The sequence below is a fragment of the Ziziphus jujuba genome, chromosome 7, assembly GCF_031755915.1.
Source record: "Ziziphus jujuba cultivar Dongzao chromosome 7, ASM3175591v1".
NCBI classification, from domain to species: Eukaryota; Viridiplantae; Streptophyta; class Magnoliopsida; order Rosales; family Rhamnaceae; genus Ziziphus; species Ziziphus jujuba.
The window spans coordinates 12,694,609-12,766,697 of NC_083385.1; the positions used below are offsets into that span (position 1 = coordinate 12,694,609).

Here is a 72,089-nt window from a genome sequence, read left to right on the forward strand (position 1 = left end):
AGATGTTCCTCTGGAGCTAGAGTAAGGGATTTTCCACCTCACCGCCTCGAGGAGCAGTAGCTTTGTTGTTTTGCACGCCTACAGAGAGATATTCCAAAAGTATCGACGCTCAATCGAAAGAAAGAGCAATAAACTATATGCTTAACTCATGCCCCAGGAATCCCTAGACATAGGGGGTACAGGAGATAGAATAAATTAATGGAAGGAAAGCTGGGGAAAAGCATAGAGCATGCAGGCTCAGCTCTCGTACCCCCCCCCCCCCTGGATGACGCTTCCAAACTGATTGCTATCATTTTCTTGCTTTCTTATTGTCTTGAATTGTTATAGAACTGCTTTATCTCAGGTATAGTCGGTAGGATGAAATGTTAGTGGATATAGCAAGTGGGTCGGGGAAGCGGTTCGGGCATATTAGGTCTGGACGCCTAGCATGAAACAACCTTCTCTTGTAGCGGCACTATACCTCAGCATAGTCTCTTTCCAGCTTCCAGTCTATATAAAACGTTGTTAGCAAAGGTCAATCTATTTGGCGTTCCCTCGCATAAAGGGTTACTTTGGCATCGGCTCTCTCTCGTTAGGTAATTACCAAGGCGAAAGCTGCTATCTCAGAAGTCAATTTCCCTACCATCTTAGTGGTAGGAGTCTAATAAACTGTCACTTGAACTATCAAGACTCGGATTTGTTTTTTGTGGTAACACCCTTCTAGAATTACATTTAACATCCCTTTATTACTTTCCTGATCAGTGCCTTGGGTCGATAGCTGGGCTCTGGGACATTACTACCATGGCGACCATCTACCCGAGCCAAAAGAATGAAAATAATGGACTAAAGCGAGGAGTTCATTAGCCATACATAGTGAAAGGGGATGGGGGTCAACCTTTTTCATGACCCATGGCCCCAATGTGTTACTTGGTTAGCATTTCTAAAATAAATTGAGTAGGGTTGGTTTTTCAATAGGGAACCAGGGGAGTTGGCTGTAGTTGAGATACATTTTTCGGATGGACGATATGGATTTTATCGAGATGGTTAACCATTTTTTTTACCATGAGAGGGAGGTCATTCAAAACTCGCTGGCTCCAAAACTGGTGGAAGTTCCCCACATGAGGCACTTTGAAGTGCCATTCACACTTTGATTCTTGATCTAGTTCGGGAACATTATGAGAAGGGGAAAGGGCTGCTGTTCGTTCACTTTCCGAAAATGGCAGAAAGATATTCTAGAGTCGCAGAGAACATTATGTCTCATGATCTGGAAATATCTGCAGAGATGGATACTGAAACTCGGGTGGGGGAGGTAAAGGAGAACCCTAATCTCCTAAAATCCCTCATTAGGAACACCTGTAAAGATGAGTCTTTCATAACAAAGCCAAGAATAACGGCTGGCATAGAAGTCTCTCGCGCGCAAGGAGATGCTGCTGCTGGATGTCACGATTCTAGGGCGCCATGATCCTTCTCTCTGGAGAAATTGACGGCACTGCCTTCCTTCAGCTTTCAGAGGTAGGGGCTCTTCATCACTGAGTGAACTATTTATTTCCATCAATAGTGCTTCGCTTGCATGCAAGGCGGCACGCCAGGTAGAGCTATCGTGCACAGGCAAAGGAGATGCATTTCTGGTACTAGTGGTACTGGACAAGCTCTTCAGGGATAATCTCTTTCTTATTTCTTTCTTTCTTTCCCATGACAAATAGGAATGGGCAAATGAAAATTTTCACTTCGAATTCCGGACCTCAACATCCTGCTGCTCATGGTGTTTCACGATTAGTATTGGAAATGAACAAAGAAGTGGTGGAACGTGCGTAACCACATATTGGATCACTCCAGTGCAGCATGAAGCCGCTAACGCCAAATCAGCTCCTATGCCGCTAGCTATGCCCTGCTTGGTCCCCCGGCATGGTGGAGGTTTTGTAGCGCATTTAGCACTAGGCCAAGGGGCAAGTGAGCAACTCAAGAGAACTGCCTTACCTTACTATAACATAGGGACAGAAGGGACAAGGTTATTGAGGTGGCCTTGTTATCCACACCTTCGGTTAGATGAATGGAGGACTAACCAGCCCAGGTTTTCATGAGCATTGGTGGGTCTTGGAGTGCCTGTCAAGGGTGCTAGTGCATACCCCGGGGTGATCATCACCACCTGCACCTCACATCTTGGCACAGTGGAACGTGTAACCCACCTGCTGTCTCATTTAACTACATTTGTTCCTATAATCCATAGCCTAACAGAACACAGCAGTGAGGGACAACCTGCCTATACAGCCAGTGAGGAGGATGGCACTACTGGCAAAGACCATCTAGTGAAAACACCATAGGTGCGAAGCATGGTAATCTTGCGCTTGGGGAGCATAGGGAGGAAAGGAAGCCCGGACAGTGGAAGAGCCAGGGGAAGCCGGGTCATTTGACAGAAATGGAAGGCTTTTCCCCTATTAGATAGAGAAGGCCACATGGAGTAAAGGGAAACGCATGAATTCTTGAGGAGCAAGCCTATAAAAAAAATGAAATTTATAAAGTAAGTTCGATGAATAGATAGAGTCAATGGTACGACAGATAGCGCAGCCTCTAGAATAAGAAACACGTGAGGGAGTGAATATTGTGAGGATTCATTTTATTTTTGAATTATTTTACTAACATGGCAAATTCTAGAATAAGAAAAGGAGATCCACCTTTGAGGATCAATGAGGAAGAGTCCGTAGCATTCCATGGCGATGCCCGAGCTACCGGGAGTGGAGACCAAGTGGACTTGAGAACTATTTTGGAATCAATACAGCGGATGAGTGCTCAATTTGAGCATGTAAACCAAAGAGTGGGAAGATTAGAAGCCTCACAAGGAAGGCCGAATACAAGAAATAGGCAATAATCCCATGGAGGACGAGGCCGAGGACGAGGAGGTCGCGAGAGGCCGAGAGAGGAATTTGATGAGGAGCCATTGGACAGTGACTTTGAGGAAGGTATGGACGAAACCTTTGCTGTCCAAGATAGAGCTGGCCGTGGGAGATATAGGAGGGAGGATACAGATGAAGATTTGGGAAATATCAAGGTTAATATCCCACCTTTTATGGGTAAAAGTGATCTTGAAGCTTATTTGGAGTGGGAAGAGAAAATTGAGATGATTTTTGACTGCCACAACTATTCGCAAGGTAAGAAGGTGAAGATGGCAGCAATGGAGTTTGGCCATTATGCACTCCAATGGTGGATAAATGAGCAAAGCACCCGAAGGAGGGTTGGTGAAGACTTAATTACAACATGGCGACAAATGAAAGGAGTCATGAGGAAGCGGTTTGTGCCATCCCATTACCAAAGGTTGCTGCATCAAAGGCTTCAATCTTTGTCTCAAGGAAGTAGGTCCGTGGAGGATTATTACAAAGAGATGGAGATGTTAATGATGAGGTTAAACATGAGGGAGGATAGAGAGGCAACAACGGCAAGATTTCTTGGAGGGTTAAACCGTGACATTGCCAACCAACTTGAATTACAACAATACTTGGAATTGGAGGAGATGTTGCATGTAGCCATTAAACTTGAGAACCAATTCAAGAGGAGGGGTGTTAGTACATGGTTTGGAGGAGTTTCTAGCAGTGGAAGGACAAGTTCAAGTGGCTGGAAAAACAATTCCACTTATGAAAACAAGTTGAGGCCGAAATTAGGAGAAGAATCTACCAACCGGCCAAGAAGGGAGGTCAAGACCGAATCTGTCCAAGCACTTAGAGGTGAGGTAAAATCTGATCCTAAACCTCAAAAATCTAGAGAAATAATTTGTTTTAAGTGCCAAGGAAGAGGACACATATCCAGCCAATGCCCAAATAGAAGAATCATGGTATTAAAGGGCGATGATGAGCTGGAATCCCCAAGTGAAGAAAGTGGGGCTGAAACCGAGCAAGAGGAGGCTTGTAATGAAGATGAAACCGAACCTGTAGATACCTCTAATGCCAAGTTAAGCTTGGTTTCAAGGAGAGTACTTGCTGTCTACAAAGATGAAGAGCAGATACAAAGAGAAAACATCTTCCACACTCGCTGCGAAATACAAGGTAAAATTTGTAGCATGTTTATAGATAGTGGGAGTTGTACTAATGTGATAAGTAATCTTGTAGTTGATAAATTAGGCTTGAAAACAATTAAACATCCAGAACCTTATAGATTACAATGGCTTAATGATAGTGGTGAGATGAAAGTAAACAAACAAGCCAAAGTAAAATTTAATATAGGTAGATATGAGGATGTAGTTGTATGTGATATTGTGCCTATGATTGCCGGACATATACTATTAGGTAGACCATGGCAATTTGATAAAGATGCTACTCATTTTGGTCGAGAAAATAGTATTGTTTTCAGGTTTAAAGGGAAGAAGATCAAGCTGGAGCCGTTATCTCCTAAAGAGGTTTACAAGGACCAATTACAAATGCAACAAAGGAGAGAAGCCGAAAAGCTCAAGGAAAAAGCAAGCATGGCACCAACGGCTTCACCATCCATTCAAGAAGGTAAGATTGAGGTTGCTGACCAAGGTAAGGGTTCTAAGGTTCATGTTGAGTGGAAAGACCAAGAAAAAGCTGAGAGAGAGGTGAGAAAAGAGAGCAAACCCGAAAGCATAAAAAAACCAGAAATTTCCGCCAATGAGAGCCAAACCGAAGAAAGAAAAAGAAAAGAAAGAAAAGAGAGGAAAAACCAGAATTTTTATTTGAGTTTAGGGGATATTAATAAGGTTATTGAGTGTAAGAAACCCTTGCTGGTCATGCTTTACAAAGAAAATTATTTAAATGATCAAACTAACTTTGAAGAACTTGAATTGCCAAGTTCAATAATTTCTCTTTTGAAGGAATTTGGAGATGTCTTCCCGAATGAGATTCCAAGTGGACTACCACCTATTCGAGGGATAGAACATCAAATTGACTTTGTTCTAGGGGCTGCCATACCAAATAGACCAGCTTATAGAAGCAATCCCGAAGAAACAAAGGAGCTGCAAAAACAGGTAAGTGATTTGCTTGATAAAGGATATATTCGTGAGAGTTTAAGTCCTTGTGCTGTTCCTGTTTTGTTGGTACCTAAAAAGGATGGTTCTTGGAGAATGTGTGTTGATTGTAGGGCTATAAATAATATTACCATCAAATATAGACATCCCATTCCTAGATTAGATGATATGCTTGATGAGTTGCATGGTGCTTGCATGTTTACAAAAATTGATCTTAGGAGTGGTTATCACCAAATTAGAATGAAAGAAGGTGATGAATGGAAAACCGCATTCAAAACTAAATATGGGCTGTATGAATGGTTAGTTATGCCTTTTGGATTATCTAATGCACCTAGTACTTTCATGAGGCTTATGAATCATGTAATGCGTCCATTTATTGGTAAATTTGTGGTTGTTTATTTTGATGACATTTTAATATATAGCCGAAATTTGGATGACCATGTGGATCAACTTAGGCAAGTTTTGCAAGTTCTTAGAAAGGAAAGATTATTTGCTAACATTAAAAAATGTGACTTTTGCAAAGAAGAACTTGTATTTCTAGGTTTTGTAGTAAGTGCTGCAGGAATCAAAGTTGACCAAGCTAAAGTGAAGGCAATTCAAGAGTGGCCGGTTCCTACATCCATTACCCAAGTGAGGAGCTTTCATGGCTTGGCAAGCTTTTACCGAAGATTTGTCAAGGATTTTAGTACCATAGCAGCACCATTGAATGAAGTTGTCAAGAAGAATGTTGGCTTCAAATGGGGGGAAGTACAAGAAAAATCTTTTAATTTGTTGAAAGAAAAATTGTGTAATGCACCTTTGTTAGTTTTGCCAAATTTTTCTAAGACTTTTGAAATTGAGTGTGATGCTTCGGGTGTAGGTATTGGAGCTGTTTTAATGCAAGAAGGAAGGCCCATAGCCTACTTTAGTGAAAAATTGAATGGAGCTGCCCTAAACTACCCGACTTATGACAATGAGATGTATGCTTTGGTGAGGGCTTTGGAGACGTGGCAGCATTATCTCATGCCAAAGGAGTTTGTGATTCATACGGATCATGATTCTTTGAAGCATATCAAGGGTCAAGGAAAGCTCAACCGAAGGCATGCTAAGTGGATTGAGTTTATTGAAACATTTCCATATGTGATCCGCTACAAAAAAGGTAAGGAAAATGTGGTTGCCGATGCATTATCCCGAAGGTGACTTTGGAGAAATCTTTAGAACCTGTTTAAAACATGGATTTAATAAATTTTACATATTTGAGGGATATTTGTTTAAGGAAAACAAACTTTTTGTGCCTAATTGTAGTATTAGGGAATTATTGGTTCGGGAAGGACATGGGGGTGGTTTAATGGGTCATTTTGGTATTTTAAAGACTTTATCCTTGCTGCAAGAACATTTTTATTGGCCTAACATGAGGAGAGATGTTGAGAGAATTTGTGAAAGATGTGTGAAGTGCCGAAAAACAAAATCAACATTGAAACCGCATGGATTGTATAAGCCTTTGCCGATTCCTACCTATCCTTGGATAGATTTGTCTATGGATTTTATTCTTGGGTTGCCTAGGTCAAGGACAGGTAAGGATTCAATATTTGTTGTAGTAGATAGGTTTTCTAAGATGACACATTTTATTGCATGTAATAAAACTGATGATGCATCCAACATTGCTAATTTATTTTTCAAGGAAATTGTGAGATTGCATGGAATGCCAAAAACTATTGTGTCGGATAGGGATGCTAAGTTCTTAAGCTATTTTTGGAAAACATTGTGGGCTAAATTAGGTACTAAGCTTTTATTTTCAACTACTTGTCATCCACAAACTGATGGACAAACCGAAGTAGTAAATAGAACCTTGTCTGCATTGTTGAGAGCATTAATTAGTAGAAATTTAAGGACTTGGGAAGAATGTTTGCCACATGTTGAATTTGCATATAATAGGTCTTTACATTCAGCAACTAAATTTACTCCATTTGAAATTATCTATGGTTTTAATCCTTTGACTCCATTAGATTTAACACCTTTGCCTTTAAGTGAGCGTGCTAATCTAGATGGAAAACAAAATGCTGATTTTGTAAAGCAGATTCATGAGAAGACTCGAGCAAACATTGAGAGAAGGACCGAGCAATATGTAAGGGTGGCTAATCAAGGCCGAAAATCAATGGTGTTTGAACCTGGAGATTGGGTGTGGCTGCACTTAAGGAAAGAAAGATTCCCCGAACAAAGGAAATCAAAACTCATGCCGAGGGGTGATGGACCTTTTCAAGTTTTGGAGAGGATAAACGACAATGCCTACAAACTTGATCTACCGGGTGAGTATAATGTTAGTACCTCCTTTAATGTCGCTGATCTATCTCCTTTTGCTGCAGGTGATGACTTCGATTTGAGGACAAATCCTTTTCAAGAGGAGGGGAATGATGCGAATCCACCCGAGACTGCTCGACCAACAACCCGCTGGGGTGCTGACCCAATACAAATGAAGGTGGGACCGATCACTAGGGCCCAAGCCAAGAGGTTCAAGGACAATCTTGCTGTCTTCATACAAGGAATAAGTCATAGCCAAGAGGGGTTGGCCATATCTAAAGAACAAAGGCCTGTGTTACTCATACAAGCAATAGAAGCCAAAACGGGGTCGAGTGACGTTTTTGGTAACAATAAAGAGGCCGGGTTGTATGAATTGGAACCCCATCTTTATTGGTTCAATTCATATGGAGGATGAGTCATAGAAACCAGCCAAAGCAGCTTCAAAGCCGACCAACAAGGTGGTTTGCGCACAAGGAGAAGGAAAGGGCCGGATTTGCTGTATTCTCCGCGGGTTTTACTGTATTTTACTGTATTGACCTTTTTTCATACTTCCAAGCAAGGGCAACGTGGGGAACTTCACAATAAGCTTATTTGGCATCCTACAAAGCATATTGAAGCTGATTTGGAGATCAATTTGGTCAAAGAATAGTCAAAGTCAAATTAGTCAAAAAGCTAGTATTTTAGTTTCCTAATTTTATTCTACTTTTTTGTTTTAGGAAACTACCTTTACTTTTTAAGTTTTATTTATTTATTTTCTGGATATATAAGTTTAGGAAAGTTTTTATTTTATTATTTTCATTGTAAATTAATTAATTCCTAAATTCAAAATAAAGGAATTAATTAATCCAAATTAGTTTAGGATTAGGAAAGTTTCGGCCAAGGTAGGATTCTCCATTGTGTGGCCGGTTTTTCCTAGGGTTTTTAGGGTTTATTTTGTTTCTTTCAAAGCCTATTTAAAGGCTTATTTTTCATTAATAATAGGGACTTTAAACTTTGATTTGATTGAGAAAATACTTGTGAGATTAATTATCTCTTTGTTCTTTGAGAACACCTAAAACACCATTAGAGAATTGGTTGTTTTAGCTTGACTTATCAATAGGTTTTCCATCCCCTATTGTGGCGTCTACATTATACCAAGGTTTCTAACCACAGGTTGGTTAGGGGTTGAGGTCCATTCCATTAGAACTTGAACTTAATTAAAGATCCGGGCTAATATAATACGGGTTTAGGAGCAGGTCATCCTAGGTTCGTATCAGAAAACACCATAGGTGCGAAGCATGGTAATCTTGCGCTTGGGGAGCATAGGGAGGAAAGGAAGCCCGGACAGTGGAAGAGCCAGGGGAAGCCAGGTCATTTGACAGAAATGGAAGGCTTTTCCCCTATTAGATAGAGAAGGCCACATGGAGTAAAGGGAAACGCATGAATTCTTGAGGAGCAAGCCTATAAAAAAAATGAAATTTATAAAGTAAGTTCGATGAATAGATAAAGTCAATGGTACGACAGATAGCGCAGCCTACATGCAAATTTGCTTCCGAGGTCGAGCAGTCTAGTCTTAATTTCACTACAGGATTTTTGAATGAATGCTAGGCAGGGCCACCTCGAATGGCGTGAGCCGCATACGGGGAGACCCATACGTACAGTTTCTAGGGGGATCTGGTCGAAAGACCAGCGGTGCCCACCCGATTAAAGGGATTGGGAAATTAATAGAGTACAAAACTTATCTTCACACTTTACCTTATTCTAATCGTTTAGAGGGCAATTGCGGAGTCATTGAATGAAGTCCTCTGTTTCTTTCGAAGGTGCTGACCCACAGTGAGGCAAAGATGACTAAGTGACATATGGACTATGGCGATGACAACATCATGTCGTAGAAGGAGATAACAGGTGGAGTCAACAACCCACTAATACTAACGTATCTACAACTAAATCCCCGAGCGGCAGTCAAATGGGGGCGTGAATGCAAGATGCCAGCAGGATGATTGGTTGGGCAGAGGCTAGGGCTACTTCCTTCCCATCGCATCCTTCCTTGTGTGTTGGAGATATAAAGCGAGTGCACCGAAAAAGAACAGGAACTGAGTCGATCTATTTTATGGCGAAGCATCCGAAGCATAATTGCACACTCACACAATCTTCATCAAAAGATAGGAGCATTCGATGGAATCGGTGAACTACACTAGCTTCTGGATAGATGTGTGGGACAGAGGGCTCGTGGTACCTACTGCCCACCCTTCCTCCTCTGCTTTGAGAACCGTGTGAATGGAAAGTGGGCAGAAGGGAAGGAGGTCCTCATACGGAGTCACACATTTACTTGAGTAGTGCAGGAGACTAGAGAATGAGTCGAGTAAACTCTCCTGGGGTTGAAAAATGACAAACAAAGCTTTACAATGATAGGGCTTTGATTTGATTGGTATTGATTTTTTCTTAGGGATCGAAAAGGAGGGCGCCTGGGTATGTTATAGAAAAGGAAGGCAGAGGCAGTACTTTGAATGGTGAAAAGAGCAGCTCGGCAGGGAAGGAATGGGAGATCGTCAAAGGTCACTTCTTTGTTGGTGAAACGAAGGGCCTTAGGCACCAGTGATTCTCTGACTAGTCTGGATTTCCAACTCCTCGAGAAACTAGTCAAGATAGATGACAGCACCTTTTTCCTCTCTTCCTTATCGGGAAGGAAATCTTCTCTTATCGCCTTAACCTCCTACCTGGCCCAGAAATAGAACCCAACCCCCCTTCTGATCCATTCATTTATGCAAGTAGGGGGGATCCAGAGCCAAGCCCCCTTCTATTGCATAACCTAAACTATATATAGGGAAAGTACAAAAGTGGTTTCTGGAACGATACGCTTTGGTTATCGGCGAACGCTTCCAAAGGCAAAGCTCTCGAGTTTTTGGCTGTTTCCTAGATTGAAGTAGCCTTTCATCGCCCTACCAATGAAAGAAATCACTATAAAACAGCTCACCCTACTGAAGTACCAAAGGTGTGCTTCACCCAGTGACTAAGAAAGAGATTGGTTTGCACTTGAATTGATGAGGTCGTAAAGAGGGAAGTAGGGCTCCAATTGAAATGCTTTCCTTCCCTCAGCTTTCGATACTAGTTGTTACATTACAATGCCATTTTTCCAATATCATTGAATAGCATGGCCTAGGACTAAGGTAACTCAAGTGGGAGAGCCGTGTTATAGGTGACCTTATTGCATGGTTCAGAGAGCACTTGTGTATGTGATGCAAGTGAACGTGTACGAAAAAGCTATCGTAAAGTTTTGTTGTTCGTTCCATCGTCGACCCAGCCGTAGAGAGACTTTTGAATTGTGAGGTACCATTACAAGCTCAATATATACGAGTGTTATTCCATGAAATCACTCGAATTTCAAATCATTCACTTGCTTTAACTACTCATGCTACGGATGTGGGAGCAATAACTCCATTCCTGTGGGCTTCTGAGGAGTAGGAGAAATTGTTGGAATTCTATGAAAGAGTCTCGGGAGCCAGGATGCATGCCAGTTTCATACGAGCAGGTGGAGGGACATAAGATCTGCCTTTTGGCTTATGTCGAGATATTGATTCCTCCACACAACAATTTGCTTCTCGTATCAAGGAATTAGAAGAGATGTCAACCGGCAACCGTATCTGGAAACAATGATTAGTGGATATTGGTATTGTCACTGCATAGCAAGCAAAGGATTGGGGATTCAGTGGTGTAATGTTAAGAGGTCGTGCAACATGAAGATATTGATAGCAATATGGGGGAAGTTCCCATCAGGCAACAATGGTTCTGCCTGACCCTACTTAAGCAAGCATATTATGTCAGTGAAGACTTGGTGTGAAGCCTTGGAGCTTACATTAGAAGAGCAAAAGGCCTGGGGCTAGGGTGAGCTAAGGGGGGATAGCATAAGTGAGCGAATATGTGTAAGCCTAGTCAAACATGATTGTTCTAGGTGGGGCAGGCCACCCACCTTCGAATGGTGTTGGTCTTACAGACCGTGAATGGATTCGCCTCTGGCCTCTGGGCACGTCGAAACCACATGAGTTCATCGGGGTGGAGCACGATCTACCAAAATCGGCATAGGTTAGATGCTATTGATGGAACATGGTAAGCCTATCTTTCTCCATATGGAAGTGCTACAAGCACATAGAGATGTGGGTAGAGGAAGCCTCAAAAAGTGAAGGCCAAGCTGTGGGTCACGTGACCTGCACCGAGTTGGTGGTGGACTGGGCCTTTTCCTTGATCAAAGGAGATCTGCTCGCCTTCTTGTTATCCAAAAGTCGGTTGAATCCGGCAGGTCCCTGTCCCTGAACGTTGAATGAAATAGGTTGCCGGGTTCTCGTTCTACAACCCTGTTGATATGATACGCCTGGCCACCTTCCCCCTATCCCGTATGTTTAGGAGCGGGATCCGCCCAAGAACAACAAGTCCTGTGGTGGTACGTAAGGCACGGACTCCACGAACGTCCCGTACCTTTTTTACTAATAAAGGAAAGAAAGCCTCAACTAGAACCACATTCCTTTTGCATGCAGATGTAACTAAATGTCTGACTCTATTAGTAATAGTTTCTTGCTGTTGCAGCCGGTGCTCGTTTATGCATGCGTGAACCAACCCAACAAACAAGGAAAGAATGCCTCTCGGGGTATCAGAGAATGATTTAAGTCGTATGAAGGGAAACTTTCATGTACAGTTTTTTTTTTTGGGGGGGGGGGGGGGGCGGTGGAGGAGCCTGATGTGGTCCCCTCGCTGACTTGGCCCGGGCCTAAATGAAAGTGAAGTGGTGGGCCTACCCATCCCAACCAGGGGTATGTTGGGATTCGTGAAGAGTAGCACCTTACGATGTTCATGACCAATTGGATTTTGACGTATCAGTAGGTACTAGAGGAGATCGATATGATCGTTACTGTATCCATATTGAAGAGATGTGACAAAGTGCTCGGATCATTGTGCAATGTCGTAATCAATTGCCTAGTGGCATGATAAAAGCTGATGATCGTAAGCTATGTTCTCCATCATGATCTTGAATGAAACTATCCATGGAATCATGCACCATGTGAAATGTAGATCATCACCATTCTTAACCAAGACTCAGGTTAAGCTCCATCTTGAAACCTTATGGGGTTAGGACTAAAGCATCCTAAGGTTGGCGTATCTCATTGGGCATGGAGAAGCATTAGGAACCCTATTTTCTTTCTTTTGAGCCATTTCTTTTCCATCCCCCCACCCCGGCATAGCGCTTCGCTTCCGGTTCTTTGGAAGAATCAACTGAATTCTCCCTTCTCCATTGATCTGGGGGAAAAGGAACCGTCTACCAGCTGGGAAGCTAGACATCAAGTAATTGGCTTGATGAGGATAACTAAGTTGACACATTGGAGTTGGCTGCTGGCACAACAGGGTGGTGCCTTACTGCACCGCAGGCGAACGCACGGTAGCGTTCATGGTGGCACTTCAAGATTCCAATGTACTATGTCCAAGATCAAAACAAGCTTGCCGGTGCACCACTGCTGTCCCGTTCTTGAGTGAGCTGGAACATAGCTATCTTATCCACTGAACTAGCTAGAAGCTATCGCTTCGGGTCAAAGCACTAAAAAAAGAAAAGGACTGAGAAACGCGGTGGCATAGGAACCATAAGACCCCCTACTAGTAAAGGGAAAATGGAAAAGGGTTTTTTTTCCGGTTGGGTTGCTCGATATGGTATCCTCTTAGTAGGCTAGACCAACATCCAAACGAGAGAGGGTAGCCTTTAGATGCAACAGGTTGGGAAACCAAGAGAACACTTTGCGTTTTCTTATATCCTTCCTGCCCTAGGAGTAGAAGTGGCATAAAAAGAAGGATTAGCATTATTGACCTAATGATAAACCACGAACACCTTCCTCGTTGGGGCTTCACACATTGGAAAAATGCTCTAGCAATGGGAAACCAACCACTAGTAACAAAGCTTCAATAAGGTATTGATAGGGCTATCATAGTTAAGTGCGAAGCAATTACCCCCTATTTGTATAGTACCCCTCTTCCTATTTAGGGGGTTGAGGCAAGAAATGCCTTGATGAACCGTTCCGTTTGCCATGCACCTGCCCCATTCACTTGCTTATCGTAGAGGCTGTAAGTACATAGTGCCCCATAACTATTCATAGTATAGTGAGGTTGAAACACAAAAGTGCCCTCCCTTTCTTTCAAGCAGACCACTTTTTTTGAAACACAGCCCAGGATAACTGTGACCATGTATATATATATATATCTAAATATATCTTCGGTGCTGTCATTTCAAAATGTCTGCTTTAACCGCTGTTTCACCTCCTAAAAGGCAAGGTTGGCTTGACGACCGCAGATGTGAGGAAGCGGGGGCAATAAAACCAAAAATATATTTCATGTACTTCTACTTAAAGTGCAAAAAGAAGTGGTTTTGCTGCTAAGAAAGTGAACAGTCAGCGCAAAAGTTCAAGACTTAACTGAGCGTTAGTGAAGTGTTTTAGTAGTGCCGAAGCCCTATATGCTATAATACTGAGCGAAGGACGCTCTGCCTTATCTATAGAAGCAATCAACTGAGTTTTGAATGAATTAGCACTCCTTGGTACTGGCCTAATTTATAAGATGCGAATCCGCCCGAACCCGTACAACCGACAACCCGCTGGGGTGCCGATCCGTTACGGATGAAGGTGGGACCAATCACTAGAGCACAAGCCAAGAAGTTCAAGGATAACCTTGCTGTGCTTATTCAAAGGATAAATCATAATCCAGAAGGAATGATCATGACCAAAGAACGAAGACCTGTTTTGCTGATACAAGCATTGGAGACTAGTACGGATCCGGGTGACGGTTTTGGTACATTTTTGGAGTTTGGGAAGCATGAAATGGTTCCAATGCCTTATGGGTTCAATACAAATGCCTAAGAGGTCATGGAATCAAGTTAAAGTAGCCTCAAATGGAATAAAAAAGGGCTTGTACAGACAGCATCAACAATTTAGCCGAATTTGCTGTATTGCTTGCTGGCTTTACTGTATTTTACTGTATTAGCCTTTTCTTATTTTTCCAAGCATGGGCAACGTGTGGGCCTTCATATTCAGCTGATTTGGCATCCTAAAAACCATCTAGAAGCTGATTTGGAGCTCAAAGAGGTCAAAGATTGATCAAAGTTAACTTGATCAAAAAGGCTAGCATTTTTAGTTTCCTAATTTGTTTTTACTTTTTGTTTTAGGAAACTACCATTACTTTTTTGCTTTTATTTATTTATTTTCTGGACAAATAACTTCAGGAAGATTTTTATTTTATTCTTTCCCTTGTAAATTAATTAATTTCTAATTTAATATAAAGGAATTAATTAATCAAGCTTAGATTAGGAAATGAAGTATAGTTTCGGCCAACTAGGTTTCTTTATGTGTGGTAGCCGATTTTCTTTATGTTCTAGGGTTTTTAAGTTGTCATTTCAAAGCCTATTTAAAGGCTTAGTTATCCATAATAATTAACTTTGATTTGATTAACAAAATACTTGTGAGATTAATTATCTCTTTGTTCTTTGAGAATACCTAAAACACCATTAGAGAATTGGTTGTTTTAGCTTGACTTATCAATAGGTTTTCCATCCCCTATTGTGGTGTCTACATTATACCAAGGTTTCTAACCACAGGTTGGTTAGGAGTTGAGGTCAATTCCATTATAACTTAAACTTAATTGAGATCCGGGCTAATATAATACGGGTTTAGGAGCAGGTCGTCCTAGGTTCGTATCATTTGGTACCAGAGCCAAATTTTGTTCAGGTGTTATCTATCTTTATTTGCTTTATTTTTTTTTTGTATTATTCTACAATTTTAGCATTAGGTTAAGGTTGCATCCATCCCATACACGTTCTGCATCTTAAAAAAAAATAAAAAAATTTCATTCCTAGTTGAATTAAGATTTTCTAGTTTTATCGTATTTTTGTTTCCTAGTTTGTTGGTTGTTTTTCATCATTGTTCTTGTTAATTTTGGTTTTTGTTGATTTTTCTTTGCTGTTTTAGTCATAAATATTTGCATTCATATATTCACCAAAAAAAAAACAGTTTACGGCAACATTAAAAAAAAAAAAAAAAAAAACTGCACATTTGTGTTTATTTGGAGGTCACGGGTTTAGTGTTTGTTTTGGAGTTGGAATTACAATTTTGGTAATTATTCTTGCTACTGCGGTTGTTTATGTTCTGTGAGTAAAAAAAAAAAAAAGGTAAAGCCGAATAAATAAATAAAAAAATATTTCGATTTGTTGGAGTTTGATTTGTTTGCTGGAAATTTGTTGAAGCTACTGGTTTTTTGCTTATTTATTCAACATTTGAGTTGCTGGGGAATTAGTTTTGCTGCTGGATATTTGGATTTTGGGTGCTTAAATTATTTGGATTAAAATTAGTTAAAGGAATTGATACAAACCTTGAATTACAAAGAACAACAACCAACAACTTTTCTATATTTTTGTTCTCTTTGATTCTTGTTCATATTTGAATTTCTTTTTCTAGAATTTTATTCCTGAACTCGTAATATATTACCATCTGGTCCACTTCTTCAAAATTCCAAATTTTTCTCATTAATTTGCTTTATTTTGTCTAGAAAAAACCAAAAATAGGTATTTTCATTCCGTTCGGTATTTGTTTATTTTTGCTTACTGTTTTGTTGATAAGTTTAATTAAAACATACTAGTGATCTAATTGCTGTTTTGTGGGTTTTTTAATTAGAACTTTGAGATAATTCATTGAGTGGAAAAAGGCAAGAGTGTGTGAGCTTAAAAGAGGATAAAAGCCGAAACTAGTGTGCAAGCACGAGTGTCGAGACCTTGTTTAAGTGAAACACGTGAGGGAGTGAAATTGGTAAGGTCCTATTTTATTTTATTGCATTATTATACTAACATGACAGATCAAGAATGAGAAGAGGAGATCCACCCTTGAGGATCAATGAGGAGGAGTCCGTAGCATTCCATGGCGATGCCCGAGCTACCGGGAGTGGAGACCAAGTGGACATGAGAGCTATTTTGGAGTCAATACAGCAGGTTAGTGCTCAAGTTGAGCATATGAATCAAAGAATGGAAAGGCTAGAAGCCTCACAAGGATTGCCGAACACAAGAAATAGGCAAGAATTCTATGGAGGACGAGGAGGTTGCAAGAGACCGAGAGAGGATTTTGACGAGGAGCCATTCGGTGGACACTTTGAGGAGGGTATGGATGAAACTTTTGCTGTCCAAGATAGAGCTGGCCGTGGAAGATATAGGAGGGAAGATACAGATGATGATTTGGGAAATATCAAGGTTAACACCCCACCTTTTATGGGTAAAAGTGATTCTGAAGCTTATTTGGAGTGGGAAGAAAAAATGGAGATGATTTTTGACTGCCACAACTATTCGAAAGGTAAGAAGGTGAAGTTGGCAGCAATGGAGTTTGGACATTATTCACTCCAATGGTGGACCAATGAGCAAAATACCCGAACGAGAGTTGGTGATGATTTAATCTCGACATGACGTCAAATGTGAGGAGCCATGAGGAAACGGTTTGTGCCATCACATTACCATAGGTTGCTGCATTAAAGGCTTCAATCTTTATCTCAAGGAATTAGGTCCGTGGAGGATTATTACAAAGAGATGGAGATGCTCATGATGAGGTTAAGCATGAGGGAGGATAGGGAGGCAACAATGGCAAGATTTCTTGGAGGGTTAAACCGTGACATTGCCAACCAGCTTGAATTACAACAATACTTGAAATTTGAGAAGATGTTGCATGTAGCAATTAAGCTTGAGAACCAATTCAAGAGAAGGGGTGTTAGCACACGGTTTGGAGGAGTTTCTAGCAGTGGAAGGACAAGTTCAAGTAGCTGGAAAAACAATTCCACTTATGAAAGCAAGCTGAAGCCGAAACTTGGTGAAGAAGCTACCAACCGGCTGAGAAGAGAATTTAAAACCGAATCTGCCCAAGCCATTAAAGGTGAGGTAAAATCTGAACCTAAACTTCAAAAGTCAAGAGAAATTATTTGTTTCAAGTGCCAAGGAAGAGGACATATAGCCAGCCAATGCCCGAATAGAAGGATAATGGTAATTTGGGGTAATAGAGAGGTGGAATCTGTAAGTGAGGCTAATGAGGCTGAAATCGAACAAGAAGATGAAGGACTTGATGATGAGGCCGAACCATTAAACACATCAAATGTTGAGCTAAATTTGGTCTTAAGGAGGGTACTTGCTGTTTACAAGGATGAAGAATAAATTCAACGAGAGAACATCTTCCACACTCGTTGTGAAATACAAAGTAAAATTTGTAGCATGATTGTAGATAGTGGGAGTTGTACTAATGTAATAAGTAACATTGTAGTTGATAAATTGGGCTTAAAAACAATAAAACATCTTGAACCATATAGATTACAATGGCTTAATGATAGTGGTGAGATGAAAGTAAACAAACAAGCCAAAGTAAAATTTAATATAGGTAGATATGAGGATGCAGTTTTACGTGATATTTTACCCATGATTGCTGGACATATACTATTAGGTAGGCCATGGCAATTTGATAAAGATGCTACTCATTTTGGTCGAGAAAAGAGTATTATTTTCAGGTCTAAAGGGAAGAAGGTTAAGCTGGAACCATTATCTCCTAAAGAGGTTTACAAAGACCAATTACAAATGCAACAAAGGAGAGAAGCCGAAAAGCTCAAGGAAAAAGCAAGTATGGCACCAACAGCTTTACCATCCTTTCAAGTAGGTAAGAATGAGGTTACTGATCAAGGTAAGGTTTCTAAGACTCATATTGACTGGAAAGATCAAGGAAAAATCAAAAGAGAGGGGAAAGAAAGTGGCAAACCCGAGAGCTTGGAGAAGGAAGAGAAATCCGAAGGTTTGCGTGTTGAAATGTGGCGGTCTTGCCACAATGTGCAAGGTAGTTCGGTTACACTTGCACTCTTTATTTTGCAACATCAGAGACCAAACATTATTTATGTTTATGCATTTTATTTTATCTTGTAATGTTTAAGAACAATATCCTTTTTGTAATGCCCTAAGCTCAATTAACTAAAGCTTAGAAATCTGGACAAAACTGCCTCGGGTTTGATTATTTTTAAATAGGCAAATGGATTTTGTTTTATCTGATTTTTGGCTAGAACACATTTTAATATTCAAAAAGGCTTCCCCCCAATTTTCAAGTCAAATGGAGTTGGTTTTCAAATTCAAATGCCTCAGACAAGCTGAACTGCCCATTAAAGAAGATTTCTTGCATGCCCAACACATTGATTAGAGTTAGTTGAGGTAGTTTGGCTTGGTTGGTTACTTTTAATGCTTTTGTATTTATTGCTCAATATGTCAGCTTGTCTTATTGTCTTTTTGATGTATTTAAAAGTATGAAAATTGTCATGAAAACGTTGAGGAAGTAATATTCAAAAAATTTTGAAAGACAACAATTTTGGCTCTCTCTCTCTCTCTCTCTCTCTCTCTCAACTACTACATTTGTTTTCTTCTTCTTCCCAAAAGCTAAAACCTTCTCAACAACCCCAAGCCTCCATTAAAACCAGAAACAAAACCTTAACAAACCCAAAAAAGAAAAGTAAAATCAAGAACCAAGAACCAACAATAATCATTCTTGACTAACACCTTGAATGATTGTGCTCTAGGGTACAACAACATAAACCTACACCAAATTCCATCATGGTATCAGAGCATAGTGTAATTTCTTATGACCTTGTGAGCTTTCAACCCAGACCATTTTATTTGTGAGAGGATCCCCCACCTAAAGCCTTCCAACCGAAACCAAACCTCCCAAAAAAGCTAGTTGAAACTCACCAAAACACCACCACCCGAGAGCTTGTTCTTGTGTCCATTTTTCAAAACTTTTCAGAAACCACTTTTTCAAATGGCATCACAATCCTTTGCAACCCCAACACCACCTAAGGTTGAAGGCCAAAACTATTCCATTTGGAGTATAAAAATGAAAGCCTACCTTCAAGCCTTTGGTTTATGGGAAGTCATAGAAGAAGGTTATGTAGTGGAAGAGTTGAGAGCTAATGCAACCCAAGCACAAAGAAATTCACATGAGGCCGAAGTTGCCAAGGGGTTCAAGGCCCTCACTGCCTTGCACTCCTCCGTGAGTGATTCCATTTTTACAAGGATAATGTCATGCACAAGTGCTAGAGAGGTTTGGATAAAGCTTCAAGAGGAGTTCTATGGAAATGCTAGAACTCGGCAAATGCAAGTTTTAAACCTAAGAAAAGAGTTTGGGACCTTGAAGATGAAGGAGAATGAGCTTGTCAAGGATTTCACAGAAAGGATGCTCAAAGTGGTAAATCAAATTCGGGTCTTTGGTGAGCAATTGACCGATTAAAGGGTAGTAGAGAAAGTATTGGTGAGCTTACCCGAAAGGTTTGAAGCTAAGATTTCTGATGTGATTCTGCCCGAGGCCGCTCAACCGATAACCCGCTGGGGTGCTGACTCGACACGGATGAAGACTAGGCCAATCACAAGAGCTCAAATTAAGAGATTTAAGGACAACCTGGGAGTATTTATATAGGGGATAATCAATCTCAATAGAGCTTGTCCATACTTGAAGATACAAAGCCTATTCTAAGCATCCAAGTGGTGGAAGCCGATACGGACCCGGGTGACGATTTTGGTACATTTTTGGAGTCTGAGAAGCATGAAATGGTTCCAATGATTTATGGGTTCAATACATATGCCTAAGAGGTCATGGAATCAAGTTAAAGCAGCCTCAAATGCAATCAAAAAGGGCTTGTACGGACAGCTTCAACAATTTGGCCGAATTTGCTGTATTGCTTGCTGGCTTTACTGTATTTTATTGTATTAGCCTTTTCTTATTTTTCCAAGCATGGGCAACGTGTGGACCTTCATATTCAGTTTATTTGGCATCCTACAAAGCATCTAGAAGCTGATTTGGAGCTCAATTTGGTCAAAGTCAACTTAGTCAAAAAGTTAGTATTATAGTTTCCTAATTTGATTCTACTTTTTGTTTTAGGAAATTACCATTACTTTTTAGTTTTTATTTATTTATTTTCTGGAAAAATAAGTTTAGGAAAGTTAATATTTTATTATTTTCATTGTAAATTAATTAATTCCTAATTCAAAATAAAGGAATTAATTAATCCAAATTAGATTAGGAAAGAGTGAGAATTTCAGCCACCATAGAACTCTTTATTGTGTGGCCTGTTTTACCTAGGGTTTTTAGGGTTTACTTTGTTTCTTTCAAAGTCTATTTAAAGGCTTATTTTTCAATATGAATACAACTTTAAAACTTTGATTTGATTGAGAAAATACTAGTGAGACTAATTATCTCTTTGTTCTTCGAGAACACCTAAAACACCATTAGAGAATTGGTTGTTTTAGCTTGACTTATCAATAGGTTTTCCATCCCCTATTGTGGCGTCTACATTATACCAAGGTTTCTAACCACAGGTTGGTTAGGGGTTGAGGTCCATTCCATTAGAACTTGAACTTAATTAAAGATCCGGGCTAATATAATACGGGTTTAGGAGCAGGTCGTCCTAGGTTCGTATCATTTGGTATCAGAGCTAAATTTTGTTCAGGTTTGATCTATCTTTATTTGCTTTATTTGTTTTTGTGTTATTCTGCAATTTTAGCATTAGGTTAAGGTTGCATCCATCCTATACACGTTCAGCATCTTTAAAAAAAAAAAATTCATTCCTAGTTGAATTAGGATTTCCTAGTTTTATCGTATTTTTGTTTCCTAGTTTGTTGGTTGTCTTTTATCATTGTTCTTGTTAATTTGGTTTTTGTTGATTTTTCTTTTCTGTTTTAGTCTTAAATATTTGCATTCATATATTGAAAAAAAAAAAAAAATGTTTGCGGCAACATTTAAAAAAAAAAAAAAACTGCACATTTTGTTTATTTGGAGGTCACGGGTTTGGTGTTTGTTTTGGATTTGGAATTGCAATTTTGGTACTTACTTTTGCTACTGCAGTGTTTATGTTCTGTGAGTGAAAAAAAAAAAAAAAAAAGAAAGAAAGAAGAGGTAAAGCTGAATATAAAAAAAAAAGAAAAAAAGAAAAAAAAATATTTCGGTTTGTTGGAGTTTGATTTGGTTGCTGGAAATTTGTTGGAGCTGCTGGGTTTTTTTTGATTATTTATTTGAGTTGCTGGGGAATTATTTTTGCTGCTGGATATTTGGATTTTGGGTGCTTAAATTATTTGGATTAAAATTAGTTAAAGGAATTGATACAAAACTCGAATTACAAAGAACAACAACCAACAACTTTTCTATATTTTTGTTCTCTTTGATTCTTGTTCGTATTTGAATTTCTTTTTCTGGAATTTTATTCTTGAACTCATAATCTACTACCATCTGGTGCAGTTTTCAAAAATTCCAACGTTTTCCCATTATTTTGTGTTTTCTTGTCTAGAAAGCCGAAAAATTAGGATTTGTTGGATTCTTTCGGTATTGCCTACTTTTTGCTACTGTTTTGTTGATAAGTTTAATTAAAACATATTAGTGATCTAATTGCTGTTTTATGGGTGTTTTAATTAGAACTTTGAGATAATTCATTGAGTGGAAAAAGGCAAGAGTGTGTGAGCTTAAAAGAGGGTAAAAGCCGAAACTAGTCTGCAAACACGAGTGTCGAGACCTTGTTTGAGTGAAACACGTGAGGGAGTGAATATTGTGAGGATTTATTTTATTTTTGCAGTATTTTACTAACATGGCAGATTCTAGAATAAGAAGAGGGGATCCACCCTTGAGGATCAATGAGGAAGAGTCCGTAGCATTCCATGGCGATGACCGAGCTACCAGGAGTGGAGACCAAGTGGATATGAGAGCTGTTTTGGAGTCAATACAGCGGGTTAGTGCTCAAGTTGAGCATGTGAATCAAAGAATGGGAAGGCTAGAAGCCTCACAAGAAATGCCGAATACAAGAAATAGGCAAGAATTCCATGGAGGACGAGATTGAGGACGAGGAGGTCGTGAGAGACCGAGAGAGGAATTTGAGGAGGAGAATTTCGGTGGAGACTTTAGGAAAGGCATGGACGAAACCTTTGCTGTCCAAGAGAGAGCTGGCCATGGAAGGTATAGGAGGAAAGGAACAGATGACAATCTTAGCAATATCAAGATCAACATCCCACCATTCATGGGAAAAAGTGACCCCGAAGCATATTTGGAGTGGGAAGAAAAGATGGAGATGATATTTGACTGCCATAATTATTCGGAGGCTAAGAAGGTGAAATTGGCAGCAATGGAGTTTGGCCATTATGCACTCCAATGGTGGACCAATGAGCAAAACACCCGAAGGAGAGTTGGTGATGACTTGATTACTACATGGCGACAAATGAAAGGAGCCATGCGGAAGCGATTCGTACCATCACACTATCATAGGTTGCTGCATCAAAGACTTCAATCTTTATCTCAAGGACATGGATCCGTGGAGGATTATTACAAGGAGATGGAGATGCTTATGAAGAGATTGAACTTGAATGCAGATAGGGAAGCAACCATGGCAAGGTTTCTTGGTGGTTTGAATCGTGAAATAGCCAATCAACTAGAATTGCAACAATATATGGAATTGGAGGAGATGTTGCATGTGGCTATTAAATTAGAGCATCAATTCAAGAGGAGGGGTGTAAGATCATGGTTTGGAGGTTTTTCCAACAGTGAAAGGTCCAATTCAAGTGGCTGGAGGAACAATCCCATCTATGAAAGCAAGCCAAAGCCAAAAGTCAAAGAAGAAAGTTCAAACTGGCCAAGGAAGGAGACTAGAATCAAATCTGTCCAAACATCAAAGAATGAGGTAAAATTAGATCCTAAACCTTCTAGAACTCATGATGTTGCGTGTTTTAAGTGCCAGGGAGGAGGACACATTGATAGCCAATGCCCGAATAGAAGAATCATGGTGTTAAAGGGCAATGACGAGCTAGAATCGAAAAGTAAAGAAAGTGAGGATGAAGCCAAGCAAGAGGAGGAGGACTTGGAGGATGAACCCGAAACCTTGCAAGCATCCAATGCTGAATTAAACTTGCTTTCTAGGAGAGTGCTTGCTGCATACAAAGATGAGGATGAAATTCAAAGAGAGAACATCTTCCACACCCGATGTGAAATTCAAGGTAAGATTTGTAGTATGATTATTGATAGTAGAAGTTGTAGAAATGTAATTAGTAATCTTGTAGTTGATAAATTAGGCTTAATAACTATTAAACATCCAGAACCTTATAGATTACAATGGCTTAATGATGGTGGTGAAATAAAAGTGAATAAACAAGCCAAAGTAAAATTTAATATAGGTAGATATGAGGATGTAGTTTTATGTGATATTGTACCCATGATTGTTGGACATATACTATTAGGTAGACCATGGCAATTTGATAAAGATGCTACTCATTTTGGTCGAGAAAATAGTATTGTTTTCAGGTTTAAAGGAAAGAAGGTCAAGCTGGAACCATTATCTCCTAAAGAGGTTTACAAAGACCAATTACAAATGCAACAAACGAGAGAAGCCGAAAAGCTCAGGGAAAAAGCAAGTATGGCACCAACGGCTTCACCATCCTTTCAAGAAGGTAAGAATGAGGTTGCTAATCAAGGTAAGGTTTCTAAGACTCATATTGAGTGGAAAGATCAAGGAAAAGCTGAAAGAGAGGGGAAAGAAAGTGGCAAACCCGAGAGCTTGGAGAAGGAAGAGAAATCTGAAGGTTTGCGCCAATCCAAGGGGAAAAAAGAAAAAGAAAGAAAAGAAAGGTTAAGTAGCAACTTTTATTTGAGTTTAGGGGATATTAATAAGGTTATTGAGTGTAAGAAACCTTTGCTGGTCATCATTTATAAAGAAAATTATTTTAATGATCAAACTCACTTTGAAGAACTTGAATTGCCAAGTTCAATGTTTTCTCTTTTGAAGGAATTTGGAAATGTCTTCCCAAATGAAATTCCAAGTGGACTACCATCCAATGAAGAGGGAAAAGGTAAGCTTGCTGTCCAAGGTAAGTCTTCTAATACTCAGGTTGTGTGGAAAGATTTTAATAAAACCAAAAGTGAAAAATTTGGTGCAAAAGCCGAGAGTGAGGAAGGTGAGATGGCCGTGAGTGAGAAAGGAAAAGGAAGACAAGAAAGGAAACATATAAATTTTTATCTTAGCTTTGGTGATGTTAATAAAGTAATTATGAATAAGAAATCATTGCTGACCATGAATTTTAAAGACACTTATTTAAAGATATCTTTAATTCATCGAACTTTATCTGCATTGTTGAGAGCTTTACTTAGTGGCAATTTGAAAATTTGGGAAATATTGTTTGCTAACTTTAAAAAGTGTAATTTTTACCATAATGAGCATGTATTTCTAGATTTTGTTGTAATAGTGTTTGACCCAGGAGAATTGGTTTGGTTGCACTTACGAAAGGAAAGGTTTCCTAAACAAAGAAAGTCAAAGCTCATGCCGCCTATGGATAGACTTTTTCAAGTTTTTGAGCCGAATAACAAGAATGCCTACAAGCTTGATTTACCGGGTGAGCATAACATGAGTGCTGCATTTAATGTTGCTGATTTAACTCCTTTTTCTGCAGGTGATGATCTTGATTTGAAGACAAATCCTTTTCAAGAGGAGGGGAATGATGTGATTCTGCCCGAGGCCGCTCAACCGATAACCCGCTGGGGTGCTGACTCGACACGGATGAAGACTAGGCCAATCACAAGAGCTCAAATTAAGAGATTCAAGGACAACCTGGGAGTCTTTATACAGGGGATAATCAATCTCAACAGAGCTTGTCCATACTTGAAGATACAAAGCCTATTCTAAGCATCCAAGTGGTGGAAGCCGATACGGACCCGGGTGACGATTTTGGTACATTTTTGGAGTCTGAGAAGCATGAAATGGTTCCAATGCTTTATGGGTTCAATACATATGCCTAAGAGGTCATGGAATCAAGTTAAATCAGCCTCAAATGCAATCAAAAAGGGCTTGTACGGACAGCTTCAACAATTTGGCCGAATTTGCTGTATTGCTTGCTGGCTTTACTGTATTTTATTGTATTAGCCTTTTCTTATTTTTCCAAGCATGGGCAACGTGTGGAACTTCATATTCAGTTTATTTGGCATCCTACAAAGCATCTAGAAGCTGATTTGGAGCTCAATTTGGTCAAAGATTGGTCAAAGTCAACTTAGTCAAAAAGTTAGTATTATAGTTTCCTAATTTGATTCTACTTTTTGTTTTAGGAAATTACCATTACTTTTTAGTTTTTATTTATTTATTTTCTGGAAAAATAAGTTTAGGAAAGTTAATATTTTATTATTTTCATTGTAAATTAATTAATTCCTAATTCAAAATAAAGGAATTAATTAATCCAAATTAGATTAGGAAAGAGTGAGAATTTCGGCCACCATAGAACTCTTTATTGTGTGGCCTGTTTTACCTAGGGTTTTTAGGGTTTACTTTGTTTCTTTCAAAGCCTATTTAAAGGCTTATTTTTCAATATGAATACAACTTTAAAACTTTGATTTGATTGAGAAAATACTAGTGAGATTAATTATCTCTTTGTTCTTCAAGAACACTTAAAACACCATTAGAGAATTGGTTGTTTTAGCTTGACTTATCAATAGGTTTTCCATCCCCTATTGTGGCGTCTATATTATACCAAGGTTTCTAACCACAGGTTGGTTAGGGGTTGAGGTCCATTCCATTAGAACTTGAACTTAATTAAAGATCCGGACTAATATAATACGGGTTTAGGAGCAGGTCGTCCTAGGTTCGTATCAATTTCCTCCCTTGAAGAATCTAGAAATCTTAGTGAAATAACCTTGAGTGAGCTCATCAATGCTTTTCAAGTAACCGAACAAAGGAGAGCCATTAGAAAGGAGGAGACCATAGAGAGTGCATTCTATGGTGGCTACGACAACAAAAAGAAGAATAAAGGAAGGAAGAGCAACAACACCAACCAAACCGGTTTTACAACCAACAACAATACAAACAACAACAAAAGTGGATGGAATCAACAACAACAACAACAAAGCCATCAAAACCGAGGAGGGTATCCACCTTGCCCTCATTGCAAGAAGCTTGGACATCCACCATCCAAGTGTTTTTGGAGGCAAGATGCATCTTATGAAAGATGTGGAGGAAAAGGCCACATTGCCAAAGTATGCAAGCAAAGGAGATGACAAGCCAATGTGGTTAATGAAGAAGCCGAGAACCTATTTGTGGCCACATGCCTTAAGGCCACAAGTAGTGGTCTCGGTTGGCTTGTGGATAGTGGTTGCTCACACCATATGAGTTTCCAAAACGATGGTTTTATGGAGCTTGACCGAAACTACAAAACCAAAGTGAAGATTGGTGATGGCCGGTTCATGGAAGTAGAAGGCAAAGGAGATGTGTGCTTGAACACCAAGGAAGGTACCAAAATTATAAAAGATGTGCTATATGTTCCTAGTTTGTGTGAAAACTTACTTAGTGTAGCACAATTGATAGGAAGAGGCTTTGCTTTAAACATTGCAAAAGATGGATGTATTATATATGATGCTTGTGGTAATGAGCTATTTAAGGTACCATTGAAGGACAAAAGCTATAGATTGGACCTAGTTAAGAATGAACAAGCCTTAAAAACAAAAGTGGAGTCCATTTCTCAACTTTGGCATAAAAGGCTTGGGCATTCTAGCTATGGTGCCATGAAAAACACCAATGCCATTGTGAAGGACATGCCAAAGATTGAGGAGATGAGAAGCCTATGTGATGTATGCCAACTAGGGAAATCCACACGGCTTCCATTCCCTAAAGCTGGTTCATGGAGAGCTAAGGAGAAGCTTGAGCTAGTCCATTCGGATGTGTGTAGACCAATGAGTTTGTCATCAATTGGAGGTTGTAAGTACTTCCTAACCTTCATTAATGACTACTCAAGGATGTGTTGGGTATATTTTCTAACAACCAAGTCACAAGTGCTTGAGAAGTTCATGGAATTCAAGAAGATGGTGGAAACCCAAAGCAATGTAAAGATGAAGTGCTTAAGAACCGATAATGGTGGAGAATATACAAGCTTGGCTATGAAGGGTTTTTGCAAAGAAAATGGAATGGTGCATCAATTCACAACACCATACACACCACAACAAAATGGTGTTTGTGAGAGAAAAAATAGGACCTTGATGGAGATGGCAAGGTGCATGATACATGAGAAGAACATGCCAAAGAAGTTTTGGACTGAAGCCATATACACAGCTAGCTACATCCAAAACCGAGCATACACCAAAGCCAATGAGTCCAAGACACCCTATGAGATATGGTATGGAGAAAAACCATCTTTGGACAACATAAAAATCTTTGGAAGTGTTTGTTTTCTCCATGTTCATCCACACATGAGAGACAAGCTTGACAAAAAGGCAAATGTGGGCATCTTGGTCGGCTTTAGTGAGGTTACCAATGGTTTTAGGGTTTTCAAATTGGAAACCAAGAAACTTGTGGTAACAAAGGATGTGAGGATCGATGAAGATGCAGTTTGGGATTGGACAAAGGAGGAGCTTCTTGTCCATGAAGATAATGCTCGGTTGGATGATGAAGAAGAAGAAACCAATGACAATGACAATGAAGAAAATGAAGATGATGAGGAGGATGCATTTGAGACCATTGGACCCGAATTGGAGATTGGAGATGGTGTTAGAGGAGAAAGGCCATTGTCCGAAATATATGAAAGGTGCAATGTTGCCTTGAGTGATCCTACCAATGCTCAAGAAGCTATGCAAAAGAAATAGTGGATGGAGGCCATGCAAACTGAAATGGATACGATAGAAAAGAATGAAACTTGGTCTTTGGTTTCTAAACCTAAAAATAGGAAACCAACTGGTGTAAAGTGGATCTTTAGGACCAAGTTCAACGCGGATGGAACAATATGCAAGCACAAGGCAAGGCTTGTGGCAAAAGGCTATGCACAACAAGCAGGTGTAGATTATGGAGAGACGTTTGCACCGGTTGCAAGAATGGAGACCATAAGGCTCATCCTATCCATCTCGGCCTCAATGTCATGGAAGGTGTACCACCTTGATGTAAAGTCGGCTTTCTTGAATGGTGTGCTTCAAGAGGAGGTTTATCTCAAGCAACCCAAGGGCTTCATTGTTCAATGACATGAGGACAAAGTCTACCATCTACACAAGGCACTTTACGAGTTAAAGTACGCACCTAGGGCTTGGTATGGCAAGATTGATGGTTACTTGATCTACCAAGGCTTTAGGAGGAGTTCAAATGAGCCAACACTATACATAAGGAATGAAGAAGGCATGATTGTTATCTCACTCTATGTGGATGATTTGTTGGTCACGGGTGAAAATGAAAACAATGTGCAAGTTTTGAAAAATGAACTTGAAAAGGAGTTTGACATGTCAAGCCTTGGTGAAATGAATTACTTCCTTGGAGTGGAAGTGATGCAATGCTCTAGGGGTATCTTCATATCTCAAGAGAAATACGTCAAAGATCTTTTGAAAAAGTTCAACCTTGATGAATGCAAGCCAATGTCAACACCAATGAGCCAAGGAGACAAATACAAGAAGGAGGATGGCATACCAAAGCTAAACCCGACCCTATATAGAAGCATGATAGGAAGTTTGCTCTATGTATGTTCATCAAGACCGGATATTATGCATGCCACATGTGTTTTGTCTAGATATATGCAAGCACCATCCCAAAATCATTTTGTAGGTGCCAAAAGAATTCTTAGATACTTAAAAGGAACACAAGACTTTGGAGTTTGGTATGATAGGCAAGATGTGATAAGATTAATGGCCTACTCGGATAGTGATTGGGCTGGATGCTTGCATGATATGAAGAGCACTTCGGGGTATCTTTTCTCACTTGGTAGTGGACCATTCTCATGGAATGAAAAGAAGCAAGCAACAACCGCTCAAAGCACCGCCGAAGCCGAGTACATTGCTTGCTCTTCATATGCAAATCAATGCATTTGGCTTAGGAAATTATTGGAGGACCTTGGTTATCCTCAAGAGGGTTCAACAATCATCAAATGTGACAACACTTCAGCCATATCAATAGCCAAGAACCCCGTTCAACATGGAAGGACAAAACACATACTGGTGAAGTATCACTCTTTGAGGGAGTTTGAAGAAAATGGTGAAGTTTGGAATATATCAAGACCGAAGATAACCTTGCAGATTTCTTTACCAAGCCACTTCCAAAAGGAAGATTTGAGACCTTGAGGAAGCTTCTAAATATTTCAAGCAAGAACACCAAGGAGGAGTGTTGAAATGTGGTGATCTTGCCACAATGTGCAAGGTAGTTCGGTTACACTTGCACTCTTTATTTTGCAACATCAAAGACCAAACATTATTTATGTTTATGCATTTTATTTTATCTTGTAATGTTTAAGAACAATATCCTTTTTGTAATGCCCTAAGCTCAATTAACTAAAGCTTAGGGCCTTTTTGTCTAGTTGCTGGAATTGTATTTCTAGCAACATAAGTCCACTTCCTTGGATGCCGTTTGAAGAAGGTTTGGGATTTGGATCTAAATTTTGGATATAATAAACTAAAAATGAAGAGGAAGCAGAAACAAAAAGAATGGCCCAATTTGGAGCTGGGAAGGGTGAGTTAAGCCCTAAACAATCTGACCCTTGTACAGTTTTGTTGCCCAAAAATCTGGACAAAACTGCTTCGGGTTTGATTATTTTTGAATGGGTAAATGGACTTTGTTTTATCTGATTTTTGGCTAAAACATAGTTTAATATTTAAAAAATCTTCTCTCCAATTTTCAAATCAAATGGATCTGGTTTTCAAATTCAAATGCTTCAGACAAGTTGAACTACCCATTAAAGAAGATTTCTTGCATGCCCAGCACATTGATTAGAGTTAGTTGAGGTAGTTTGGCTTGGTTAGTTAGTTTTAATGCTTTTGTATTTATTGCTCAATATGCCAGCTTGTCTTATTGTCTTTTTGATGTATATAAAAGTATAAAAATTGTAATGAAATCGTTGAGGAAGTAATATTCAAAAAATTTTGAAAAACAACAATTTTGGCTCTCTCTCTCCTTCTCTCTCTCTCTCTCTCTCTCTCAACTACTACATTTGTTTTCTTCTTCTTCCCAAAAGCTAACAACCTTCTCAAGAACCCCAAACCTCCATTAAAACCAGAAACAAAACCGTAACAAACCCAAAAAAAAAAAAACAAAATCAAGAACCAAGAACCAACAACAATCATTCTTGACTAACACCTTGAATGATTGTGCTCTAGGGTACAACAACATAAACCTACACCAAATTCCATCATTGCGCCAATCCAAAGGGAAAAAAAAAATAAAGGAAAGAAATGTTAAGTAGCAACTTTTATTTGAGTTTAGGGGATATTAATAAGTTTATTGAGTGTAAGAAACCTTTATTGGTCATGATTTATAAAGAAAATTATTTTAATGATCAAACTAACTTTGAAGAACGTGAATTGCCAAGTTGAATGATTTCTCTTTTGAAGGAATTTGGAGATGTCTTCACAAATGAAATTCCAAGTGGACTACCACCTATTCGAGGGATAGAACATCAAATTGACTTTGTTCCATGGGCTGCCATACCAAATAGACCAGCTTATAGGAGCAATCCTGAAGAAAAAAAGGAGCTGCAAAAACAGCTAAGTGATTTGCTTGATAAAGGATACATTCGTGAGAGTTTAAGTCCATGTGCTGTTCATGTTTTGTTGGTACCTAAAAAGGATAGTTCTTGGAGAATGTGTGTTGATTGTAGGGCTATAAATAACATCACCATTAAATATAGACATCACATTCCTAGATTAGATGATATGCTTGATGAGTTGCATGGTGCTTGCATGTTTGCTAAATTTGATCTTAAGAGTGGTTATCATCAAATTAGAATGAAAGAAGGTGATGTTAATAAAGTAATTATGAATAAGAAATCATTGCTGGTCATGAATTTTAAAGATACTTATTTAAAGTTGTCTTTATTGCATAGAACTTTATCCGCATTGTTGAGAGCTTTACGTAATGCAAATTTAAAAAATTGGGAAATATTGTTTGCTAACTTTAAAAAGTGTAATTTTTACCATAATGAGCATGTATTTCTAGATTTTGTTGCAATAGTATTTGACCCAGGAGAATTGGTTTGGTTGCATTTAAGGAAAGAAAGATTTCCTGAACAAAGGAAATCAAAACTCATGCCGAGGGGTGATGGACCTTTTCAAGTTTTGGAGAGGATAAAAGACAATGCCTACAAACTTGATCTACCGGGTGAGTATAATGTTAGTGCCACCTTCAATGTTGCTGATTTATCTTCTTTTTCTGCAAGTGATGACTTTGATTTGAGGACAATTCCTTTTCAAGAGGAGGGGAATGATGCGAATCTGCCCGAACCTGTATAACCGACAACCCGCTGGGGTGCCGATCCGTTACGGTTGAAAGTGGGACCAATCACTAGAGCACAAGCCAAGAAGTTCAAGGATAACCTTGCTGTGCTTATTCAAAGGATAAATCATAATCAAGAAGGAATGATCATGACCAAAGAACCAGGACCTGTGTTGCTGATACAAGCGTTGGAGACTGGTACGGACCCCGGTGACGGTTTTGGTACATTTTTGGAGTCCGGGAAGCATAAAATGGTTCCAATGATTTATGGGTTCAACACATATGCCTAAGAGGTCATGGAATCAAGTTAAATCAGCCTCAAATACAATCAAAAAGGGCTTGTATGGACAACATCAACAATTTGGCCGAATTTGCTGTATTGCTTGCTGGCTTTACTGTATTTTACTGTATTAGCCTTTTCTTATTTTTCCAAGCATGGGCAACATGTGGGACTTCATATTCAGCTTATTTGGAATCCTAAAAACCATCTAGAAGCTGATTTGGAGCTCAAAGAGGCCAAAGATTGATCAAAGTCAACTTGATCAAAAAGGCTAGCATTTTTTGTTTCCTAATTTGTTTTTACTTTTTGTTTTAGGAAACTATCATTACTTTTTGACTTTTATTTATTTATTTTCTGGAAAAATAACTTTAGGAAGATTTTTATTTTATTCTTTCCATTGTAAATTAATTAATTCCTAATTTAATATAAAGGAATTAATTAATCAAACTTAGATTAGGAAAGGAAGTATAGTTTCGGCCAACTAGGTTTCTTTATGTGTGGTGGCCGATTTTCTTTATGTTCTAGGGTTTTTAAGTTGTCTTTTCAAAGCCTATTTAAAGGCTTAGTTATCAATAATAATTAACTTTGATTTGATTAAGAAAATACTTGTGAGATTAATTATCTCTTTGTTCTTTGAGAACACCTAAAACACCATTAAAGAATTGGTTATTTTAGCTTAACTTATCAATAGGTTTTCCATCCCCTATTGTGGCGTCTACATTATACCAAGGTTTCTAACCACATGTTGGTTAGGGGTTGAGGTCAATTCTATTAGAACTTGAACTTAATTAAGATTCGAGATAATATAATACGGGTTTAGGAGCAGGTCGTCCTAGGTTTGTATCACTATAGATAGAAAGCCCTATGATGGGAAACTATGATGTTAGGTTTGGAGAGAGATGGGACTAGTTATATAATAGGGGGAGCAGATGCAAGCTTTTTCTTTCAATAGCCGGCCAAATGACTATAGGATCGTCGGTCTACTCTACATCAATTCACCATTTCAAACCTTATACAGAAGGTTTTTCTGTACCAGCTCCTTCTGCCTATATCGCAGTTGAAGCACCTAAAGGAGAATTTAGTGTCTTTTTGGTCAGTAATGGAAGCAATCATCCCTACCATCATAAAATAAGAGCACCTGGCTCTGCCCATTCACAAGGACTCAATTTTATGTCCAAACATCACATGCCAGCAGATGTGATCACCATCATAGGTACTCAAGATATTGTGTCTGAAGAGGTGGATAGATAGGACTACCAATGGCTCGATTAGGACCCTAGCTTTATTGCAAGCCAAAAACCTTGATGGATTCTCGATGGTAAAGCCAACCCATGAATTTATTCTTCTTAAATTGAGGAAGCAAGTACATAAGTCTCTCTTCTTTTTTGTTTGGGGGGGAATTTTTTTGAGACAAGTAATTGTAGATACGTCCAACCAATCGAAAGCCCTCCCTTCCTCCCACATTACTTATCATAAGACTTTGGTAGAATGTGGTCTAATGCTCGCTGAATATCTTTTATCATTTTTTCTTTCTTCGTCTCACTCCCTTCTTTTTTAATCTAATACATAGGTAGGGTCCCTGTTGTTTTTCAGTCTCCATTTGCAGGTTGTCGGATAAAGACAACTCCGCAATCCACTTTGGATCAATTACTACTCTTGGAGAATTGGAAAAAGGGTGCTGCTTCGATGACAAGTACACAGGGATTACATGACTTTGATAGGTGCCGAGAATAAGGAACCACTTTCTATCAGATTAAGAAAGAGCTTCCGAGAATTCATTACTCATTTCAGCTACAGCCGTAGCCTAGTCGTTAACTGGATCCCCTACCTCCACTTTTAGGGAAGGTTGTATTGAAAACACCACACTTAAGAAAAGAGCATATGACTTCCTTTAAAGAGAAGCCTATTTTGTTTTTAGACTACCCATTAATTAAGCCTTACCCCTCCTTTAGGAAAAAATGGAAGAGAAGAGGCTATGGGAACTGGTGAAGAAAGCTCCAAGCCGATATATAGCTTAGGTCATCTTATATGTTAAGCAGACAAAAAGGGCATTCCCAGAGGTCTTTGAAAATATGTTCTTATTTTTTCGTATACGCAGATGAAGGCCCATGTGGAGTAGTTGTATGATCGCACGACATCTTGGTAGAAGCTTTGTTACTCACCTTTTATATAAGGGGAGAACCATAGAGGGAAGGAAAGAGAATATAAGTTCTTTTATTGCAACCGAGTCTGCATATTCAGGATTTTCTTAACCAAAAGCTAGCTTATGGATCAGATATCGATATCAGAAAGCCAGGCCCATCACTTCTTCTTAACTTCGATGATTTGCCTGCAGGAAGGATGATCATCAAAGGTTGGAAAAAGAGATAGAAAGCTAACTAGAATAGGGGGTAGAGGGGTTGTGTATATCTATTCCAAACAGGGTGATAGCTCGACTCAGCAAAGAGGAGAGAGATCAAATCGCGCGAGAGAGGAGGTCTCCCCCATCATCTAGATTCAAAGTCAAGATCTTGTTTGGATATTGATCATAGCAAGCGTCACTTCTTTCATTGGATGGGTTCAGGCTTGCTTGTCTCGCTTTCATATTGGAAGGCCAGGTTTGGAACCCTCTAGGAACTGAATCGCTAGAAAGATCTCTTCTTTTGTTTAAACGAAGTGGGCCTTAAACCAAAGCTTTGATCGTAGCGCTTCCCTTTTACTGTTAGCCCTCGTACCATACACCACTTCGAATGGTTACTTGCCCACTTACTTAACATAGGTAGATTCACATCGCTTTTATAGGCAAACTCTACAGTTGGAAGAACTTATTCCCACTTACTTGGTCTCCCTTGCACTAAGCTCTTCAGCAAATTTTCCAGTAAACGGACGATTGAAGTTTTACCATCCTGAGTGATAAGCACTACTAAGCCTCAATTCCATGCCTAGCCTAATTTCTTCCATAGCACCCTCTATTAGAAGGCAGACTGGTGTCTTGATCGGGCGTAGTGCCCCTCTTTCGTCATAAGCCATGGTTTCTCACCACCTAATGATGATCAAATCACGATCATGGGGTAGCCCGATTCTAATTCCATATGCGGATTCTAATTGAAATCAATACCGCGAAGCTTATTTACTTCCAGATGATGCAGAGCCAATTCTAATTCCAAATCCAATCTCATCTCCTAAGCTATACCTATAACTTCTGAAAATGTAGGTTTGACCGAAATTATTTAATAAGGTGAGATGGAGACCCTGATTTGGACCCTCGTGATCGAGCTTATGATTGTTAAGAACGTAGAGCCATAGTCAAACGATCCAAACCAGGTTGAGAGCGTCGAAGCTTATCCACCTGAAGCATTCATTTCTAATCCTGTCCTACTATGGAAGCAGTGGCCGAAAGCTTCACTATGGAGGTAAGCGGTCTGATGAAGCTGATTAGATCCACAACCGAGATAGAGCCATCTTTGAAACCCAGAAGCAAGGCTAGCCCCCCTGAGGCTAGCCAATAAGAATCCATCTCAGTGTTAGAACCTACAATACAAAGACTAACCATGGAGGCCAATGAAGCTGCTGAATCAACGTCTGAGAAGGAAGAAGAACAAAAGCTATAAGTTGTCGTGGCTGCACCTATCAAGTTACACAATCTTTCTATTTGCCCACTTTGATTAGGCTTTATTCCCGAGAGCTCTTTTTAAATGCTCTGGTGGAGCTGGAAAAACAAAGCTAGCCCTTATTAGTAAAGCTTCGACCTTGCCTTTCTAATCGACATCTTTGATCGTTTCACTGTCATAATGGGAAAGATCTACTTCACTACACTGGCCCAAGAAGGTGTGTAAACGGTCACTCTATAACTATAAGGTATCAATCTCCACGAGTGGATTAGATTAGTTGAGTGACTAGGCTTAGACTCTCTTTGATATCAACCACTTTTCTAAAGTAGCAAAAATCATAAGAGAAGTAAGATTCACAGAAGGTTGGGAAGTAGTACACCCGGTTCATCAGGTTCTACCACTGCAGGACACAATCATACTTAAAGAGAAGAGTTTGATCCTGGCTCAAAAGCAACACTAGCTATATGCTTAACACATGCAAGTCGAATGTTGTTTTCAGGGAGCCGGACAGAAGGAAAAGAGGCTCCTAGCTAAAGGTAGCTTGTCTTGCCCAGGAGGTGGGAACAGTTGAGAACAAAGTGGCGAGTGGGTGCGTAACGCATGGGAATCTGCCGAACAGTTCGAGCCCAAATCCTAAAGAAAGCTAAAAAGCACTGTTTGATGAGCCTGCATAGTATTAGGTAGTTGGTCAGGTAAAGGCTGACCAAGCCAATGATCCTTAACTAGTCTATTCGGATGATCAGCCACACTGGGACTGAGACATAGGCCAAACTCCCACGAGGGGCAGCAATAGGGAGTCTTGGACAATGGGCGAAAGCCCGATCCACCAATATCGCTCGAGTGAAGAAGGACAATGCTGCTTCTAAAGCTCTTTTGTTGAGTACGTGATCATGACAGTACTCAAGGAAGAAGCCCCAGCTAACTCCGTGCCAGTAGCCGCGATAAGACGGGGGGGGGGGGGGGGGGAGTGTTCTTCAGAATGACTGGATCATGAATTTATATGCGCATTTCCAGGCCAAGAGCACCCTGCGTGTAAAAGCTTCCACAGTAACGATCATAGCAATCTCCTCTGGTACCTACTAGTACGTCAGGATCCAATTGGTCATGAACATCGTAAGGTGCTGCTCTTCTGAACCAACTTCGCCTACTAAAAATCCTTATTTGATTTGGCCCATGGAACTTGACTTCTTGGATTTGAAACAAAACTTTGCATAAAGGGCACGTAGGTGAGTCGCCAAAAACTAGTGGAATGCTCTTGAAGCAAGTTCACTTGAATGAGACAGAGGAGAGTGGAATCTCGTGTGTAGGGGTGAATTCCGGAGATCTATGAAGGAACGCTAAAAGTGAAGGTAGCTCTCTGAGTCCCTATCGACGCTAGAGTACGAAAGCATGGGGAGCCAATGGGATTAAATACCCTAGTAGTCCATGTTGTAAATGATGAATGTTCAACCTTGATCTATGTAGATCAGGGGCCCAACTAACATGTGAAACACTCCGCCTAGGGAGTATAGTCGCAGGACCAAAACTCAAAGGCATTGACGAGGGCTTGCACAAGCGATGGAGCATGTGGTTTAATTCGATACAACGTGCAAAACCTTACCAGCCCTTGACATATGAACAAAAAAACATGTCTTTAACGGGATGGTACTAACTTTCATATAGGTGCTGTATGGCTGTTGTCAGCTCATGTCATGAGATATTTGGTCAAGTCCTATAACGAACGAAATCCTCATTTTGTGTTGCGGAGACATGCGCCTAAGGAGAAAGTCTTTGCAATCGAGGTCAGCTGAGGAGCCAAGTGATGTGCTAGCACTACTAACTGAGTGCTAGCACGTAGCTATGCTGTCAGTAAGAAGGGAGCCAGCGCCTTTCGAAGCACTTTCTAGTGTGTGCTTTAGTTTGATTGCAGCTAGCGTGCTTTACTAATAACATAGAAAGGGCTTTTCTCACTTATTTAGTAAAGTCGCCCGGTGGTGTGGTACATAGAGGGTTTAGTACGCCCCGCCAAAATGGCTCCAAAACAAATAAAAAGGTGCATGACACACTCACGAGGCACTACCAGTGATATACTAGAGGAAGGTGGGGATGACGTTAAGTCCGCATGGCCCTTATGGGCTGGGCCACACACGTGCTACAATGGCAATTACAATGGGAAGCAAGGTTGTAAGGCAGAGCGAATCTGGAAAGATTGCCTTAGTTTGGATTGTTCTCTGCAACTGAAGAACAAGAAGTTGGAATTGCTACTAATTGCTGATCAGCATGCCACGGTGAATATGTACCTGGGCCCTGCCCGTCACACCCTGGGAATTGGTTTCAGCGGAAGCATCGGACTAATGATCACCCATGACTTCTGTGTACCACTAGTGTCACAAAGGCTTTTGGTGGTTTTATTGGTGCATACACGGTGGGATCTTCGACTGGGGTGAAGTTGTAACATGGTAGCCATAAGGGAACCTATGGCTGGATTGAATCCTTCGTGATGGAAATGCCCTCTTCCCCCAACCCAACTAAGGGCACAAACCTTTCCCTAACAAAATGAAAATAAATGAGCCGCACTAGTAGTGCGCATTCATTTTTCAGCTTGACTAATAGGAGCGCGCTAGCCCCTAACCTAGGAAAAGCCCTTCCTTTCTAATTAGTAAAGCAAAAGTCCTTATTGAAAACTAAACTAAAGCACTAACGAGCAAAAAAACGGATGCACTAACACACAATGGCTTTTGCACAAGTTGCTTAATCGATTGCTTTGTTGCTTTCGAGCCTACGCTTAGTTCGTAACTAAGCATAAGCTGCACGAAAGGTTAAATAAATAATAATATTCTATTACATAATATAAGGCGCTACCCATAATGAGGGGCCTTTTCTTTCTGGGCTTGACTGCTTACCTTATTATTATGAAAAAAGGAAAAGGGCAACCTCCATAGGGGGCTAGCTTTCTTCCACTGGTGGCGACCAGGCAAAGGGTCCAAAGGACACGTATCTGGGGGCAAGTAAAAAAATAAAAATAAAAAAATCCAGTAGTTCCATTTTCCTTCTTGTTTAGAAATCGAAAATCAAGACAAATCGAGCACTACGGTCAGACGTGAAAACACCTGATCCCATTCCAACCTCAATATGTGGAATCGTCTTGCACCATATGTACTGAGATTGTTTGGGAGACATGGTCCAAACCCAGTGAAAAAATCATTTGAATTGCATAGGAATAGAAGAGGAGTTTTTTATGCATAAAAACTTTTTATAAGGAAAAAGAACATTAAAACCACTCAATTGTTCAAATCTGATAACGTTTTTTATGCTTGGTATGCCGCTCTACGAGCAGAGCGATGAACATATATCAACATATGAATAAATATATGAGAAGAAGCCCTTTTTTCCACATTCTACTTATTTTATTTTTCTTTCCCTTCTTTCCTTTGTTGTGACAAGGGGGGTGTCGTTATGATTCTCCATTTTTTTACTTTCCGTAAATGGAGCCAGGCGCCTTTTCTTCCAGCCATTGGCATTGCTGCTTGTGGGTTTGATTCTTCTTCTTCAGACGAAGACCGTTCTTCCACCTCTACCTTAAACCCAACTCGTCGGACTCACACTTTAGCAGATCTGAATCTTTCTTCTATGGAAGAAGAGGAAAATTACGGCCTCTATAATGAAAATAACTTGCATCGCATAGAACACAAGATTGAAAAACAAAAGCAAGCGCGGTATGTAATTGAAGTTTCGATTATGAAAGGTAATAAAAACCATGAAATCCATAAAATATTCAATGAGATATAGATATTAAAAAAAGGGGGGCCTTTTTACATCGCTTAAAACGAGTGAATGCGTCACTAAAATGAATAAGAAATTCCTTTCATTCGAAAATAAAACAAATGAAAGAAAGGCTTTAACAAAGGCTTATAATTAAATCTATAACGGAAGAGCTGGTTATCGCTCTTATGACTGTCTAATCTAGGATCTAATTCAGAAAAATTTTCAAGAAGGACAACGTACCCAAAGACTTTTATTTCAGATCAAACAAACCTTGGTTTTCCTTAGGGTAAAGGGAGTTTCCCCGGAAGTCATTGTGTAGGATGAAACAAATAAAGTTGGATGTAATTCATCCGGAAGTGCTGGTTCGAGTCCAACTCATGAGTTGGCCTAAGGATAAAATCGAAAGATCTTTAGTTTCATTCCCACCATCTTCATCTAGTCTTCCGTTTGAACGGTGTACTCTTTGTCGCTTATTCAAAGGGATTCTTATTTAGAACCTGTTTTGCTCATAAGTAAGTAAGCGTGAATGAAATTTTTGGAATGTTAGTAAAGTCAAAATTGAGGTTTGTGGCGTGCCCACTTCTAGATCTTCAACCCTCCCTTTAGGTTTAGAGTCCACGTTTTCTAAATTTGGATGATGATGTGCTTACCTTCCTACACCCTACGGGTGTAGAGCTACATTCTTCATTATTGTGTTCCAGTTTTGTTGGTATGTTGTGTTTTGGAAATGAAGTTGCAATAAGTACATAGTCGATGTTCCAAAAGGTTTTTGGACATGTGCATGTGGAGAACTAACGGAAATGCCGAAAGTGAGTTATATGCACATTGGGAGAGGATCCCTAAAAAAAAACCTCTAGGAGGCACCCTCTGCCGCCTATGACAAAGGAGACCTTTCCTCTCCCATTAAAGAGTGAGGCCAAAATGAACAGGCTAGAAAGAAAGAATCTTGTTCAAAGTCGGAATAGGGGTAGTTGTCCTGTTGACTCAGAAAAGCGGGTCAATTGATTGGTAAGCCGACTGACAGGGCCCCAAAGTGCCCAATGAATCGTGGATCGCAAATGCTTAACCCACTGACATCAAATATTGCATCCCGCATTCACCACCCACATGCCGAAATTCCACAATCGGGGGAATGAATTTGCGCTTCTCGATACGGCATGCAGCTTTCTGGCAGAACCGAGCTCTCTTAAGAGAAAAATCCTCGGTTTCGACGGAGGCATGGCAAGTCCCCCTGGCCCCCCATCTTGGTTGATGGCTTCTAAAATAACTAACCTCCTCTTACTGGGGCCTTTTAAGCAGTAATATTTTTTGTTTTCATTTAAGTACTTTTACCTTTCTTTTGTAGTCAAGTTTTCTTTCGTCAACAGGTCTTCTTGCTAAGCCTAAGGGAAATTCTTTCTGGTGGAAATGCAATAAACAAATAAAGGAATCCAGGGTTGTCAACTATCAAGCTGATGGGTAGCTATTAACTAAAAGATCGGGATAGGATACTAATGTGATTCTGCCCGAGCCCGCTCCACCGATAACCCGCTGTGGTGCTGACTCGACACAGATGAAGACTAGGCCAATCACAAGAGCTCAAATTAAGAGATTTAAGGACAACCTGGGAGTATTTATACAAGGGGTAATCAATCCCAATAGAGTTTGTCCATACTTGAAGATACAAAGCCTATTCTAAGCATCCAAGTGGTGGAAGCCGATACGGACCCGGGTGACAATTTGGGTACATGTTTGGAGGCCGGGAAGCATGAAATGGTTCCAATGCTTTATGGGTTCAATACATATGCCTAAGAGGTCATGGAATCAAGTTAAAGCAGCCTCAAATGCAATCAAAAAGGGCTTGTACGGACAGCATCAACAATTTGGCCGAATTTACTGTATTGCTTGCTTGCTTTACTGTATTTTACTATATTAGCCTTTTCTTATTTTTTCAAGCATGGGTAACGTGTGGGACTTCATATTCAGCTTATTTGGCATCCTAAAAAGCATCTAGAAGCTGATTTAGAGCTCAAAGAGGTCAAAGATTAATCAAAGTCAACTTGATCAAAAGGCTAGCATTTTTAGTTTCCTAATTTGTTTTTACTTTTTGTTTTAGGAAACTACCATTACTTTTTAGTTTTTATTTATTTATTTTCTGGAAGAATAAGTTTAGGAAAGTTATTATTTTATTATATTCATTGTAAATTAATTAATTCCTAATTCAAAATAAAGGAATTAATTAATCCAAATTAGATTAGGAAAGGTGTGAGAATTTCAGCCACCATAGGAAACTACTTTGTATGGCCGGTTTTCCCTTTTGTTTTTAGGGTTTTATTTCATGGCTTTGTAGCCTATTTAAAGGCTTATTTTTCAATAAGAATATAACTTTGATTTGATTGAGAAAATACTTGTGAGATTAATTATCTCTTTGTTCTTTGAGAACACCTAAAACACCATTAGAGAATTGGTTGTTTTAGCTTGACTTATCAATAGGTTTTCCATCCCCTATTATGGCGTCTACATTATACCAAGGTTTCTAACCACAGGTTGGTTAGGGGTTGAGGTCCATTCCATTAGAACTTGAACTTAATTAAGATCCGGGCTAATATAATACGGGTTTAGGAGCAGGTCGTTCTAGGTTCGTATCATTTGGTATCAGAGCTAAATTTTGTTCAGGATTGATCTATCTTTATTTACTTTATTTGTTTTTGTGTTATTCTGCAATTTTAACATTAGGTTAAGGTTTCACCCATCCTATAGACGTTCATCATCTTAAAAAAAAAATAAAAAAATTCATTCCTAGTTGAATTAGGATTTCCTAGTTTTATCGTATTTTTGTTTCTTAGTTTGTTGGTTGTCTTTTATCATTGTTCTTGTTAATTTGGTTTTTGTTGATTTTTCTTTGCTGTTTTAGTCTTAAATATTTGCATTCATATATTCAAAAAAAAAAAAACAAGAAAAAAAAAAAAAAGAAGTTTGCGGCAACATTTAAAAAAAAAAAAAAAAACTGCACATTTTGTTTATTTGGAGGTCACGGGTTTGGTGTTTGTTTTGGATTTGGAATTGAAATTTTGGTACTTACTCTTGCTACTGCAGTTGTTTATGTCCTGTGAGTGAAAAAAAAAAAAAAAAAAAAAAAAAAAAAGAAGAGGCAAAGCCGGATAAAAAAAAAAAAAAAGAAAAAAAAATATTTCGGCTTGTTGGAGTTTGATTTGTTTGCTAGGAATTTGTTGGAGCTGCTGGTTTTTTGTTTATTTATTCAATATTTGAATTGCTGGAAAATTAGTTTTTCTGCTGGATATTTGGATTTTGGGTGCTTAAATTATTTGGATTAAAATCAGTTAAAGGATTTGATACAAAACTTGAATTACAAAGAACAACAACCAACAACTATTCTATATTTTTGTTCAATTTGATTCTTGTTCGTATTTGAATTTCTTTTCTTGGAATTTTATTCTTGAACTCATAATCTACTACCATCTGGTGCAGTTTTCAAAAATTCCAACGTTTTTCCATTATTTTGTGTTTTCTTGTCTAGAAAGCCGAAAAATTAGGATTTGTTGGATTCTTCCGGTATTGCCTACCTTTTGCTACTGTTTTGTTGATAAGTTTAATTAAAATATATTAGTGATCTAATTGCTGTTTTGTGGGTGTTTTAATTAGAACTTTGAGATAATTCATTGAGTGGAAAAAAGGCAAGAGTGTGTGAGCTTAAAAGAGGGTAAAAAGCCGAAACAAGTGTGCAAACACGAGTGTCGAGTCTTCATTTGAGTGAAACACGTAAGGGAGTGAAATTGGTAAGGTCCTATTTTATTTTTATTGCATTATTATACTAACATGACAGAATCAAGAATGAGGAGAGGAGATCCACCTTTGAGGATCAATGAGGAGGAGTCCGTAACATTCCATGGCGATGCCCGAGCTACCGGGAGTGGAGACCAAGTGGACATGAGAGCTGTTTTGGAGTCAATACAGCGGGTTAGTGCTCAAGTTGAGCATGTGAATCAAAGGATGGGAAGGCTAAAAGTTTCCCAAGGAATTCCGAACATAAGAAATAGGCAAGAATTCCATAGAGGACGAGGAGGTCGCGAGAGACCGAGAGAGGAATTTGATGAGGAGCCATTCGGTGGAGACTTTGGGAAAGGCATGGATGAAACCTTTGCTGTCCAAGAGAGAGCTGGCCGTGGAAGGTATAGGAGGGAAGGAACAGATGACAATCTTGGCAATATCAAGATCAACATGCCACCATTCATGGGAAAAAGTGACCCCGAAGCATATTTGGAGTGGGAAGAAAAGATGGAGATGATATTTGACCGCCATAATTATTCGGAGGCTAAGAATGTGAAATTGGCAGCAATGGAGCTTGGCTATTATGCACTCCAATGGTGGACCAATGAGCAAAACACCCGAAGGAGAGTTGGTGATGACTTGATTACTACATGGCGACAAATGAAAGGAGCCATGCGGAAGCGATTCGTACCATCACACTATCATAGGTTGCTGCATCAAAGACTTCAATCTTTATCTCAAGGACATGGATCCGTGGAGGATTATTACAAGGAGATGGAGATGCTTATGATGAGATTAAACTTGAATGAAGATAGGGAAGCAACCATGGCAAGGTTTCTTGGTGGTTTGAATCGTGAAATAGCCAATCAACTAGAATTGCAACAATATGTGGAATTGGAGGAGATGTTGCATGTGGCTATTAAATTAGAGCATCAATTCAAGAGGAGGGGTGTAAGATCATGGTTTGGAGGTGTTTCCAACAGTGGAAGGTCCAATTCAAGTGGCTGGAGGAACAATCCCATCTATGAAAGCAAGCCAAAGCCGAAATTCGAAGAAGAAAGTTCAAACTGGCCAAGGAAGGAGACTAGAACCAAATCTGTCCAAGCACCAAAGAATGAGGTAAAATTAGATCCTAAACCTTCGAGAACTCATGATGTTGTGTGTTTTAAGTGCCAGGGAGGAGGACACATTGATAGCCAATGCCCGAATAGAAGAATCATGGTGTTAAAGGGCAATGACGAGCTAGAATCGGAAAGTGAAGAAAGTGAGGATGAAGCCAAGCAAGAGGAGGAGGACTTGGAGGATGAACCCAAAACCTTGCAAGCATCCAATGCTGAATTAAACTTGCTTTCTAGGAGAGTACTTGCTGCATACAAAGATGAGGATGAAATTCAAATAGAGAACATCTTCCACACCCGATGTGAAATTCAAGGTAAGATTTGTAGTATGATTATTGATAGTGGAAGTTGTACAAATGTAATTAGTAACATTGTAGTTGATAAATTAGGCTTAATAACTATTAAACATCCAGAACCTTATAGATTACAATGGCTTAATGATGGTGGTGAAATAAAAGTGAATAAACAAGCCAAAGTAAAATTTAACATAGGTAGATATGAGGATGTAGTTTTATGTGATATTGTACCCATGATTGCTGGACATATACTATTAGGTAGGCCATGGCAATTTGATAAAGATGCTACTCATTTTGGTCGAGAAAATAGTATTGTTTTCAAGTTTAAAGGGAATAAGGTCAAGCTGGAACCATTATCTCCTAAAGAGGTTTACAAAGACCAATTACAAATGCAACAAACGAGAGAAGCCGAAAAGCTTAAGGAAAAAGCAAGTATGGCACCAACGGCTTCACCATCCTTTCAAGAAGGTAAGAATGAGGTTGCTGATCAAGGTAAGGTTTTTAAGACTCATATTGAGTGGAAAGATCAAGGAAAAACCGAAAGAGAGGGGAAAGAAAGTGGCAAACCCGAGAGCTTGGAGAAGGAAGGGAAATCCGAAGGTTTGCGCCAATCCGAGAGAGAAAAAGAAAAAGAAAGAAAAGAAAGGTCAAGTAGCAACTTTTATTTGAGTTTAGGGGATATTAATAAGGTTATTGAGTGTAAGAAACCTTTGCTGGTCATGATTTACAAAGAAAATTATTTTAATGATCAAACTAACATTGAAGAACTTGAATTGCCAAGTTCAATGATTTCTCTTTTGAAGGAATTTGAAGATGTCTTCCCAAATGAAATTCCAAGTGGACTACCATCCAATCAAGAGGCAAAAGGTGAGCTTGCTATCCAAGGTAAGTCTTCTAATACCCAGGTTGTGTGGAAAAAATTTAATAAAACCAAGAGTGAAAAATTTGGTGCAAAAGCCGAGAGCGAGGAAGGTGAGATGGCCGTGAATGAGAAAGGAAAAGGAAGACAAGAAAGGAAAAATATAAATTTTTATCTTAGCTATGGTGATGTTAATAAAGTAATTATGAATAAGAAATCATTGCTGACCATGAATTTTAAAGATACTTATTTAAAGATGTCTTTATTGCATAGAACTTTATCTGCATTGTTGAGAGTTTTACTTAGTGGCAATTTGAAAATTTGGAAAATATTGTTTGCTAACTTTAAAAAGTGTAATTTTTACCATAATGAGCATGTATTTCTAGATTTTTCTGTAATAGTGTTTGATCCAGGAGAATTGGTTTGGTTACACTTACAAAAGGAAAGGTTTCCTAATCAAAGAAAGTCAAAGCTCATGCCGCCTATGGATGGACCTTTTCAAGTTTTGAAGCCGAATAACAAGAATGCCTACAAGTTTGATTTACCGGGTGAGTATACCATGAGTGCTGCATTTAATGTTGCTGATTTAAGTCCTTTTGCTGCAGGTGATGATCTTGATTTGAGGACAAATCCTTTTCAAGAGGAGGGGAATGATGTGATTCCTCCCGAGCTCGCTCCACCGATAACCCGCTGTGGTGCTGACTCTACACAGATGAAGACTAGGCCAATCACAAGAGCTCAAATTAAGAGATTTAAGGACAACCTGGGAGTATTTATACAAGGGTTAATCAATCTCAATAGAGTTTGTCCATACTTGAAGATACAAAGCCTATTCTAAGCATCCAAGTGGTGGAAGCCGATAAGGACCCGGGTGACGATTTGGGTACATTTTTGGAGGCCGGGAAGCATGAAATGGTTCCAATGCTTTATGGGTTCAATACATATTCCTAAGAGGTCATGGAATCAAGTTAAAGCAGCCTCAAAAGCAATCAAAAAGGGCTTGTACAGACAGCATCAACAATTTGGCCGAATTTGCTGTATTGCTTGCTGGCTTTAATGTATTTTACTGTATTAGCCTTTTCTTATTTTTCCAAGCATGGGCAACGTGTGGGACTTTATATTCAGCTTATTTGGTATCCTAAAAAGCATCTAGAAGCTGATTTGGAGCTCAAAGAGGTCAAAGATTAATCAAAGTCAACTTGATCAAAAGGCTACCATTTTTAGTTTCCTAATTTGTTTTTACTTTTTGTTTTAGGAAACTACCATTACTTTTTAGTTTTTATTTATTTATTTTCTGGAAGAATAAGTTTAGGAAAGTTATTATTTTATTATATTCATTTTAAATTAATTAATTCCTAATTCAAAATAAAGGAATTAATTAATCGAAATTAGATTAGGAAAGGAGTGAGAATTTCAGCCACCATAGGAAACTACTTTGTATGGCCGATTTTCCCTTTTGTTTTTAGGGTTTTATTTTGTGGCTTTGTAGCCTATTTAAAGGCTTATTTTTCAATAAGAATACAACTTTGGTTTGATTGAGAAAATACTTGTGAGATTAATTATCTCTTTGTTCTTTGAGAACACTTAAAACACCATTAGAGAATTGGTTGTTTTAGCTTGACTTATCAATAGGTTTTCCATCCCCTATTGTGGCGTCTACATTATACCAAGGTTTCTAACCATAGGTTGGTTAGGGGTTGAGGTCCATTCCATTAGAACTTGAACTTAATTAAGATCCGGGCTAATATAATACGGGTTTAGGAGCAGGTCGTCCTAGGTTCGTATCAGGTACGTGAAGTAGCTCGACTAGAATAGGAGAGGGTAAGCGATCAGGCATCTTCTTATTAGATCAGAAGGGCTAACTGAAGGAAGATGTTACGCGGATGGGTAGGAGGAACAACAAGGCATAAGAGGTAGCTTTAGGGCTTAAAAACGCCTTATTAACCTTCATATCCCTACCTTATGGTAGAGCTTTCAAGTGAATTGAAAATTCCTTTACCGGTGGGAGACCCTTCAATCAAGTGAATTCCTTTCTAGGTGGGATAGCAAGTTCACTTTGAACATCCTATCCCTGTGGGAGAGAAAGATCTAGCTTAGCTCATTCACTCCTAAACTCATGAAAGATGGGTGGGCAGAACACGACGGCTGATGCAGTAGCGGAAGGGTGGGTGGAATGAGCTTCACTTACGCTAAGTAAAGGGCGTAGAGACCACTTCAGGTTAGCTTATGGGAGTGCTGTGCTCTCTTAAGCATTAATCAGGGGTCGTTCATAGCCTATTTAATTTGAACTTCCTGCTTGAGAACTCGTCAGTCATTTGCTAAGATTCCTGGGATGCTGGTCAAGCTAGTTTAATCTTACTCGGACTTTGGTCTTACTTTCAAGTCTTGCTCGTATACTGAGGTACCCTTATTATGATCCTATTCAGGTGGTCGAGCTTTCAACATTCATTCCTTTAGTAGAGCTACTTCTCGTTGACAACACTAGAACTATCACATAAGTTAGCCTGAAGCTGTCTCTTCGCAAGCTAACTGCAATGAAAGCAAGAGATCCGATATCAATTACTCAAATAAGATGCCCTCTGAGAGCACACCCTAGAACTAGAACATCAGTCTGAGATTGATGCTTACCCCTGATCTATCTCACATTCACATGGGCACAGATAACATATTAAGTGCACGGTGGAGGGACTAATTTATTGATTATTCTTGAGGTAAGCCATAAGCAAGCACATAAGCCTGGTCGTTGAGAACCACATCGGGAAAGATACGCTCTTAGAGAATATTTATTTGGCTACCCACCAGTGAGCACACCCTTCTGTTAGCCATCACCCTTTAGCGTAACATCAGCATGACCTGTCTCATAAAGGATCTCTTAGAAGCCTTCTACCACCTGGAGAGGAAATGAAAAGAAAGCTATCCCCCCGATAAAGGAAGTGAAAACAGAACTTGATCGACCACCAGGAAAGGAGAAAGAAGAAGGAAAGGAGGTTAACGAGATGCCTAATCGAGCGTAGAGATAGAGACAGAGAAGGGCAACAAAAAAGCTGATGTTCTCGTAGTACCTTCAGGGTGGGAAGGTGGGAAGGCATCTATGAGATGCCCTATGACTAAAAGCAGTACTGCCTGACTGAGGGAAAGGCAAAGAAAATATTCGACATACACCGACTGAAGACTGTTTTCTACACTTTGTCTTTGAGAACTTTACTTTGACTTTTTTCCGAGTATCTATTTTCATCTGAGCTCAACTGGAACGAGTTGCATCGTATGTTGACCATAGAAAACTTAAAGTTCCTGATGTTATCGTTTCACTTCGAGCTTCGAAGGTTCGCACGTGGGTTCCATTGATGCCAGATTCATTTCCGATATGCGCTTTTCTTTCCATCCAACTACACTGGGCTTATCCTAAATAAAAGGCCACCCTTTAACATCAGATCTTGTCATCTGGGTAAGCAGCCCCCTGTCCGGGCACTCAACTTGACTTTAGAAGTCACACCTTTTGAATATGAGTAGGCGACTTTCATGTGTTAAACATATAACGACGCCTTCCTTTATAATATGATAACACACCAGCTTTTCGATGAGAGAAAGCCTGCTTTATAGAATAACTTTCTTTCTATTTATTAGAATACGATACGCGATACCACCAAGGCCTTCCAAAAGATTTCATTGAAAGCCTTTTCTCATAGGATTAATAGGTTGCACCTTCTCTTCTAAAAAGTCGTAAGCATCTTCTGAACGAATGTCATTGTAAAGTGACTGATTCAGTATAACGTCAAGTCTTGGTTCGGTTATCATGTAGTCAAATAAAAATCTTGTAAATGGCATTTCAGTACCATTATTTGAACTTTGAAAAATGCAATACTTAGGGCCTTGCAATAGTCGTCAACACTCAAAGCACTTTCAAAATTTTCGCGTACCAATTGCTTATACTCACCAGGGTGGGGTTGTGGTGGTGTTCCATTAGCTAGTTGGGCTTCCAAATTTCGTATATGGGAAAAGAGCTCCGCTTCCATGTGTGTGTTTTGCACTCGTAAGTTTGATTACTTCCACCACGGGTAAAGGTTCCAGTTCTAGGAGAACGTTGATCCTAAAAGAGTCTTTGGTCCAGCTTGAGCTGGATTCCAAGGACTCGAACACTAACAGAAACCATCATAAATAAAGGATCTCTAAGTAACCACTGCCTATATACTATCACAAAAAAAAAAAAATTCGACGAAATATGAATTTCACTTTCACTATTTATCTGACATTCATTTGTATTAGCCACATCAAGGTGATAGGATTTGAACCTATGGCCCTTTGTACCCAAAACAGATGCGCTGACTAGACTGCGCTACACCTCATCTCACCCCCCCCCCCCCCGAAGCATATAGATCCACCTGATTGATGAACACTTGAACCAAACTCGCCCATCCTTTTAGGCACAGGGACGCGAGAACCAATCGAAGTGATCCACCACTTTTTTTGGAAAATATGCCTCTCACACTATACAACCTTTTTTCTTCCTCTTGCACTTTCATTTTTTTTTTCGACTCGCTCCTGATTACATGTCCTTTGGACCCTTTTCCCATTTAGAAGTGGATTCAAACCACTAACACAACGACTTTCAGTCCTTTGCTCTAACCAGCTGAGCTACCTGAACCATTTTCCTAAAGTTTGTTTTCTTCATCGAATAGCGCCCTACCTTACCACTTGACTAGGAAGGGAAAAGAAAAGGCCCTTTACTAAAAAAAAGAGTTAGGGATTTTTCACTTGTTTGTCAAGCCTTTGAGCAGCTCTTTCAACTACCGCCTAATCTCCAAACATGCTCAAGAACAGAGAATCGCCCAAGGGCTGGACGGCCAGAGGGAGCTTGCTCATAGAAAGAAGATAGGTCGGTCAAACAAAAACAATGCACAACAGCCTCTCCGCTCCTAGTAACTAAGTAGTGCTATCCTATCCTCCGTGGGACTCCACCAAGAGGTTCTTTCTCTCATGTAATTTTGCCCACCCATTTAACTTCTGTGCCGGAGGAAAAGGGATTCGAATCCATGATACAATCATTCATGTATGTCGATTTAGCAAACCAATGCCTTAAGCCACTCAGTCATACCTCCTAGTTATTGATTGGAACTTAATGTGCTGGGTTAGGTTGGTTTCTCGAAGGGCTATCTAATCCAATCAACTGCGTAAGCCGTAACGCGCTAGCGCGCGTACTTTTCCTCTATCTATGAGCAAGACTTTATCCAAATCTATGGATCTCCCCAGCATCAAAGTGAGACTCCATTAAAATCTACCACTCATTGGGTGACGCCTTTTTTTCTATGAGCACCCCACCACTTAATGATGCACTTTGCTAGTCTTCGCCTCTTGACCCGACCAGGAGAGAACACAGGTTCAAGCCACGCCTTTACCCATCTGCATGGAATTCATATCTCCTTCGTCCGGGAGAAAGCCCGGGGAACTGGACTGTGACTCTTCTATTACATTAAATTATGGAGAAGTCCATTCTCGTCATGATCGACCCACGTGCTACCGTAGTGCCCGGGGAACCAAACCAGGCTTGCTTAGCTTACTTTACCAACGTGAAGGATTTTGTCGTTGATTACAAGAGCTAGCCAATCAATCCAGCCATTTTCTTGCTTGGTGCGCTAGTGTGCCTGACTTATAAGTACGCGTTTTCTTTACTGGGTTAGATTTCTGATCCACTTATCTTCAAACGGGGCTTCTAGTATCAAGACAAAATGGCTTTGGAGATCAGAGAGAGAAAGTAGGCCTCAGAGAAAAAGTCCCTCTTGTGCTGGTAGAAGGGAAAGCAGCCGAGATAAAGAGAGCAGTTATCCCTTAAAGTCCTTTATGGATCTCGAATTGGGAATAGAGCTGTGGCTTAGATCCCCTGATTGAGTAATGGGGTTAGTTTTTATCTCGTTCACATTGATAGCCCCGGTTCAGTTCAAGCTACTGCAAAAGAATTTGTCAAAGGGGTGGAATGAGCTTTCCTATTAAAAAAGCTGCTAGGTGAACCCCTAAAGTAGATTAGTTCGATTAGCAACACCTATCTCTGCTGCATTAGAACCAAGATCGTGCTTGGCATAGTTGCAGTACGAGTTTCCTGGTCTATTTGACTAACTGAAGCTAGGCGAGATCGAGAGCTTTCTTATCATGCAGCTTCTGGATTGAAAAGAAGCTGCTGGGACAAGGCTTAAACTGCCAGACACAGATGAGCTAACTACCAGATGCAGATTAAAGTGCGTGGTAGAGATAGATGCTTTCGTAAGTTTCCTTTTTTCAAGAAAGCAAAATTCTTTTAGTGTCTTGGGGGGATCGAATGTTAACTAACTAATGTATTATAATATCAACCAGCATTCAAAACCAGCCGATAAAAAAAGAAAGGAAATGAGTGCTATGTCAGATGGTGGAGAAGATTTCCTAACTATTCTAAGAGAGGAAGAATTTGATGGAAAAATTAGTAAAGATAAAAGATAGTGGATTGATTATCTTTAGGAAGAGAAAGACGTTTATAAACAACTAACCCCCAAAAAGGAACTGGAAAAGCTCAAAAAAGCACTTTTGAGCTCGACCTTTCAGTTTTCCTCTATGTACTGGTCCTAGATTCCAAAACCAAATAAACCTGGGAAGCTGCAACCCACTACACAGCCGAACAAGGCAGACATCATCATCATGGATGTGCTGTCTCATTTGCTAAACAAAATTTTTTATGACATTTGTTTTTTACTCAATCTCATGGGTTTAGGAAAGAGTGGGGGTCTATTACTTTCTTTCTATAGGTACAGCATTGGAGGTTAGTAGATAGATTAATGAAATCTGGTATCGTTGGGTGTTTCGATAACATAAAGAATAGATTACTTATTGAAGTCAATTTCTCTTATTTGTATAGGAGAGGGGCCTCAAAATCTTTGTAATCTTATAGCTGCATTCCTAAACATATTTTTGACAAAGAAGGAAATTATTATTCATACCAAACTAAGGGCATACCACAAGGTAGCCCCGTGTCTCCCATTTTGATGAATATCTTTCTGTTGGAGTTTGGTGTGGTTTTAAGTTCAGTTGGCAAGAATGTTGTACACAATGTGTTAGTCTTGTGCATAACCTTTAATCCAGTTTTTGGTTTGGTGTTTAGGTGATTTTTGTGTTTGTTTTCAGTATGGTGATATTTAGGATTGTTAAGGTTTTTTGTTTTAAAGGAAGAAGAAGATGATGAAGAAGAAGAGAAAATGTTAGAGTAGACCTCACAAAACTCGACAGCACACTTATTCATTTTTACATTTCATTTATTTGTTGCATATATAGATACAAAATTTGTCTCATACATGTGAGGTGTGTGTGGGACCAAATGGAAGAATTTAAAATTCAAAATTTACATTTCCCACTCAAAATTATAATACATAACCATTCAACCGCCAGCTTCACATGTGAGTGCATAATTATTACAAGGGTTGGTGAGATTTTGAATTTCAAACAACTGTCTCCACCTAATCATGTACTTCTACTTTGGCCAGATGGAAGGCTGGGATATCTTCATCCAAATTGCTTGAATTTTGGCATATGGCATTTTGAAATATCAACGGTGAAATATGGAGAAGACCAAGTCCAAAAGAATTGGGTAAGACCTCCAATTCATCTCAAAGTCGTGGGCCATAACTGTTGGAAATCTTAGCGGTTATGCCAACTTGCAACTTGTATATATTGGGCTTCCCAAGGAATTTTTGAGTCATTCATTTTTCTATGTTTTCATTTACATGTCTATTACAACATATCCAAAAATCATAACCTTGTTATAAAATCTCACAGAACGCCAGCCCCAACAATGGACCTATGTTGCTGGAAACACTGTTTCTAGCACATAGCCATTTTACAAAATAAAATCAATACCCAACAAAGAGACAATTCCTAAGCTAAATACAATAAAACTTAGGCATTCAAAAGATATTAAAAGGAAAATAAAATATAGACATAAATATTACATTAGATCATTCAACAAAATATTTCTTTTAAAGAAAGAAAGAGGGTGCAAACCTTGGTGGATTTTGGTTTGCACAAGGTGGCAAGATTACCACCTTTTCAACACTCCTCCTTGGTAATCTTGCTAGAGACATTAAGGAGAGTTCTTAATGCCTCAAATATGATCCTTCCAAGTGGCTTTGTGAACACTTCCACAAGGTTCTCCTCTGAATTCACATACTCCAAAGAGACTTCTCCAAGATCTTCAAACTCCCTCAAGGAATGATATTTCACTGGAATATGTTTTGTTCTTCCATGTTGTACTGAGTTCTTGGCTATTGATATTGCTAAAGTGTTGTCACATTTGATGATGGTTGGACTTTGTTGAGTATGACCAAGATCTCCCATCAACTTCCTTAACCAAATACATTGGTTTGCACAATATGAGAAAGCAATGTATTGAGAAAGGACCATTCCCAAATGCACACAAGTAGCCTAAAGTACTCCTCATATCATCAATACAGCCCGTCCAATTACTATCCGACTAGCCAACAAGTTTCAACTTATCCTTTGCTTCATACCAAACCCCTAATCACTAGTGCCCTTAAGATACCTAAGAACTCCTTTGGCACCTTTAAGATGAGTTTGGGTAGGTGCTTGAATGTATCTTGAAAGCATACACACGGCATATATAATATCCAGTCTAGATGAGCATAGCTCATACTCATTCACAAAGTTGGTTTTTTCAAAAGCCATGTCGTGTGAACAACCACTATCTACCAACCAACCAAAACCACTACTTGTAGCTTTAAGGCATGTAGCCATAAATAAGGTCTCGGCCTCCTCACTCACAGCATTTACTTGTTGCATTCCTTGCTTGCATACTTTGTCAATATGCCTTCTTTGCCTACATTTGTCACAAGTTGCATCCGGTCTCCAAAAGCACTTGTTTGGTGCATGTCCATGCTTCTTGCAATAGGGGCACGGTGGATAACCCCCACGATTTTGTTGTTGTCCTCCTTGTTGTTGCCTTGCATTGTTATTGTTGTTGAAGTTGTTGTTGTTAAAACCTCCATAATTAGTTCCTCCTTTATTCTTGTTGTTGCTCTTTTTGTTGTTCTTTTTGCTTTGACTAGATATAAAAGCACTTTCCAAAGACTCCTCCTTTATTATGGCTATTCTTTGTTCAGTTGCTTGGAGGGCATTGATAATCTCACTCAAAGTAATCTCACTATGATTCCTTGATTCCTCAAGGGAAAAAATCTTAGCTTCAAACTTTTCGAGTAAGCTCACCAATACCTTCTCTACAACCCTTTGATCGGTCAATGGCTCTCCAAGGACTCTAATTTGGTCCACAACGTTTAGTAGTCTACACCCTTAACCAACTCATTTTCTTTCATTCTAATTGTTTCAAACTCTCTTCTTATGTTTAAGACTTGCATTTGTCTTGTGCTAGTGTTTCCTTGAAATTCTTCTTACAACTTTAACAAAACTTCTCTAGCACTTGTATAAGACATGATTCTAGTGAAGATGGAGTCACTCACCAAAGTGTTGTCACATTTGATGATGGTTGGACTTTCTTAAGTATGACCAAGATCTCCCATCAACTTCATTAACCAAATACATTGGTTTGCACAAGATGAGCAAGCAATGTATTTGGCTTAAACGGTACTTTGAGCCGTTGTGCTTTGTTTCTTTGTATTTCATGAGAAAGGACCACTCCCAAGTGAAAATAAATAGCCCAAAGTACTTCTCATATCATCAGTGCAACCTGCCCAATCACTATCTGAATAGCCAACAAGCTTCGACTCATCCTTTGCTTCATACCAAACTCCATAATCACTAGTTCCCTTAAGATACCTAAGAACTCTTTTGGCACCTTTAAGATGAGTTTGGGTGGGTGCTTGCATGTATCTTGAAAGCACACACACAGCATACATAATATCCGACCTAGATGAGCACACAAAAAGCAAACTACCAATTAAAGAACGATAAAGAGTAGGCTTTACCTTTGGTTTGCCATCCTCCTTTTGGTACTTCTCTCCTTGGATCATTGGAGTGCTCATTGGATTGCATTCTTCAAGATAAAATTTCTCCAAAAGATCCTTGATGTACTTTTCTTGTGATATAAATATTCCTCTTTGGCATTGCATTACTTCCATACCAAGGAAGTAATTCATGAGACCCAAGCTAGACATCTCAAACTCCTTCTCAAGTTCATGCCTTAGCTTATCCACATTCCTTGCTTCTTTCCACTCTTTCTTCATCAAGGCTTCTTGCACACATGTAGCATCACCAAGTGCAACATTACACCTTTCATAAATCTCGGACAAAGATCTCTCCCTTCTAACACCATCAACAACCTCCAAATCAGCTGTAATGGTTTTTTGGAGTAGTTCATCATCCTCCTCATTTTCTTCATCATTGTTGTTTTCAACATTTCCTTCTTTATTTTCTTTTTCAAACCGTGGCTCATCCTCATTCACCAATAGCTCCTCCTTACTCCAATCCCATTTTGCATTCTCATCAATCTTCACATCTCTTGTTACCACAAGCTTTTTGGTCTCTAGGTTACATACTCTAAAACCTTTGGTAACCTCACAATATCCCACCAAGACACCAACATTAGCCTTTTTGTCAAGCTTAGCTCTCATGTGTGAGTGAATATGGAGAAAGCACACACTACTAAACACTTTAACATTCTCTAAAGATGGTTTTTCTCCAAACCACAACTCATAGGGTGCCATGCTTTCAATGGATTTGGTGAAGCATCGATTTTGAATGTAGGAACTAATATAGATAGCCTAGGCCCAAAATTTCTTCGGCATTTTCTTTTCATGTATCATACACCTAGCCATCTCCATCAATGTCCTATTCTTCCTCTCACACACACCATTTTGTTATGGTGTGTATGGTGTGGTAAATTGATGAATTATTCCATTTTCTTTACAAAAGTCTTCAAGAGCTAGGCTAGTATATTCACCACCATTGTCGATCCTCAAGCACTTCAAAGTGGACCTACTTTGATTTTCAACCAACTTGTTGAATTCCATAAGTTTTTCTAGAACTTGTGACTTATGTGTGAGAAAATAAATCCAACACATCCTAGAGTAGTCATCAATAAAGGTGAGAAAGTATTTATGACCACTCAAGGAAGATACACTCATGGGACCACACACATCCGAATGAACAAGTTCTAAATTCTCCTTGGCTCTCCATGCACCAATTTTAGGAAATGGCAACCTAGTGGACTTTCCAAGTTGACAAACTTTACACACATTTTTCACCTTATGAATCAAGGGCATATCATTCACCAAAGCATTAGTATTCTTCATTGCACCATAACTAGAGTGACCAAGCCTTTTATGCCAAAGTTGAGAAATGGACTCAACTTTGCCTTTCAAAGCTTGTTCACTATCTAGTAAATTCAACCTATAGCTTTTATCTTTTAAGGACACTTTAAATACCTCATTTCCAAAAGCATCCGATATCAAACAACTATCACAACCAAAGTTCAAAACATATCCCTTTTCAACCAATTGTGCAACATTCAACAAGTTTTCACACAATGAAGGCACATACAGAGCATTTTGGATAAGTTTTGTACCTTTATTGGTGTTCAATGAGATGTCTCATTTTCCTTCTACATCCATGAAGCTTCCATTCCCAATCTTTATACTTGTCTTGTAGGATCGGTCAAGCTCCACAAAGTTTGTTTCTTCAAAAGTCATGTGGTGTGAACAACCACTATCTACTAAGCAACCAAAACCATTACTTGTAGCTTTAATGCATGTAGCCACAAATAAGGTCTTGGCCTCCTTATTCACAACATTTGCTTATTGCTTTCATTGCTTGCATACTTTGCCAACATGTCCTCTTTGCCCACATTTGTCACAAGTTGCCTCCGCTCTCCTAAAGCACTTATCTGGTGCATGTCCATGCTTCTTGCAATGGGGGCATGGTGGATAACCCCCACAGTTTTGTTGTTGTCCTCCCTGTTGTTGCCTTGCATTATTGTTGTTGTTGGAATTGTTGTTGTTGTTGTCGTTGAAACCTCCATAACCGGTTGCTCCTTTATTCTTGTTGTTGTTCTTTTTATTCTTCTTTTTGCTTTGACTAGACATAAAAGTACTTTCCAAAGAATCCGCCTTTCTTATGGCTCTTCTTTGTTTGGTTGCTTGGAGGGCATTGATAAGCTCACTCAAAGTAATCTCACTAAGATTCTTTGATTCCTAAAGGGAAGAAATCTTAGCTTCAAATTTTCCCGGTAAGCTCACCAATAACTTCTCTACAACCTTTTGGTCGGTCAATGGCTCTCTAAGGACTCTAATTTGGTTCACAACCTTTAGTAGTCTATCAGTGAAGTCCTTAACCAACTCATTTTCTTTCATTCTAACTATTTCAAACTCTCTTCTTAAGTTTAAAACTTGCATTTGTCTTGTTCTAGTGTTTCCTTAAAATTCTACGCGTAACTTTAACCAAACTTCTCTAGCATTTGTACAAGACATAATTCTAGTGAAGATGGAGTCACTCACCAAAGAATGAAGGGCTGTCAAGGCCTTGAATCCTTTGGCTATCTTGGTCTCATGTGCAAGTCTTTGTGTAGGTAGGCTTTCATCTTTATGCTCCAAATGGAGTAACTTTGGCCCTTAAATTTTGGTGGAGTGGGAGGTGCAAAAATTTGAGAAGCCATGACACAAAACCAGATTTTTAAAGAAAATGGCTTTTGGGTTGGATTTTTGGTGAGTTTTCTAGCTAGATTTTTGTACCACTTCAAACCAAAAATGAAAGGAATGAAATGGGGGGTTCTCTCACAAGGAAATAGGCTAGAAATAAAGCTCACAAGGTCCTTCAATGGTTCAAACAAAGCTCTAATACCATGTTGGAGTTTGGTGTGGTTTTGGGTTCACTTGGACAAAAGTGTTGTACACAAAGTGTTAGTCTTGTGCACAACCTTTGATCCGATTTTTTGGTTTGATGTTTGGGTGATTTTTTTGTTTGTTTTTGGTATGGTGATATTTAAGATTGTTAGGGTTTTTGTTTTGAATGAAGAAGAAGAATATGAAGTAGAAGAGAAGATGTTAGTGTAAGCCACACAAAACTTGACTGCACACTGATTCATTTTTCCTTGTCATTCATTTATTGCATATATAGATACAAAATTTGTCTCATACATGTAAGGTGTGTGGGGGAACAAATGAAAGTATTTAAAATTCCAAATTTACACATTTCCAACTCAAAATTATGATAAATGACCATTCAACCATCAGCTTCACATGTGAGTGCATAATCATGACAAGAGTTTGTGAGATTTTGAATTTCAAAAAACTGTCTCCACCTAATCATGTACCACTATTTTGACCAAATGGAAGGATGGGATATCTTCATCCAAATTGCTTGAATTTTGGCATGTAGTATTTTGAAATATCAAGGATGGAATCTGGAGAAGACCAAGTCCAAAAGAATTGAGTAAGACCTCCAATTCATCTCAAACCCGTGGGCCACAACTGTTGGAAATCTCAGCAGTTATGCTAACTTGCAACCTGCATATCTTGGGCTTCCCAAGGCCTTTTTGAGTCATTCTTTTTTTATATTTTCATTTACATGTCTAATACAACATATCCAAAAATCATAAACTCATTCTAAAAGATCATAGAACGCCAGCCCCAACAATGGACCTATGTTGCTGAAAACACTGTTTCCAGCACATAGCCATTTTACAAAATAAAATCAATACCCAACAAAGAGACAATTCCTAAGCTAAATACAATAAAAATTAGGTATTCAAAAGACATTAAAAGGAATATAAAACATAAAAATAAATATTGCATTAGGTCATTCAACAAAATATTTCTTTTAAAGAAAGAAAGAGGGTGAAAATCTTGGTGGATTTCGGTTTGCAGAAGGTGGCAAGATTACCACCTTTTCAACACTCCTCCTTGGTAATCTTGCTAGAGACATTAAGGAGAGTCCTTAATGCCTCAAATCTAGTCTTTTCAAGTGCCTTTGTGAAAACGTCCACAAGGTTGTCCTTCGAATTCACATACTCCAAAGAGACTTCTCCAAGATCTTCAAACTCCCTCAAGGAATGATATTTCACCGGAATATGTTTTGTTCTTACATGTTGTACCAGGTTCTTCGCTATTGAAATTGCTAAAGTGTTTTCACATTTGATGAGGGTTGGACTTTCTTGAGTATGACTAAGATCTCCCACCAACTTCCTTAACCAAATACATTGGTTTGCACAAGATGAGCAAGCAATGTATTCGGCTTCCACGATATTTTGAGCCGTTGTGCTTTGCTTCTTTGCATTCCATGAGAAAGGACCACTTCCAAATGAAAACAAGTAGCCCGTAGTACTCCTCATATCATCAATATAGCCTGCCCAATCACTATCCGAGTAGCCAACAAGCTTCAACTCATCCTTTGCTTCATACCAAACTCCATAATCACTAGTGTCCTTAAGATACCTAAGAACTCTTTTGGCACCTTTAAGATGAGTTTGGGTGGGTGGTTGCATGTATCTTGAAAGCACACACACGGTGTACATAATATCCAGTCTAGATGAGCACACATAAAGCAAATTACCAATTAAGGATCGATAAAGAGTAGGATTTACCTTTGATGTGCCATCCTCCTTTTGGTACTTCTCTCCTTGGATTATTGGAGTGCTCATTGGATTGCATTCTTCAAGATTAAATTTCTCGAAAGGATCCTTGATGTACTTTTCTTGTGATACAAATATTTTTCTTTGGCATTGCATTACTTCCACACCAAGGAAGTAATTCATAAAACCCAAGCCAGACATCTCAAACTCCTTCTCAAGTTCATGTCTTAGCTTATCCACATTCCTTGCGTCCTCACCGGTGACCAACAAGTCATCCACATACAAAGAAACTACTATCATGCTTCCTTCAACCCTCACATACAAAGTGGGTTCGTTTTGGCTCCTCCTAAAGCCATGTCCAAGCAAGTAGCCATCTATCCTTCCGTACCAAGCCCTAGGTGCTTGCTTAAGACCATATAAGGCTTTGTGAAGCTTATAAATCTTATCTTCATGTCCTTCAATCACATAGCCCTTCGGCTGCTTCACATACACTGCTTCTTACAATACATCAGTCAAGAATACCAATTTCACATCCAAGTGAAACACACTCAATTGCTTGGTAGCCGAAAAAGTGAAGATGAGTCTAATGGTTTCCATCCTTGCTACGGGTGCAAACGTCTCCCCATAGTCAACTTCAACTTGTTGTGCATAACCCTTGACCACCAATCTTGCCTTGTGTTGACAAATGGTGACACCCAGATTGTATTTAGTTCTAAAGATCCATTTGACACCATTTGCTCTTTTATTTTTCGGTTTAGTGACCAAGGACCAAGTCTCATTCTTCTCAATCATCTCCATTTCCACATCCATTGCTTCCTTTCACTCTTTCTTCATTAAGACCTCTTGCATACATGTAGGGTCACCAAGTGCAACGTTACACCTTTCATAAATCTCAGACAAAGATCTCTCCCCTCTAACACCATCACTAACCTCCCAATCGGCTCCAATGATTTCTTGGAATAGATCATCATCCTCCTCATTGTCTTCATCATTGTCATCTTCATCATTACCGTTTTGAACATTTCTTTCTTCATTTTCTTCTTCAAAGCATGGCTCATCCTCATTCACCAATAGCTCCTCCTTACTCCAATCCTATTTTGCGTTCTCATCAATCTTCACGTCTCTTGTTACCACAAGCTTTTTGATCTCTAGGTTATAGACCCTAAAACCTTTGGTAACCTCACAATATCCAACCAAGACACGAACATTAGCCTTTTTGTCAAGCATATCCCTCATGTGTGAGTGAACATGGAGAAAGAACAAATTACCAAACACTTTAACATTCTCTAAAGATGGCTTCTCTCCAAAACACAACTCATAGGGTCTCTTGCTTTCAATGGATTTGGTGAAGCATTGATTTTCAATGTAGGAACTAGTATAGATAGCCTCGGCCCAAAATTTCTTTGGCATTTTCTTTTCATGTATCATACACCTAGCCATCTCCATCAATATCCTATTCTTCCTTTCACACACACCATTTTGTTGTGGTGTGTATGGTGTGGTAAATTGATGAATTATTCCTTTTTCTTTGCAAAAATCTTCAAGAGCTAGGCTAATATATTCACCACTATTGTCGGTCCTCAAGCACTTCAAAATGGACCTACTTTGATATTCAACCAACTTCTTAAATTCCATAAGTTTTTCTAGAACTTGTGACTTATGTGTGAGAAAATAAATCCAACACATCCTAGAGTAGTCATCAATAAAGTTAAGAAAGTATTTATGACCACTCAAGGAAGATACACTCATGGGACCACACACATCCGAATGGACAAGTTCTAACTTCTCCTTGGCTTTCCATGCACGAATTTTAAGAAATTCTAACCTAGTGGACTTTCCAAGTTGACAAACTTCACACACATTTTTCACATCATGAATCAAGGGCATATCATTCATGGAAGCATTAGTATTCTTCATTGCACCATAACTAGAGTGACCAAGCCTTTTTATGCCAAAGTTGAGAAATGGACTCAACATTACCTTTCAAAGCTTATTCACAATCTAGTAAATTCAACCTATAGCTTTTCTCTTTTAAGGAAACTTTAAACACCTTATTTCCAAAAGCATCCGATATCAAACAACCATCACAACTAAAGTTCAAAACATATCCCTTTTCAACCAATTGTGCAACACTCAACGAGTTTTCACACAATGAAGGCACATATAGAACATTTTGGATAAATTTTGTACCTTTATTGGTGTTCAATGAGATGTCTCTTTTTCATTCTACATCCATAAAGCTTCCATTCCCAATCTTTACCCTTATCTTGTAGGATCGGTCAAGCTCCACAAAGTTGGTTTCTTCAAAAGTCATGTGGTGTGAACAACCACTATCTACTAACTAACCAAAACCACTACTTGTAGCTTTAAGGCATGTAGCCACAAATAAGGTCTCAGCCTCCTCATTTACAACATCTGCTTGTTGCCTTCCTTGCTTGTATACTTTGCCAACATGTCCTATTTGCCCACATTTGTCACAAGTTGCATCCGGTCTCCAAAAGCACTTATTTGGTGCATGTCCATGCTTCTTGCAATGGGGGCACGGTGGACAACCCCCACGGTTTTGTTGTTGTCCTCCTTGTTGTTGCCTTGCATTGTTGTTGTTGTTGGAATTGTTGTTGTTGTTGTTGCTGAAACCTCCATAACCAGTTCCTCCTTTATTCTTGTTGTTGTTCTTTTTTTCCTTCTTTTAGCTTTGACTAGACATAAAATCACTTTCCAAAGACTCCTCCTTTCTTATGGCTCTTCTTTGTTCGGTTGCTTGGAGGGCATTGATAAGCTCACTCAAAGTAATCTCACTAAGATTCCTTGATTCCTCAAGAGAAAAAATCTTAGCTTCAAACTTTTTGGGTAAGCTCACCAATACCTTCTCTACAACCCTTTGGTCGGTCAATGGCTCTCCAAGGACTCTAATTTATTCACAATCTTTAGTAGTCTATCGGTAAAGTCCTTAACCAACTCATTTTCTTTCATTCTAATTGTTTCAAACTCTTTTCTTAAGTTTAAAACTTGCATTTGTCTTGTTCTAATGTTTCCTTAAAATTCTACGTGCAAATTTAATCAAACTTCTCTAGCATTTGTACAAGACATGATTCTAGTGATGATGGAGTCACTCACCAAAGAATGAAGGGTTGTCAAGGCCTTAAATCCTTTGGCTATCTCGATCTCATGTGCAAGTCTTTGTGCTTGTGTGGCATTTGCTTTCAACACCTCAACTTCATAACCTTTTTCCATCACATCCCAAAGTCCAAACGCTTGTAGGTAGGCTTTCATCTTTATGCTCTAAATGGAGTAACTTTGGCCCTTAAATTTTGGTGGAGTGGGAGGTGCAAAACTTTGAGAAGCCATGACACAAAAACAGATTTTTAAAGAAAATGGGTCTTGGGTTGGATTTTTGGTGCGTTTTCTAGCTAGATTTTTGTACCACTTCAAACCAAAAATGAAAGGAATGAAATGGGGGGTTTTATCACAAGAAAATAGGCTAGAAAGAAAGGTCAAAAGGTCCCTCAATGGTTTAAACAAAGCTCTGATACCATGTTGGAGTTTGGTGTGGTTTTGGGTTCACTTGGCCAAGAGTGTTGTACTCAAAGTGTTAGTCTTGTGCACAACCTTTGATCCGTTTTTTTGGTTTGATGTTTGGGTGATTTTTGTGTTTGTTTTTAGTATGGTGATATTTAAGATTGTTAGGGTTTTTGTTTTGAATGAAGGAGAAGAAGATGAAGAAGAAGAGAAGATGTTAGAGTAGGCCACACAAAACTTGACAGCACACTAATTTATTTTTGCTTTTCATTCATTTGTTGCATATATAGATACAAAACTTTTCTCATACATGTAAGGTGTGTGTATGACCAAATGAAAGTCTTTAAAATTTAAAATTTACACATTTCCCACTCAAAATTATGATACATGACCGTTCAACCACCAGCTTCACATGTGAGTGCATAATCATGACAAGAGTTGGTGAGATTTCGAATTTCAAAAAACTGTCTCTACCTAATCCTGTACCACTACTTTGACCAGATGGAAGGCTGGGATATCTTCATCCAAATTGCTTAACTGTTGACATGTGATATGTTGAAATATCAAGGATGAAATATGGAGATGACCAAGTCCAAAAAAATTGGGTAAGGCCTCCAATTCATCTCAAACCCGTGGGCTATAAGGCCTTTATCAATAAAGGAGAAAGATTGTGCTATGTAAGATATGCGAATGACATGATCTTTGCTATCAAAACAAAAGTGGGCCGATTCTGAAAAGAAACATCAAAGCTTTAGAAAGTTCTTTCAAAATGCGTTGGATGAACTCCCACTCGAGGCAACTTCTTTAGAATTTTTTCGAGGAAAAAGTAAGCCTTGTGGGACCGGCTTGCTTGTCTCAATCAATTTGAAAGGGACCCTGGAAATGAGGGCTCCCCTCCACTGATGGAAAAAAAAAACGTTCACTTTACTTTAGAAAGGATAATGGAAAAAATGGGCAAGAAAAAGAACCTTTCTGCCTTCACAACAATACTTTTCTCTGCAATCAAAATCTATTTTCTTTCTGTTGTCATAACAATAAAAAAGAAATCATCGCCTATTTCAAAAACCTTGTGCAAACTAGAGTTCGAGAATTCATAAAGCTATATCCATCAAAACATCCTCATAAAAAAATTAGCATAACCTGAAAAGGATTATTTATCTATTAAGAAACTCTAAAATAAAAATGCATAAAAAGGGGCTTAATGCTTTATCGAAGAGAACGAAAGAAAAAAAAGAATTAAAATGTATCTACATTGACCCCTTCCCTTGAACCACCTCTTCAATCTCAATAAAAATAGGAAGGGATTTTTTTCTATTTTGTCTTGAGAATCAAAAGGCACGAACGGAACGTACCTCATTTTCTTTAAAACAAAGTTTAGATTGGGGGAGAATAAAGTGAAAAATTTTATCGTAAGTGAAGGCAATTAAAAAGAAAGATAAAAGAAAAGAAAAAACCCTCTAAGAAGGTACCTTCGGCTGTCTATGATGGAGAACTTCTTTCCCTTCTCTGAAATAGCAAAGCTCGTTGAAACAGGCTTTTAAAAACGAAGAGCAGGTCTCTTTTTCACGAGAATAGTGGACGTTCCACAGTTAACACTGGAAAGTGGGTCAATTGATTGGCAAGCTGACAAACAGAGCTCCACCCAAGAATTTAGGAGCAAGTTATACGCTTAACACATGCAAATCAAACTCCTCATTCACCACCTACGTGCTTAAACCCACACTCGGGGACCGACCCCACTCCTCGAGAGAGCATGAAGCTTGTTGGTGGCAGAGTACTCTATCAGAAACCCAATTCCAATTTGGTTATGAAGATTGCTTCTCTGTCTGCTTCTAATTCATTCTATTTTCAATCTATCTTTATCTCTTATCTCTCCTATTATCCTTTAGTATTTAATCATTTTTGTTTCATTTAATTCTATTCTCTTGTTGTCTTTATTCCTGGTCTCTTCTCCGGGGGACCCCCCTTTGACCTGCTAATAAAGGAAATCCACTTAAGGTTTTTGATCTTGATATTGGGGGCGGCCCATCTTATTATGGCTGTAAGGTGCTTTACTTCCCTAATGGCCACATTCGATCCACTTCGAATAGCTCCTTCCCTGAGTATTCTAGTATCTCGCTCCTTATTTGTGTTGTTGCAATGCTAACGACGTACTAGCTTTTCTACAGAATTCGTACATTCAAAAAACAGTACAGGTTGTATCTTCAACTACATAAGAAAATAAAGCCCAAGGGGAAAGGCGAAACTGAAAACCTCCTCCACTTGAGAAGCATCAATACGCACTTAAAGCATTTCTAACTCAAATTTCATAAGAAAGGAATCCATTTACTTAGAACAACAAAAAGGAGGTCAATGAGCACGAGGTCAATGAGCATTAACTCTCTTCTCTTACTTTTTTTTGGAAAGGAATGCTGCTATAAAAAATGGAGGCAGAATTCCAGTTCAGTTCAAGTATAATGCAGGATAGCTGCTGCTAACAAAATGAATTCCCATAATTTTCATATAGAAACAACAACAGCAGTACGGCTTTTAGAGGGCCCTCTCCTCTCTTCTATTACTTGTTTGATTTCCTCTGTCTCCCATCCTCTTTTCAAGTCCCACTTTTTTTCCTGATTAACAACGGTGGACCCTCTTTGTTATGTTAAATAGAGTCCCATCTAAGGGAACAAAACAATTTAGTATCAAAAAGTAACATGGCAACCTATGCCTGAATCACATTCTTTTTTTTTTTTTTAAATCTTTTAGAGTCTTTTCTTTATTGGCTTCATCCCGTCTATCCCATTGCATCTAGTGCTTTTCATCCTTTTTGGGTATAAGCCCTTAAGGCTCTTCAACAACTCTCATTTTTGGATGTAGGTTTTTTATGGGATCCCCTGTGGATAGTAGGTTATGTTTATTCTTTCCATTTTTTTCATCGAAACCGAAGCCACATAAATGATGTTTATAGGCTCTAAGATTTCTAGTTGTAGCATTGAGGTAGTGCCTAATGGCATCGGGGGTGAGTTAGAGGGGCGGCCCGAGATCCTAAGAATGGATCAAAATCCTCAGTAACCAGCCCTACCACTCAATCCTCATGCGGAACAACAAGCAGAAATTTTTCATCCGACACCACCAACGGGGCAATTGCCTATCGAGGGTCTACTAGAATCCTAATGGGTTACTAATTGCGAAAACAAAGTCGCCAATCTCATCTGTGAATTTTGGAAAGAAGATGGATTGCAGCTTTTGCTGCACACCGCTTGCAGGAAATTTAAGAGCTCTTGGAGCACAAATATGATGTGGAAAATCTCCCGGCTATTATAGTGGATTTGCCAGCTAATGGGCGCTCTAGCCCATTTTACAAGGACTCCCTTACTTTTTATAATGATTTGAAGGGGGTCTCAGAGACTACGCTGAAACACTATTCAAATAATATAATTCCATAATCCTTTGTTTTTTACATTTTTTCTTATCTTATGAAGTCATGTACGAAAACCTTAACCGTACAAGCCAGGGTTAGGCCTACCTCCATCCCTAAAGGATCCGTATGAGGCAGAAGCTCCACATACGGTTTTGAAGCTGAGCCTTTCCAGCAATGAGGCCTAGGGACCAATATGATGATTGGTTTAGGTAGGGCGGCCGACCTACTATGGGCACATGTAGGGATTAGTGTGTGAGACCGCAATCCACAAAACTAATGCATGGGACTCACCCTTTACTTTAAAATGAAGAAGGGAAACATAGCATTTCACAAGAGCGAAGCGAGGTTTAGAACCTTGCTGCCAGAGGGAAGTCTCACAAACTGGGCTTCTAGAGATGAGCCTTTTGGCAAAGCCAAGTCAATTTCGAGCCACCAAACCCTGCAACTGATGAGAAGGCCCTACGGAGTAAAGGGAAGCGTGTACATTGTCACACTCCCTACCTTCCAAAGGTGCTTAAAGAGAAAGCTTTTGCACCTCTCTCCAAGAGATACGATTCGATATCTGAATCAACTGAAGGAGAATGAAAAGGCGGCTATTCTCCCAGCCCACGGGGAAGCCTCTTCTCTCTGGTCTGCATCAAGTGCATTGAATGCCCCACAATCTGAATAAAAAAGGATGGGTCAAAAGGATGAAATCAGAGTGGATCTGCGACCAACCAGAGCCTCCAAAGGTATGGCAGCTTGTGCTATGTTGTCATCTCGGATTCTTGACTTATTTCGGCACTAGTTAAATGGGGTGAATCATCCAGATCTTGAATCAATTAGCAGATCATCAACACAGGGGCCTAATTCATTCTCCAGATGAGTTGGGAGCTGGGGCTGCCCGTGTGTGACCCCTACCGATCCTACACTCCTTTCTTCTATTTTTTCTTTATCATTTCTTGGAAATCACAAAGAGGATTCATGGACTGGACTGAGCGAGAAGGGAGCTGCTGTCAGTATTGCAAATGTGTTCAGTTCTTTGATCCATTCCATGGTGTGAAATCCATCATTGGCTAAACAATCATTTGGTTTTCCATTTTGGGCTTCGCTCTAACCGAAGCTATTGCATCCTTTACCTCCTTCTTCACAAGTAAGTAACTGGTCCTTTTGATCTCATCCACATTCCGATCGAAGGTTGAATTTTCATTCATTCTTACATCTATCTTTTTGAAGCAAATAGTTCACAGTGCTCATTCTATAGAAAATGTAAAACCCAACTTATGTTTCCATTCTATTTTCATTACGAAGATGTATCACGTTAGGATCCGTGTCTCAAACCGAATCATGCCAACGTTATGGAATTTCCTGGATCGTGTGAAATAAGAGTAGTGCCAAAGGCACCCTATGATTTCATAATCAAAATGGAAAATTGGCTACGGAGATTCCGCGTGGTCAGAAATTCGTACAAACATAAAAGGGTTCGACAGGAAAGTTGTTTTGATCCAATCCATTCTTGGGGTCATCAAAAGATAAAGGATATGTTAGTGACCTAGCACAACAAAGCACTCTCTGAGGGTATGGAATGTCTAATTTTTCGATCAAAATATCAACAGTAATGTCTTTGTTAGATTCTCCGATCGAAATACGGAAAAACTCCATTCAATTCTCGATGGAAACGGAGTTTTGCGAATTCTCCCCGGAACTGGAAGAATATTTCGGGATCTTCGAACATATTCGAAGGTTCAATGTGACTATTGTCACTTCGGCCAACACACAAGATGAGACTTTACCACCATGGTGCGGCTTTTTTCAAAAAGATGAGGGGGAAACTCAATAAGATGTCGGAGAAGCGAAATATACGAGATCACAAACATAGATTGCTCGAGGCTAGATATGAATTGAGATGAAATTGTTAAAGCCTTTTGTAAAGATCCTAATCTTCCTAGTGATATGCAAAACAAACATTGTTATAAGTTGTCCAAGTTGCTAAGAAAAAGTTCCTTTGCACGAGTAAGAAACCGATGTATTTCCACGTGTTGCCCTCATTCCGTACATGAGTTCTTTCGAATTTCTCATATCGTTTGTCTTGGATTAGCATCTCGAGATCCTTTGATGGGCATAAATAAATTGTCTTGGTAGCAACTACCAAACCAATAGAATAAGGGTTAGCTCTGTAGCTAGTCCATAGGCAAGATAAGTAAGTCCGTTACTGGCCGGTTCCGGACTGAAAAGACCTAACGGAGTAATCCTTTATCTCGAATCGAAGATGCTAATGAGGTGAGAAACAAAGTGGGAGACCTCTCTACTGCCTGTGTCTATCTCCCGTTAAGTATGCTCCCCAGACATAGACTACGTATAGGGTAGTAGTCTTGGAAAGATAGAATATCCCCACTTAAACATAACATTAAGTTACGAATGTCACTCCCGAAGTAAGGTGGAGAACTGTTGTTCATTAGAACATCGGAGTACAGAGGTTGTTTCCACATTGAAGTCAGAGTGTGGGATTGAGCCTTCTGAATGATAAAGACAAAAAAGTGTAGTTTCATTGGAAAAACCAATGCTCATATTGACTTTGTCTCGCCCTACTTCAAAGGATAGATAGAAAAGGTTGGAGAAAGTTACTTTCTTAAATTCTCTCCGAGTTACTTTCTTAAATTCTCTCCTTTCTAAATCTGCACAAGGCGCCCCCCCCCAGAACCAGCTCCATTTGACTTGAAAATTGGGGGGAAGCCTTTTTGAATATTAAAATATTTTCTAGCCGAAAACCAGATAAAACAAAGTCCATTTACCCATTAAAAAGTAATCAAAGCCGAGGCAGTTTTGCCCAGTTTTCTGGGCAACAACACTGCACAAGGGTCAGATTGTTTTCGGCTTAACTCAGCCTTCCCAGCTCCCAATTGGGCCATTTATTTTGGTGCTGCTTCCTCTGAATATCTAGTTTATCATATCCAAAATTCAGGTCCAAATACCAAACCTACTTCAAACGGCATCCAAGGAAGCGGACTTATGTTGCTGGAAATACAATTCCAGCAACTAGACAAAAAAGGCCTTAAGCTAGATAATGAGCTTAGGGCATTACAAAAAGGATATTGTTCTTAAACATTACAAGATAAAATAAAATGCATAAACATAAATAATGTTTGGTCTTTGATATTGCAAAACAAAAAGTGCAAGTGTAACCGAACTACCTTGCACATTGTGGCAAGATCACCACATTTCAACAGGGTGGTGGTGTTTTGGTGAGTTTCAACTACTCTTTTTGGGAGGTTTTGGTTTTGGTTAGAAGGCTTTAGGTGGGGGATCCACTCACAAATAAAATGGTCTAGGTCGAAAGCTCACAAGGTCCTAAGAAATTACACTATGCTCTGATACCATGATGGAATTTGGTGCAGGTTTATGTTGTTGTACCCTAGAGCACATTCATTCAAGGTGTTAGTCAAGAATGATTGTTGTTGGTTCTTGGTTCTTGGTTCTTGATTTAGTTTTTTTTTTTTGGGTTTGTTTAGGTTTTGTTTCTGGTTTTAATGGAGGTTTAGGGTTCTTGAGAAGGTTGTTAGCTTTTGGGAAGAAGAAGAAACCAAAAATGTAGTAGTTGAGAGAGAGAGAGCCAAAAATGTTGTTTTTCAAAATCTGTTTTTTGAATATTTTCTTTCTCAACGTTTTTCATTACAATTTTCATACTTTTAAATACATCAAAAAGACAATAAGGCATGCTTCCATATTGAGCAATAAATACAAAAGCATTAAAAGTAACAAACCAAGCCAAACTACCTCAACTAACTCTAATCAATGTGCTGGGCATGCAAGAAACCTTCTTTAATGGGCAGTTCCGCTTGTCTAAGGCATTTGAATTTGAAAACCAGCTCCATTTGACTTGAAAATTGGAGGGATGCCTTTTTGAATATTAAACTATCTTCTACCCAAAAACCAGATAAAACAAAGTCCATTTACCCATTCAAAAGTAATCAAACCCGAGGCAGTTTTGCCCAGTTTTCTGGGCAACAACACTGCACAAGGGTCCGATTGTTTTCGGCTTAACTCAGCCTTCCCAGCTCCAAATTGGGCCATTATTTTTTATGCTGCTTCCTCTGCATATCGCGTTTATCATATCCAAAATTCAGGTCCAAATACAAAACCTACTTCAAACGGCATCCAAGGAAGTGGACTTATGTTGCTGGAAATACAATTCCAGCAACTAGACAAAAAAGGCCTTAAGCTAGATAATGAGCTTAGGGCATTACAAAAAGGATATTGTTCTTAAACATTACAAGATAAAATAAAATGCATAAACATATATAATGTTTGGTCTTTGATGTTGCAAAACAAAGAGTGCAAGTGTAACCGAACTACCTTGCACATTGTGGCAAGATCACCACATTTCAAGAGGGTGGTGGTGTTTTGGTGAGTTTCAACTAGTCTTTTGGGAGGTTTTGGTTTTGGTTAGAAGGATTTAGGTGGGGGATCCTCTCACAAATAAAATGGTCTAGGTTGAAAGCTCACAAGGTCCTAAGAAATTACACTATGCTCTGATACCATGATGGAATTTGGTGTAGGTTTATGTTGTTGTACCCTAGAGCACATTCATTGAAGGTGTTAGTCAAGAATGATTGTTGTTGGTTCTTGGTTCTTGGTTCTTGATTTTGTTTTTTTTTTTTTGGGTTTGTTTAGGTTTTGTTTCTGGTTTTAATGGAGGTTTAGGGTTCTTGAGAAGGTTGTTAGCTTTTGGGAAGAAGAAGAAACCAAAAATGTAGTAGTTGAGAGAGAGAGAGCCAAAAATGTTGTTTTTCAAAATCTGTTTTTTGAATATTTTCTTTCCCAACGTTTTTCGTTACAGTTTTCATACTTTTAAATACAGCAAAAAGACAATAAGGCATGCTTCCATATTGAGCAATAAATACAAAAGCATTAAAAGTAACAAACCAAGCCAAACTACCTCAACTAACTCTAATCAATGTGCTGGGCAAGCAGGAAACCTTCTTTAGTGGGCAGTTCAGCTTGTCTAAGGCATTTGAATTTGAAAACCAGCTCCATTTGACTTGAAAATTGGAGGGATGCCTTTTTGAATATTAAACTATCTTTTACCCAAAAACCAGATAAAACAAAGTCCATTTACCCATTCAAGAGTAATCAAACCCGAGGCAGTTTTGCCCAGTTTTCTGGGCAACAACACTGCACAAGGGTCAGATTGTTTTCGGCTTAACTCAGCCTTCCCAGCTCCAAATTGGGCCATTATTTTTTATGCTGCTTCCTCTGCATATCTCGTTTATCATATCCAAAATTCAGGTCCAAATACAAAACCTACTTCAAACGGCATCCAAGGAAGTGGACTTATGTTGCTGGAAATACAATTCCAGCAACTAGACAAAAAAGGCCTTAAGCTAGATAATGAGCTTAGGGCATTACAAAAAGGATATTGTTCTTAAACATTACAAGATAAAATAAAATGCATAAACATATATAATGTTTGGTCTTTGATGTTGCAAAACAAAGAGTGCAAGTGTAACCGAACTACCTTGCATATTG

At 39.1% G+C, this 72,089-nt stretch overlaps 2 pseudogenes; one reads left to right on the plus strand and one right to left on the minus strand.

Moving 5' to 3' along the window:
- Positions 1-8,963: 8,963 nt before the first annotated feature.
- Positions 8,964-55,712, minus strand: LOC132804464 (uncharacterized; annotated as a pseudogene).
- Positions 55,713-67,846: 12,134 nt separating this feature from the next.
- On the plus strand, positions 67,847-68,403 carry LOC125419737 (large ribosomal subunit protein uL5m-like; annotated as a pseudogene).
- Positions 68,404-72,089: the final 3,686 nt, after the last annotated feature.